The sequence below is a fragment of the Benincasa hispida genome, chromosome 2 (genome assembly GCF_009727055.1).
Source record: "Benincasa hispida cultivar B227 chromosome 2, ASM972705v1, whole genome shotgun sequence".
Classification (NCBI taxonomy): Eukaryota; Viridiplantae; Streptophyta; class Magnoliopsida; order Cucurbitales; family Cucurbitaceae; genus Benincasa; species Benincasa hispida.
In genome coordinates this window covers 29,016,853-29,088,941 of record NC_052350.1, presented here as the reverse complement: position 1 = coordinate 29,088,941, position 72,089 = coordinate 29,016,853, and the positions used below count along the sequence as shown (strand labels likewise).

At 36.5% G+C, this 72,089-nt stretch overlaps 2 protein-coding genes across 5 annotated transcripts; one reads left to right on the top strand and one right to left on the bottom strand.

The window, feature by feature from the left end:
* The first annotated feature begins 17,817 nt into the window (after positions 1-17,817).
* On the top strand, positions 17,818-60,305 carry LOC120070734 (multisubstrate pseudouridine synthase 7). Of its 4 annotated transcripts, none has more exons than XM_039022603.1 (21): positions 17,818-18,049; positions 18,667-18,745; positions 18,852-19,049; positions 19,376-19,587; positions 20,259-20,331; positions 21,179-21,235; positions 34,802-34,881; positions 34,972-35,034; positions 35,193-35,280; positions 37,399-37,501; positions 37,628-37,731; positions 37,976-38,049; positions 40,557-40,621; positions 40,740-40,924; positions 52,483-52,550; positions 52,651-52,711; positions 57,586-57,623; positions 57,733-57,801; positions 57,882-58,203; positions 58,386-58,475; positions 59,965-60,305. In XM_039022603.1, exons 1-20 carry the CDS (start codon positions 17,853-17,855, stop codon positions 58,410-58,412), a joined length of 2,163 nt encoding a protein of 720 aa, XP_038878531.1. In that variant the 5' UTR covers positions 17,818-17,852; the 3' UTR covers positions 58,413-58,475; positions 59,965-60,305. The 4 variants fall into 4 exon arrangements, with proteins under 4 accessions (XP_038878531.1, XP_038878530.1, XP_038878533.1 ...); XM_039022602.1 differs by having other exon boundaries at positions 57,882-58,313; XM_039022605.1 differs by lacking the exons at positions 52,483-52,550; positions 52,651-52,711 and having other exon boundaries at positions 57,882-58,313.
* A 673-nt stretch (positions 60,306-60,978) lies between these two features.
* Positions 60,979-62,614, bottom strand: LOC120070771 (mitochondrial import inner membrane translocase subunit TIM23-2-like). The gene is made up of 2 exons (XM_039022654.1): positions 61,824-62,614; positions 60,979-61,530 (listed from the first exon to the last, which is right to left on the bottom strand). The coding sequence occupies exon 1, from the start codon at positions 62,415-62,417 to the stop codon at positions 61,866-61,868; it is 552 nt and encodes a 183-aa protein (XP_038878582.1). The 5' UTR covers positions 62,418-62,614; the 3' UTR covers positions 60,979-61,530; positions 61,824-61,865.
* Between the last annotated feature and the right edge of the window lie 9,475 nt (positions 62,615-72,089).

The window sequence follows — 72,089 nt, the reverse complement described above, 5'->3', positions numbered from 1 at the left end:
AGTTACATCTAACTTCTTAAGTATCACTGAATCCTCTAATGAACATAAATCATAGTCCTACTATGACTGAGTCCTCTCTTCCAAAGAGAAGTTATGGCCACTATGTTCAAGCCCCAGAATCAATCCTTAAGGGAACAATCTCTCTACTTATCCCTGCTTCATGAAAGGTGTGAATTCCATCTTGTGTATTGAGTTCCCGGCTCCTAAATCAGACAAGTCCCCAGAAAGGTAGGCATGTTGAGTTGGCAATCTGGCCATTCTCACCCATACTAATCAAAGGACTGCCCTCAAAGGCATGAGTTCCCAAAACACTCAGGATTGAGGTCGATTACTTATAGTGGAAAGATTAAGTTCAATCCTGAGTGTTTTAGAAATTCCTGCCTTTGAGGGCGATCCTTTGATTAGAATGGGTGAGAGTGACCAGATTTCCAACTCAACATGCCTACCTTTTTGGGGACTTGTATCTGGGAGCTAGGAACTCAATCCACAAGATGGAATTCACTCTTTTCCCGAAGCAGGGATAAGTAGAGAGATTGCTCTCTTAAGGGTTGATTCCGGGGCTTGAAGATAGTGGCCACAACTTCTCTTTGGAAGAGAAGACTCAGTCATAGTAGAACTATGACTTATGTTTATTAGAGGGATCAATGGTACTTAAAGAGTTAAATGTAACTACAGGGGCATGACGATTATTGGCCGAGCTATACTTACGAGCGATCTGTGGAGGATTGTCGCACTTCTGATTGGTTAAGATGGACACATAATATATCTGTGGTAAGGACAATTCAACTGTCGGTCTTTAATGGAGTGCCTGGCAGTTAACAGATGGTGGATCCCGTGACTAAAGAGTTTAATTAGTTATTCACGTACCGTTGGAGCTTCGAGCTACAGGTCCATAAGGTCCCATTTATAGTTCAATGGATTCAGTTGAGGATCAGTTCTTGGTGTTGATTTGAAATGTTCAAATTGACAAGAGGTATTTTGATTATATATGATATAATTAGTATGATGTATAATATACATCTATGGAGAGATTAATATAAATGAGATTTACATTAAGTACCATGGATAGAAAAAGAACTATGGTTTATATGTTTCATGAGATGAAATATTAGAACTATAGGTTATAAATATAGTATGATAAATTGGTTGTCATTTATATTATAATAAAATTATTATTGGATAATTAAATATTTTTCTCTAATAACCATGAGTGGGGAGGTTATTGGTGATTCATGGTAACCGTGAGTTAAAAAGAAAATTGTTTTCCTAATTTAGTAAGTTTTTGAAAAGTTTGTTTTGAAAAAATTGTTTTGAGTTTTCTCTCTCGAAAAAAAAAAAAAGAAACACACGGAGCTTGTCAAGTAAAATATTGATTTACTAAGCGACAGCTTGAGCGAAGTAAACGATCGTGTAGTGTTTTGTAGGCGACAGACACGTACTAGAAGCGATGAGCTAAACGATCGCTTAGGCTTTTAGCTAAACGATCGCTTAGCTTTAGCTAAACGATTGGGCATCGACCTATGCGATAGGTTTCTGTCTTCTCCCACTTGCCCAATCGTGTACACAATTGTTCATTCCTCCTTCTTCTGCCTCATTTCAAGTCTACACAGAGCCCACCCTCTGGATTCTCACACCGATAATACCAAGGTAACCTTCTTGGTGGTGTCATACTCAACTCGACACTGTTGAGGTTCTGTGGAGGTCGTTCGTGTTCTTGTTGGAGTGTTCATGACCGAGGCGATTGTTGAGGACGAGCACGAAGTGTTCATGTAGTGTTGATCGTGTTGTTCGAGTGTTCGAGGTTGCTGTGTTCGAGCGTTCGTGAGCAAGGAGAGTGGAGACGAGTCAAAAAATGTTCGTAGAGATTTCTCCTTGTTCATTTATACTTTCATGTTGTAACTTTTTTATTGATTGCATAACTGTATGTTTTGTGTATGACTGTAATTTGTAATGTTCATTCATGATTGTAATTTGGAATGATCTTTTTTCCGCTGCTCATGGAAATCCCGAATTCGATTTCCTTCAACTTCATTGTTGCATGTATTGCAGCTCATGCTTGGAAGATTGACTCAAGACTATGGTGGAGTGTGTGTGAGCTTCTTGGTTTGAAAGTGGAGAAATCCCACTTTTGGGATTTCCCATTTTCTATCTTTTTTCAATTTTGATTTTCTAATTGATTTCTAAAATCAATTTTTCAAAAATGAAATCTTTATTAATTTTACAAAATTAATTTTCTAATAAAATTTAATAATAATTAATTAATTAAACAATTTAATTAATTCTAATTAATTCAATATCAAATATTAAATTAATTTAACACTAATTCCACCATCATGAGTCTCTATTCATGAATTTAATATTTAAATGATATTTAAATATTAATTGATTCTCCAATTTCATTTAATTCCAAAATTAAACGCGTAATTATATCACATATAATTACTAATTCCCTTAAGTCTAATTAACTTATCACGCTACTCTAAGGCTAATCCATTTGTGAGCTAGTAGGGGGACCTCGTGGACCTACAGATCATGGGCTCCAATGATCCGAGATTAATTGGCTAAACTCTTTACACCGAATTAACCCCCATTTGTTAACTACTAGGTCACTCCACTGAAGCCCAGAGTTGCACTCCCTCATTGTAGATATATTATGTCCACTCGATATAACCATGATTAGTAAGTTAATCTTTCACTGGTTGTTCGTAATAACGGTTGGGTCAAATGGCTATTTTACCCTCGAGATTACCTCTTGTTCCTTAAGTCTCATTGATCCTCTAATGAACAATTGATTTGTGATCCGATCAATAAACCGAGTCCTTCTTGGGCCAATGAGAGGGTAGGGCCCCTTATTCAAGAACCGAAATCAGCCCTTAAAGGAACAACCTCTCTACTATCCCTGAAAGTGGGTAGGAGTGAATTCCATCTTGCACCCTATGTCCCTAGCTATCTACCCGATCTTACCCCTCAAATGAAGGTTTATTGAGCCGGTGTTGTTGAGCCTGAAGGAACTATTATTGAAGAGTACCTACGAGCGGAAGCGGATCTTTCCAATTCATTGTGACAAAATTACCGTATATACATTCAAACATACTTTCATAATGCTAAAGAGATCAAGAAATCATACCAGATGAAGATTTCTCGAGTCTGAAGCCCAACCGTCTACCTCGAATAGTCACCACTCGAACAGAAGGAATCAGAGAAGACAACACCACTTAGAGTCCTCAGTATTCTTTGAGTGAAAATCCAAAGTGTGGGCTTTATTCGAATTTGGTAGAGGGAAGGAGGAAGAGCGACCGTATACAATGATCAAGCAAGTGGGAGATGTGGTCATCTATCGCATAGACAATATGCTTGATTGTTTAGGTAAAGTGTACGTTTGTGTAGTAAAAGTAAGTGATCGTCTAAGTGATCGTGTAGGAAAAGGTAAACGATCGTCTATATGATCGTGTAGGAAAAGGGTGAGCGATCGTCCAAAACGATCACGTAGAAAAAACTAAGCGATCGTCTATACGATCGTTCAGTAAATATCGGGAGCTAAACAATCACTTAGTAAAAAGGTAAACGATCGCTTAGATAATAGCGCACGATGATGTAATTGGTATGCGATCGCTTAACAATATTGTATATGTAAGCGATCGTGCAGTCCTATCGTATAGGCATTGATTTTCTAAACGATGACACTATCTTTTTAACAATACCTGCGCACACCGAGATCAACACACCGCCTGCTATTTATAATGCACTCGTACGTTATTTTAAACAAAGAGGCGCCTTCCCATTTCCTTTATAACCGTCCAATTAATGTGATCTTATCACAATCATAACTTATAAATTAATATCAAATATTAATTATAATATTTTTTTCCTCTACTAGATATAAATTATATTTATATCCAATTTCCTCCAAATTAATGTATCTCATACATAAAGTTAATTATATCATATTTAATTACCTCGTTAAATTATATCATATATAATCGAACTCCCTCTTGTCAATTTGAACATTTCAAATTGACCCAAAAAATTGACTTTCAACTTGTATCCAAACTACTAAGGGGATCTTATAGACCTATGGCTCGAAACTCCAACGGTACGTCAATGGCTGACTAAACTCTTTAGTCACGATATCCACCATCCGTTAACTGCCAGGCATTCCACTAAAGACCGACAGTTGAACTCTTCTTGTCATAGATATATTTCTATGTCCATTGGATATAACCAATCATCAGTACGATGACCCTTCACAGATGCTCGTAATTACAGTAGGCCAATTTACCGTTTTCCCCTGTAATTACATATTTCTCCTTAAGTACCACTGATCCCTCTAATGAACAATACAACATAGTCCTACTCTGTGTGAACATCTCTCGAGCCATGAGAAGGTTCGTGGCGCCACATCGTTCAAGCCCTGGAATCAGCCCTTAAGGGAGCTATCTATTTACTTACCCCTACCTCAGGGAATGAGTGAATTCCATCTTGTGTAGCTGAGTTCCCAACTCCCAAATCAGACGAATCCCAAAAATGGTAGGTTTGAGTCGGCGTTCTGGCAACTCGTACCCATGCAAATCAAAGGATCACCCTCAATGGCAGGAGTTCCTAACTCACTTGAGATTGAGGTCGTGTTACCTATGGTCATCCTAGTGAATTGAAGTCTCAGTTATGAACGGTGTTATATAACGACACGTTAACACTTTATGGTCAGGTTTTATACAAACTTTTTGTATAGGACGCCCGCACTCACATGTCAATACACGAATGATTAGGATCAAATCATCTGTGACAAGTCACAACACTTGTGACCATTCCACAAAGCGGGTCGCATCCGTAGCGTTACCAGGATAAGGTTTCCCTCCTATATCCATATACTACAGACCATTTTGGTTATCACTTAAGACATGATCCACTTATATGTCACCACATACATGTTTAACTTACATACAGATAACCAGGGATTTTAAGTTTATTGGTTTGTGGTAAAATGAAAAACATCTAAATGTGCAAAGTCAAGTAGTGAAGTAAATATCATTTATATTATACATATCAAGTGTTCATACAAAGTTGTTTACAAACTACTAGACACGAGACTTTAGGGCACAAACCCCAACAATCTCCCACTTGTCCTAAAGTGAAGTGAGGAGTACAAGTAAACCGGCACAAAACAATAAACTAGGGCATAAAAACCCAGGGCAACAAAATCTCCCACTTGCCCTAGTCCAGCTGCAGGCGGTTCTGTAGACTCATGCTCTGAAGGTGACCCTCAAACACTGTAGCTGTGAGAGCCTTCGTAAATGGATCAACAACGTTTTACTCTGAGGCGATCTTCGTAACAATCACGTCTCCTCGATGCACTATCTCGCAGATCAGATGATACTTCCGCTCTATGTGTTTGTCGCGCCTATGACTCCTGGGCTCCTTGGAGTTCGCCACTGCACCACTATTGTCACAATAGAGGGTGATGGGCCTAGACATATCTGGAACAACTTCCAGCTCTGTCAAGAACTTTTTGAGCCAGACAGCCTCTTTAGCAGCTTCACAAGCTGCTACGTACTCGGCCTCCATCGTGGAGTTGGCGATGCACCCTTGCTTAGTGCTCCGCCACACTACAGCTCCTCCATTAAGAGTAAATACTGACCCTGAAGTGGACTTTCAAGAGTCCTTATCAGTCTGAAAGTTAGAATCCGTGTATCCAGTAAGGATAAAATCCCGAGACCCATACACGAGCATGTAGTCCCTCGTTCTCCGATGATACTTGAGGATGTTTTTAACTACGGTCCAATGACCCTGGCCTGGGTTAGACTGATACCTATTGACTATTCCCACAGCATAGCAGATGTCTGGCCTAGTTCAGAGCATCGCATACATTAAATTGCCAACGACAGATGCATATGGGACTCGTCTCATGTCCTCAACCTCTTGAGGCGTCTTAGGACACATGTTCTTAGACAAAGTGACTCCATGCCTGAATGGTAGTATGCCCTTTTTGGAGTTTTGCATCGAGTACTTGTGCAAGATTTTGTTAATATACGATGCCTGAGACAACGCTAGCACTTTGTTCTTACGATCCCGAAAGATCTGTATACTCAGAATAAACTAATCCTCTCCCAAATCTTTCATTTGGAATTGGGTCTCTAGCCAGTTCTTAACTATAGTCAGTAGACCTACATCATTCCCAATGAGTAGTATATCGTCTACATATAATACTAAGAAAGCTATTGAACTGTTGAGTATTTTCTTGTAAACACAAGGTTCATCAACGTTTTGGTCAAAGCCATACGATTTGATCGTAGCATCAAACTGAATATTCCAATATCGAGACGCTTACTTCAGCCTATAAATGGACCGATTCAGTTTGCAAACTTTTTACTCTTGACCTTGGGCAATGAATCCTTCGGGTTGCATCATGTAAATGGTTTCCTCAAGTTTGCCATTCAGAAAAGCCGTCTTGACGTCCATTTGCCAAATCTCATAATCATAATAAGCTACAATGGACAGGAGGATGCGGGTCGACTTTAATATGGCAATAGGGGAGAAAGTCTCCTCATAATCGACTCCCTCCACCTGGGTATAACCCTTTGCCACAAATCGAGCCTTGAAGGTTTGCACCTTCCCATCAGAACCCCGTTTGTGCTTGTAGATCCATTTATAACCTATAGGTCTTACCCCATCAGGCTGATCTACAAGATCCCATACCGAGTTGAAGTACATCGACTCCATCTCGAGATTCCACTGCTTATAACCCATTCATCCCAGTCAACATCCTCCATTGCCCTTTTTATAGGACAACAGATCCTCAAACATCGCCACTCTGTCACCATAGCTAGGATTTTTCGTGAAACCCAGATAGCGATCAGGTGGTTCGTAACCCTCCCACTGCATCGAGGTTCTTTAACTCTTGAGGTTGGAAACCGACCTATCAGATGAACTTATCATTAACAATTTTGGTTGATGAAGCAGTCCTTCAACAACTCTTGTTGAAGCTTCAGTAGTCTCTTTGGAAAGCTCACTTAAACACGACTTTACTACGTGACTATGCTCCCTGATATGATCCTTCTCCAGGAAAGTAGCGTTCGTGGAAAAAAACACCTTGTTTTCGGACGGATCATAAAAGTAACCTCCTCGTGTACCTTTGGGGTTGCCTACAAAGAGGCATAACCTCGATCGTGATTCCAACTTCTTGGATTTTCCTTCAAGCACATGTGCTGGGCAATCCCATATGCAAAGTGATGTAAACTAGCTTTACGGCCCGTTCCACAACTTCAGAGGTTTCTTGCAACACTCTTAGAAGGAACACAGTTGAGAATGTATACCACAGTCTCCACTGCGAAACCCCAAAACGAGCTCGGTAAGGAAGCGTAACTAATCATTGAACGAACCATGTCCAACAAGTTTGTTTTCTCCTCTCTGCTATACCATTTTGCTGAGGTATACCTGGTGCCGATAGTTGGAAAACGATTCCATGTTCTAATAAATAGTCCTGGAACTCAAAATCCAAAAACTCTCCACCTCGATCTGATCGATGTGTTTTTATTCGTTTATCCAAAGCATTTTCAACTTCGGCCTTAAACAATTTGAACTTTTCAAAAGATTCAGACTTTCGTTGCATCAAATAGACATATCCATATCTCGAGTAACCATCATTAAAACTGATAAAGTACTCATAGCCTCCTCGAGCTTGCACATTCATAGGACCACAAAGGTCAGAAGGTACTAATTCAAGAGGCTCTTTGGCTCGATAAACTTTTCCAGTAAAAGGTCGTTTATTCATCTTACCTTCAAGGCAAGATTCGCACATTGGTAAAGAATTTTCCTCTAACTCGCTTAGAAGGCCATTCTTTACCAATCTCTCAATCCTATTGAGATTGATGTGCCCTAATCTAAGGTGCCAAAGTTGGGTATTTTCTTTTGGAGAAACTCATTGATGTTTAGATTGAGTTACGGTAGATTTAAAAATCTCTATGTTATGGAGGAAACTTAAGGCTAAAGGTTTTAGCACATACAAGTTATTTTCCAGTTTAGCTGCACAAAATTTCAACACCATCCTTACGAATAAACGCTTTATTCAATTTAAAAGAAATAGTGTAATTGTATTGTAACAGACACTTTACAGAAATAAGGTTCCTTTTTAGTTCAGGAACTACAAAGACATCTTTTAATATAAGAAACCTATTCTGTAAAGTAAACTGGATGTCTCCTACTACCATAGCTGAGACGACGTGTCCGGTGCCTACTCGCATCGTCATCTCACCAGCCTCCAATTGTTGCCAGGATCTAATCTTCTGAAAAGAAAAACATATATGATTAGTGGTGCCTGAATCTAATATCCAAGCAAAATCATCATTCTCCACTAAACAAGTTTCTAATACAAGCAAATCATATTTACCTCTGTCTGCCTTGGCCTTAGCCTTGACCGCCTTCTTTTCCTTCAGATAACGAGGACAATTCCTCTTCCAATGTTTGTCCTGGTTACAGTGGAAATATTTTCCTTTTTCAACCAGCGGTGGACGTTTCTTCTGGGCGATAGGTGGTGGGTTAGCAGGCGCATTCCTTTTCCTTTTACCACCCTTCTTCTTCTTCCCCTTTCTAGAGTTAGAAGTTGAAGGTGCATACTTTGTTCCTGAGGTTGAACCTCGATAGAACCTTTTTTAGGACGAGAAAACATTTGCCTCACCTCCCTTTTTCTCCTTACTTTTCAGCAAGGATTGGTAAGTCTGCAACTCGTTGAGGAAAGTGGTAAGGGAGTATTCCACTTTGTTAAGAATTGTATTGCTAACAAAGTTCAAGTACTCATGTAATAGTCATGGATCTTTTAGTTTGTTGGATTTATTTCTAAAAAGAAATTAGCAATTCATATATTCAATAACAACTTATTGAATTTTCATAATAAGTTTTATTGTTTACAAACCATGAGTTTTAGGACATAAAACCCAACATCACCAACCTCACCCGAACAAACAGAAGACTGCAACTCTTCCCATACAAGGCTTCAAATGGTAACATACCAATAGTAGCCTGATAACTATTGCTATAAGCAAACTCTATCAAATGCAGGTAAGAGTCCCAACTCCCTAAAAATTTCAATGCATAAGTGCGCAACATATCCTCCAATGTTTGGTTCAAACGCTCCGTTTGACCATCAGTATGAGAGTGAGAAGCTGTGCTGAAATCTAACTTAGCATCCAATGCTATCTGGAGGCTCTTCTAAAAACTAAATGTAAAACGAGGGTCTCTGTCAGATACGATGGACACTGACACCTCATGCAATCTCACCACCTCTTTCATATAGAACTGCACCCACTTATTCACTGAATACGTAGACCTTCTTGGAATAAAGTGCGCTAACTTGGTGAATTTGTCCATTATAACCCATATCATTGTATAGCCTTTTGCTATTCTTGGTAAGCCCATAATGAAATCCATAGACACATTCACCCACTTCCATTCTAGTACATTCAGAGGTTGCAATAAGCTTGTTGGATTCTGTCTCGAGGCTTTCACTTGCTAACACACTAAACACTTAGTGACAAACTCTGCTATCTTCCTTTTCATATCATACCACAAATAATATCGTTTAAGTCCTAATACATCTTGGTGCTACCAGGATGTTTAAAAAATGGGGAATTATGAGCTTCCATCAGTAATTCATTCTCAAGATCACTATTTGTAGGTACACATAGCCATCTCTAGTAATGGAGACCATGGTATAAGGAAACCGAGAACTCACTATCTCGACCTAGCTCTACTTGACGAAATTTCTCAGTAAGGTAAGAATCACCATGTTGCGCATCAATAATCCCCGTCTCAAGGTTGGTTGTACCATCAACCGTGCCAACTGTGTAATGACTTCCCCCACTGCCACTTCAATCTTAGCTTGTTCAAAATCTTCGCATAAATGTATCTATTTGTTAATTAAAGCTGTCGAATGAGCTATTTTTCTACTAAAAGCATTTTTCATCACATTTACCTTGCCTGGATGATACCTAATCTTGCAATCATAATCATTCACCAACTCTAGCCATCTGCGTTGTCTCATATTTAACTCCTTCTGAGTGAAGAAGTATTTCAAGCTTTGTGGTCTGTGAAAATCAGTATCTTCTCTCCATATAAATAATGTCTCCAAATATTTAAAGCGAAAACCACTACTGCCAACTTCAAATTATGAGTAGGATAGTTTCGTTCATGGTTCTTCAACTGACAAGAGGTTAAGCAATCACTTTACCTTACTGCATTAACACATACCTCAATCCTTTCTTGGAGGCATCACTGTAAATAACAAAACTTCCTGATCCATCCAGTACTGTAAGAATTGGTGTAGAAACCAACTTCTGTTTAAAATCTTGAAAATTGTCCTCACAAGCCCTGCTCAAAACAAAGAAAGCTTCCTTTCTGGTCAGCTGAGTCAAATGAATAGCTATACGAGAAAAGTCTTGAACAAATTGGTGGTAATAGCCAGCCAAAACCCAAAAAATTGCGTACCTCACTAACTGTGATGGGATGAGGCCAACTTGTAACCGCCTATCTCAATCTTCGTTGGATCTATAGATACCCATTCTTTGACACCACATGCCCTAGAAAGAACATCTGGCATAGCAAAAACTTACACTTGAAGAACTTAGCATACAACTTATCGACCTTAGAGTCTCCAAAACTTTTCATAAATGTTCCTCGTGTTTTACCTCTATCTTGGAATAAACTAAGATATCATCAATGAAAACTATCACAAAAATGTTAAGAAACTAAAATATCCTCACAATTGCTCGCAGCGCCGCAACATAGGTTTTGGGCTCAAGAGCATGCACCATAACTCATAATCCACTCTTCAAGTCCTAAAGGAACCTTTCCGTCCTTGCCACCTAAGTGACCATTAACTCAGGGGCAAAATGGGACAACTTGTCAAAATCCTACCCATACTCTTCCAGTGACATAACCCATTACTTTAAATTCAGAAGTTTAGCTTGCTTGTTGTACCGTGTGTTGGCGGAGAAGTATTTCTTATAGAAACACTCTTTAAACTGATCCCATGATGCTAGCCCTCTGCTGGTATCAATCATCTTTTCCGTTGAACGCCACCATATCTTCGCTTTATCTATCAATATAAAAACTATGCATTGGAGTTTCTGGTCCCCTGGACACTTCATATAACAGAAGATTGTTTCAATGGATGATAGCCACATCTCCGACTTCATAGGGTCCTTCAGCGACCCGTCGAAGGTACGAGGATTGTATTTCCTGAAATCCCTCAAGTGTTTAGATTCAAGGGACAAGTCCTGTACATTTTGGTTCTGAGGCTGGGTTGGTTGCACCTGAACTGGTGGTACTTATTGTGTCTGGGTTTGTTAGGTTACTTGTTCTACCACGATATTCTTTATTTATCCCAACAAGGTCGTTCTAACAACTTCGCCTATTATCGTGACCATAAAAGCATACTCGATTGGGACAGTTGTGGGATCCTATGTCTATGCAGGTGCATGCATATTCTGGTTCCAACTTCTTGTTGGAAATCTTGGCAACCCTAACCCAGAAAGGTCACTAAGCGGTGGGGAATCCTCTAGTACAGGGATATTTTGAACTTCAGGGCTTTGATTCCAACCTTCAGGATTTTGACCTCATCTGGCATTCATGCCATGACCACCTCTTTCTCTAACTTGAGATGCCATTTCTTAATAACCACACATAGTCCACTGATAGCTTGTAGAAATACAAGCTATTGTAGCCTTTTACTTAGAATTATGAGGGTTAATGAGCAAAATATGTGTTAATATTACTAAGAATTCAAATGGAAAAATGAATTGCGTAGATCAGTACTTAAAATCTCCACTAACCCTATATCATGCGTTATTTTGTGTCAAAATATCTATTTTTGTAGCTGTCATAGGATCGATCGCATGTGTTAATCTTCATGAAGATAAGTTGGTCGCATGAAATGCCGCAACTACAGTGATAACAATGATAAGAGTATGATCGCAAAGAGTGGGTAGAATGTGTTGATCCTTCATGAGAAACAAATATGAACGCATGCCTCGGGATTTCTGAAATCGTACAACAGATATTCTGACGTGCTTCTTAATCGTTGACCATGATGTTGCGCCGACATTCTCACTTACCGCATCAATGATGGTGGCTAATTAGAGTAGGATTATCAAAGGTGTCAGCATTTTGCTCTATAAATAGAGCCTTGACGCCAAATTCAAAGCATTCGGGACTTCTGCCTTGGGCAGATTCCTGCGATCATAGACAAGAGTGTGAGCAAGACATTCTTTGAGAGTTCTTCACTTCCACAACTTCCTCCGGTTGATGACCGGAGCTTCGTCGGAGATAGATCTTGAGAGGGACTATTCCACCGTCCATCTATTGCACCACCGACAGTCTTGACACACATCTGATGGAAGCAAGAGATTGCTTACATCTAGCCATCCATTTCTATTCTCACCTCTATATTATACTACATTTTGGCTTAAGACATTAATACATTATGTAATCAATGCATCTTTTTAATTTCTTCAACATCATTTACATTATTTTCTTCTACTTTATCATCTTTTACTTTCACCGCACTGAGTTAAGTGCAGATTGCAAGAGTTATCGCATACTCAATCATGCTACATAGAGATATGACACATGTAGCAAACCACCAAGAGGTGTGTGTTGCGCGAGTATAGTGAATCAATCATGTTTGCTTAGTGCAAGGCTATCGCAATGCTTGTCTATGAGCAAAATAGCTACAACCAACTGCCCAAGAGGGTAGGTAGAGAAACGCACTAAGCAAAATAAGTAGTGTTCCTAGAGATAGGAATAACCTTATGCTCAACGCAACCATGTGTTATAGAGATATAAGCATGTGGCTGACCACCGAGAGGTGTGCGATGCGTTAGTGTGGTGAGCTGGGATTACCTTTGCGTCCAAACTTAAGGACACGGTGAATTTTTCTCTTTCATAACTCTACTTCTCCATGCATCTTATTATGCGTTAACAATTGCTGCATCTCTACCAATTCTCATAGTCAAACTTCAATTGTTCAATTAGTTTAGTTAGGAATAGAAGTAGCGTATAACAATTAGCTTCTTTCTCTTTATTTTTATTCACCGCCTCAAACACATTACTTTACAAACATCACTTAGTTGCAAGTCTCTGTGTTCGACCTCGGATCATCCCGAAAAACTTGTGATCTCGTTATACTTGACGAGAGAGTAAGAAAACTTGTGACAGGACGCATGGTTATCGCATACACGATTAACACATATTGCATATTCTTCAGTTTATTGATCATCACATGCACCATTAACGCATATTCTTCTATCAACGCATGATCAATGCATGACCATCGACGTATTTCAAATCAACAAAAACGCATGAACCATTTCCTCCAACATCCACCTTTAGAAAATTCTCTATTAGAAAACATGTTAATTACAATTATAAATCAGGTAAAATCTCATGCATAAGATTCTAGAGAAAATTTTCTTTTTAAAGGACATACTTGGCGACAACGAAGAATCTGTTAATGGTCGGTGAGACAATTTGGACTTACATAATAAGTCAGTCTACAAAACCTAAAAACCTGACTCTGATACCAACTGTAATGACCCGATTCTCTAACACTTACTGGAGGGATGTTATTACATGCATGCATAATTTGAAAAGGGGTCTTTTGTAAAGTTTGAGGAAAAGATGCAAACCCCTTTTTATTAAATAATGCTCTAAAAGATAAAAACATAAAATCACTATACGGGATACTCCTAACTCTAACCTAAAATAAACTAAACAAGAATAAAATAATCAAAGAATTTTAAGTGTTTGACTCCTAAACCAAAATATAGATATTTGAGAAAAATATGTGTGGAAACGATGTCCAGTCCCAAAGGCTCGGTCACAGATTCTTTTTGTTATTTGTTGTTCTATCCTTCCATTTACTTGAAAAACATGTAGATAAAAAGGGTGAGTATAGAAATACTCAGTAAGTGGCTCACTGTTGGGACCACTAGGTGATCTTGTTAACCTTCCTATCGAGACACAAATGTACATCACGTATCATAGGCATAAGGGGCGAACCCGAAGGCATGTTTTCATAGATAGAGATCTCGGAGAAATCAAAATAATAAGCATAGATGGTGGTCCTGTAGGGATGCTGAAACATGAACATAAGAAGTGAGCTCCAAAGTCCACAAAAAAAATAAAATAAAAGAGAAGTACATAGCTCGATAGAAGTGCTGACAGTCACCATCAATCCAACATGTAACATATAACATCCAAATTTCTATATCAAACCATAAACATGATATTTCAACTTAGTAGCATAACTATAGGTCTCTAGAACGCCCTCAATAATCCATTCACCAGTTCATCATAGCAAATCATTTCATCATAATAGTAGCATGTCCTACTCACAATCTTAACATCAACTTGAGGTTCGAGGTGAACCAATAATAAATCACTTACCTCGAATTTAAGCAAATCAGACTCCTTTTTATCTTTGACTAAAATTCTTGGTTCTCCCCTAGACACAAATTGAAACTAAGTTAGATCTTTAGAACTTAGACCAAATAAAAAACTCACCCCAAATAGTCTCCAATACTTACCCGACAAGTGACTTGCTTCCAAATATGCTTTCAACTTCCCTAGGCGACTTAAATAACCCATATATATTATTTCATTCCTTCTCAAAACCCTCATTCCCAATATATATGTAAATACACAACTTTTCCCTTTTCCTCAATAAATTTCAAAACCCTAAATATATATGTTATATATATATATATATATTCCTTTTCTTTTCTTAAACAACGATCCAGTTATATTTCAAACCTAAATATAAATCCACCAATTGAATTAAATCCAAAATTTGAATCTTGACACTTATTTTAGATGGAGTTATCTTGATCCCAATAATTTAATTTTAGCCTCAATACTTAACATAACTCCAAAATAATTAAGACAACTAAATTAAAAAAAGTACTTAAAAGTTTGAGATGTTACACAATAATATAATATATGTAGATACATTATATTATAAAGTTAATTTTGAATTAGATTCAAAGTAAACTATATAATATGAAAGAATAATATATTTGAATAAAATTTTATGAATGAGATTCATATTAAAACTACAAGTTAAAATTTAATATGAATGAGATTCATATTTAATCTATAGGTTATGAAAGAGAAATATATTTGAATATGATTCAAATGTAATATCAATTAAATATATAATATTTAATTAATTGATATTGAATAATTAGATTTATTAAATTAAATTAAATTAAATATGATTTAATTTAACTTTAATTAAATTTTAACTCTCCATGGTTAAGGGGAGTTAAAAGTGAGTTAAATGGAGGTTTATTAAGTTTTCCCCACTCTTTCACTAAAATAGAATAAGGTATTCTATTTTGAAGTATGAAATTTTATTCTCTCAATAGATCAATAGAAAAATTCTCTATCAACTCCCAAAAACACACAATTTATAGAAAAAGTTTCTCTAACATTTTTTGCTCTTCCCTTATTGTTCCAAAAAGAGGTTTCCACAAACCCAATTTTTACCGGAGAATAGTGGGGAAGAACCTATGGTGACGTCTTGTTTGAGTTCAAAGAGGAAGTTGTTGAGATTGTGATCACAACAAGGATTTGGAGAATATTAAAGACCTGTCTTCAAAGGTAGTTAGTTCTTCTTCCTAAAAATCTTTCTTGAAAAGCATGTTGTAAGTTTATATTATGTTTATTCTTTCTTCTTTGTTTTTTCCATAATTTCCAAATTGAATTTCAATGGCGCAAGGTGCTCATGTGCTTCCGCATTGGGATTCAATCCCTTCATCTAAATCACATGAAAATAATATATGTTCAATTTGTGTAGAAGCAACATTTGTAAAAAAAAAAAAAAGAAAAAAAAAACTTTTAAATCAATCACGACGAGAAGTAATGGAACTACTTGATTTAGTTCACTTAGACTTAGTTGATTTAAAAAACACCACAAGTTAAGGTAGCAAAAAATATTAGATATCTTTTGTTGATGACTACTCTAGATATATGTAAATTTACCTTCTAAAATCAAATACCGAAGCATGTAGTATAATTGTAGAATTCAAGGTTGAAGTAGAAAATTGACTGGATAGAAAGATAAAATAGTTAAGATTTGATAGAGGTGAAAATTATAGTTATAAATCTCTTAAAAGATCTTTTTTACAGTTAAACGACATTATTCATGAAGTTGCTATGTCATATTCTTCTCAATAAAATGACATAGTTGAAATTAAGAATAGATGTTAAAGGACCTTATGAATGTCATGTTATCGAGTTATGGGTTATTTGATAATATGTGGAGAAAAGTTGTGCTTTTTGTTTGTTTTATTCTTAACAGGGTTCCTAAAAAAAACCTAGATAATACTTCATACGAGTTGTGGAAAGGCTACTCACCTAACCTAAGAGATTTGAGAGTGTTGGGTGATTAGCCAAAGTGGCGTATATTTAGAACTCAAGAAACCACGGGTTGGGTCTGATATGCATAAGTGCATGCATCAAGTTGTATTATAGTAAAACGGCCTCGAGACCAAGTATTGTCCTTGGGAGATCAAATGTCCACTTTATTTAACTATTTTAAAATTATGTTGCCTTTAGTTAAGCAGTAGAAACATGATGTGTGATGATTGCAAACTAACAAATACTAAAAACAAAGTTTGAAGCTCAAAGATAAAAGCATTTGGGGTGCCGATATCATTGTTCAATTCATTAAGTCATGTATAGGTTCTACGAAATCTTGTGTCATTGATATGTTTAAATCTAAAAGCTATAATCAAGATTACTTTCTTTTGAAAACAATCTTTTCTCATGCAATCCTAATTGATCACTAATCTCTTGAAACCAAGTGAAAAGGTACAACGTTAAGCATAGTCAAAATCAATTTTCAATATTAACTTAACTATTTTCATTATAGATTAACAATGATCTAATCTTATACGTCTAATTAAACATACAATCTATTAAATCGAATGCTCAGTTTACGATACATTGATGATTAATGAATATAGAAGAAAGTATAATAACATTGAAAAGCAATCAATTCCACAATATCCATAAAAGTTATAAACAATACTCAAATCCATGAACACATCAACACCCTAGAAACAATAAGTCTAGCCACTCATCGTTCTCAATAACATACTTGCATATACTTTAACAACCAAATAAAGAGGATGAAGTAAGAAGAATAAGGAAAAAACTACTATCAAAGTGATTTTCCATGGTTGAATAATGTTAGCCATGCAGTGTTTGCACTTCAGAATCAATGAACGACCTCCATGCATTCTCTTCACTTTATGACCTCTTCTCTGCAATCAAAACATTCTCTAGGATCTCCAAAATTAGATTTGAAAGAAGGTTGAAAACTTTAGGTCTTATAGGAAAAAAAATTCAAAAAATACAGTGGCACTGCATTCATTGGGTAGAGTTGCCCAAGCTCCGCGCAAAGTTTTGGTGCTGCCGTGCCCTCATTTGCAAACATCAATTAGTAGCGTCACAGAGCTGCTCAGAATTTCATTCTTAGGTTTGGACTCCCATATAGTGTTGTGGAGTACTGCATCGCCTCTTTTTAGTACCATTTGGCCTCATTCTCTTCCCCACTCTGCAAATTTAGCCATTTCTTGTCTTTATTAGTAAAAAAAATGAACCATTTTCTCTTAAAATCACCAACAATCCAACATAGAATCTTATAATATTAAGTTTTTTTTTTTTTTTTTTTTTTATTTAAAAAAAACTCTAAATTAAAGGCAAATAAAACATAGTATTTCCATTCTATTTTAAGGGAACTTTCCCGAGGAAAAGGAAAAAAAGAAATAAAAGAAAAAGGGAAAAAAAAACCCTGAATGGGGTGGCACTGTCCAGGGGCATCGTACTTCACTCTCCTAAAACCCTACTTTCTCTCTAACCCTTTAACCACTCCCCAACGCACCAAAAGATCTTCGATTACAGTCATGTCGACGAAATCCATTGGCGAATCAGATGTTGGCATACTCAGTTACATTTCTTCTCTCCCTGGCTTTCGCGGCATTCTTAAGCAAAGGTCTCAGCTTATTACCCACATGGTGCCCTTCATTTCTCATGGATGCTATACTTCTCAAACGAATTTCGTACTATCTGCTTGATTGTACTGAAGATAAGGGTCACTTTTTAGAATGTGAAATGAAATGCTGAGAGTAAATTTAAGTTATGGAAAATTGGAACTCTTTTTCTGAATTGATAACATAATCAGAATGAATGAGAACAAATGGGTAACTTCAGCAACTAATTATTGTTATGAATTAGTCGAGATAACTGGCATCATGGAAATGTTCTTATGCTTTAGTTGGCAGAGATTTTTTTGTGGCTGTTATCTGTACGGAGGAGTGTTTTTTCTCCTCTCCCACTTTTGCAGTTTTAGCATCTGTTATTTGTTCTCTTGGTATTCTTTTAGTGGGAAATAAAGCAATGAGCTTTTAGGTTGCTGTAGGAATGCTAATAGCAAATAATATCATTCAACCATATCCTCACAAGACCTGAATGAAGGGACAAATTTTCTTTATTTTAAATTTTTGAAAATACTTTTACTCAACGATCCAGTTGTATCATGTATGACAATTTTTTTTTAAAGCTTTTAGAACTCTATCATTTTAAACTTTTCCTTCTTTGGTTTTGATACAGGTATTCTGACTTCATTGTGAATGAAGTTGACACTGATGGAAATGTTGTGCATTTGACGTCCTTGGATGCTCCTCCAGAGGTGGTGAAGTTAAATTTATCAGTGTTTCTATTGCATGCCTTAGATGTTGACTTTTCCCCTTTTGCATAAACATGTATGGTAATTTCAATTCTTTTGAGGCATTCAGATTTTTTCGGAAAGCAGACCAACGATAGTTCACAGTACAAGCGAGAGTTATGCTTCTGAAATTGAATCGTTCAGATCTCTTGCTGGTGATTCTGATGCTGAGATTTTGAAAGCTTTTCTCAAGCAAATCAATTCTGGTGTGGATGACGGCATTTCACCCATTGTATTCTCCCCAGATACAGACAAAACTCATCGAACGGTTAGCTCTAAAACCTTGTTTGTTAATGTCTTTGCACATTTATTTTTTAGTTTGTCTTGAAATTTTTTATTCCAAGTAACAACCACAACCAGTGCAGACCATCTTCTTTCTTCTTCTTTCAGCTGATCTGTATATTATTCCTTTAGTTTTTGGCAAAAACTGACCATTGTCGAATAGATATCTGTATACATTTTTAATTCTAGTTTTACTTTTGCTCAAAGTGTAGCTTCTCTCATCATTCAAACAAATTGAACGAACAAATAAAGATATATCGTTGTTTACTTTCTATCACCATATTATTTACTCTTTAAATTTGAGGTTTTCAGGCTGTCCACAATTTCTTTAAGAAATTTAAGTTCCTTGTGACCGATACTATTGATGGACCAGATTCTTCATCAAAATGTGTCCGCGTGAGGGTGGATTCAGGGGTGCAAAATAATCGAGGTCGGTTTTCTAAGAAGCGAAAAGAAAGGGGTGATAAACCTTTTGATAGTAGAGGTTCAGACAACTGGCCTGAACATGTTGGCAAGTTTCTCAGGTAAAGGATTTTCTACCTTTTAGTAGTTCTGCTTGTTTTGTGGATGCCTAATGCTTCTTGCCTTCTTATTCATCATTTTGCCTTCCCTTTATATACGAAAATATTTATATTTCTGCTTGGGTCTTAACTTCTAGATCTGAATTGAAATAGAGGTACTAAATATGAACTGACTTTCAAAAATTTGTATTCTTCATGATGAAGATTTTGTTACCAGCAAAACAGCTACTTTGTGCTCTTGCTTTATCTTGATCCTTGATGTAAATGCTTGATGGCTTTTTCTAACAAGAGGTTAAGTTATCTTTTTGCTAAGGGAAGTTCTTTCTGTAATCCTCTAGCTTTAGTGAACATTTCTCTGTTTTTCTTTTTTTGGTTTTCATTTTTGTATATTTTATCTGTTCATTGAAATATTTTTATATCATTTCCCATCCCCCTAAAATAAAGGTTGCACTGTCACATTGCGTCAATCCAAAAAGGAGGGTTTTTTTTTTTTTTTAAAAAAAATCATCAAGTGTCATGGATTGTCCAGACTATTTTGTTTTCTAGAACTGGTGTCTTTCTTTTTATTCCATGTAATCATGCACATAGTCTAACAAATTTCCCAATTGATGATTCTATATATCTGGATGTTGGATTCTTGATCAACTTTAAGATGTCACTTAAAAATATTTTAGGTTTCATCTTTACAAGGAGAACAAGGACACGCAAGAGGCATTAGGACTTATAGGAAAGATGCTTGGCATCCAGGTTCGCTTACTCTTAGTCTTGGGTTATTTCTCTGTCTATAGTTGTTTGGCTGATTCACTACAAGGGACTTTTGATTTTTTTCTTTTTCTATCGACAAACTGGATAATCTGTTTGTGAGCTCCTTAATCCTTTTGGTGTGGCCACTTAATCCTGTGTAATTTTGTTCATTTATACCAGCTCTTGACTAGCCCTTGTCCCTTGTTCAAACTAGGGATAGTTGTCAATTTGTCTTGACTTGCTGAAATCTTGTTATTCTGGTCAAATGTAAAGTTGTGGCCGCATATTGAAAATGCTTTGCAGAAGTTGCAGCCGCAACTGGGCTTCTTAGAGATATCTGCATAAAAACACAACTACAAAAATATTTCCTAAACTTGGACCTTTTACTCCAATTTAAGTACATTAAGCCGAATTAGGTTAGAAATATGTGTCTTTCTCATTCTTTCATTATTTGGACACATTAATCATAAAATAACATAAAAAAGGTTGAAAATGTAGGTTTGTTTATAGTATAGATGCATTTAGATTATGATATTAGTCATCTATCTCCTTTTATATTCTTTCCTTTTATAATTTATTTCCTTAGTTAGGATTTCTCTGATGTTAAATTCACCCATCATTGTACTAGGAATAAACTTGAATTATGGCTAAATCACCACCCTTTTAGATATGCCACTTATCAAAAAATAAATAAAGCAGAGTGGAATGTGTTGGTTTGTCTGGTTTGTCTTTTGTTTTCAATGGGGAGAAATGGTTGAACATGTTCTTCATTTTGAGTTCAGAGATATATTTTATGCTAGCCTTGGTTATAGTAATTATTGTTCTTCCTCACACTAGTTTTCTTGGACAGACGAGGTCTTTTGGTTTTGCTGGCACCAAGGATAAGCGCTCCATCTCAACTCAAAGGGTAATTAATTGTTTCTTACCATTTTTCTTGCTTGCTTCTGTATTGTGTTTGCTTTATGAACCACCTACCCCTACCCTCAGTTGTATACCCTTCCTACATTTTATTCGAGTTTCTACGAGATCGTTTGGAAGAATTGATTGGCGTGTCTTTTGTTAGTTTGGTTGGAGAGAAATAAGAAAATTCTTGAAGTTCCTAGGAAAATTTTGAAGCTAGTTTTCTAGATTTTCCATGGACTTGGTTTTTTTTTTTTAGACTAATGCTCAAAATACAATGAAACAAACCAGAAAAAACAAATACATAAAACAAAAAAACTAAGCTGTAAAGAGACATTCCAATTTAAGCTTAAATCTTGGATGGAAAATTCTGCAAAGAACTTAGAGAGAGAACACCAAGAGGAGACATTAATTCGAGTGACATCGAAATATCAACCCATGCAACTGATTTATCTTGAAAAGCTCTTTGATTTTGTCTCAAACCATATTTCGAGGACAATGGCTTTAGCTACAGTTGACCATAGCAACTGAGAATTAGGCTTCAAATATGGACAAAAAAAAAGCTGAATGACATTGTCTTTGAACACTTCACCAAACACTCATTGTATGTATTGAAATAGGGAAAGAGATAACACAAGGAGTTTACGTGGAAAACCCTAATTCAGGGAAGAAAAACCACGATAGAAAAGAACTTATTATTCTTCGTTATTTTACAAATAGCCCAACCCTAGATTAAATAGAATAATGTGAAACCCTAATTTAGCAAATATAGTAAAAAGACAAAATTGCCCTTAGGGCTAATTTAACATATTTCAACACTCCCCCTCAAGTTGGGGCATAGATATCAGCAAGGCCCAACTCGCTAATACAAGCTTCAAACGTCTGTCTGATAACCCTTTCGTAAAGACATCGGCGATCTGCTGGACTGAAGGTACATAGGAATACAAATAGATCCGCGGTCTAACTTTTCTTTAATAAAGTGCCTATCAATTTCAACGTGTTTGGTTCTATCATGTTGTACGGATTGTTTGCAATACTGATGGCAGCCTTATTATCACAATACAGTTCATAGGCCAGGACTACTCTCGTGAAGATCAGATAAAACTTTCTGCAACCAGATTTCTTCACACTCCCAGATTCATAGCTCTGTACTCTGCCTCAGCACTACTTTCTGGCCACTACACCCTGTTTTTACTCCGCCAAGTTACCAAGTTTCCCCATACAAAGGTACAGTACCCTGAGGTTGACCTTCTATCAGTCACAGATCCGGCCCAATCTGAGTCAGTATATTGCCTCGATTGCTTCGTGTGTCAGTTTCGATATACCAAGCCCTTCCCAGGAGTGGACTTTAAATATCTCAAAATTCGAGTCACAGCTTCCATGTGCTCCTCATATGGAATTCTGCATGAACTGACTTACTACACTTACAGCATAGGAGATGTCGGGTCTAGTATGAGACAAGTAAATCAGTGTTTCCTACTAGACGTTGATACCTCTCTTATTTCACAGGGACTCTTCCAAAACATTTTTCAGTTTGCTATTGACCTCAATAGGGGTGTCAATAGGTTTGCATCCGGTCATTCCTGTTCCTTTAACAAGTCCATAGTGTACTTCCGCTGAGAAACAGATATTCCTGCTTTCGATCTTGCCACTTCCATCCCTAAGAAAATACCTCAAAACTGCCAAGATCCTTAATTTCAAATTCACTCGCCATCCTTTGTTTTAGCTTAGTAAATTTCTGCTGTTCATCCCCTGATAGGATTGATGTCATCAACATACACTACAACATAGCAATCTTTCCTAAGGGTGATTTTTTGGTACAACGGTATGATCAGAATGTCCCTGAACAACCCTTGGGACTAACAACACGGTGAATCTATCAAACCATGCCCTTAGAGAGACTGCTTCAACCCATATAAGAACTTTCTGAGTTTGCAAACATGATTTCCAAACTTAGCTTCAAAACCTGGAGGTGGAATCATAAAACTTCCTCTTCCCAACTCACCATTTAGGAATGCGTTCTTTACACTCTAGTTGATGTAGGGGGCCAATCTTTATTCACAACGACAGACAAGAAGAACACGAATCGTGTTTAACTTAGCTACTGGAGAAAAGTTTCTGAATAATCAATTCCATACGTCTGAGTGAATCCTTTAGCACTAACCTGGCTTATATCTCTCAAGTGTTCCGTCAGACTTTATACTTCACTTGTGAAACACCATTTTGCAACCAATTGTTTTGTGGCCTCTAGGGAGAGCTACCAACTCCCAAGTCTTATTTGCCTCAAGAGCTCTCATTTCTCTCATTACTGCTGCTTTCCATTCGGGAACTTCCATGGCCGCATGTTACACTGGTGAGGATTAGTTAGAGCATCTAGCTGAGTAGTAAAAGCCTTAAACCAGGAGATAAGTTATTATAGGTCAAAAAAACTATGCAAAGGATATTTTGTACATGACCTGGTTCCCTTTCTTAGAGCAATTGGCATATTCTAGGGTGTTATCATAGTTGTCAGTTTTCGTCTGTCTCTCTTCAGTATCGGACTTTTGAGACAATTCTGCATCCTCTTGAGGATTTATTAAGCATCTCATCCCTTCCTGGACATTTTCAACCTTCTCTGAGCTCATTTCGTCACTTTCTATGTTCCAGACTTTCTTCAAGACTCTCCTTTGAGACAACGGGATTTTGAACTTGTGCTGGTTCTGACGCATTGGACACTTCCGATGGAAACATCAGAGGTTTCCTGAATTTCCTTTCTGAGATTCCTCCTATAATACGTGTATCCAGGGCACTTGTTTAGTAGGAGAACCGACACCAGGAACAACAGGAGCCGAATTAGGTTCAAGATAGGTTAGACTAGGTCCAGGAATATTGGGACTAAACTCAGATTCAGGAGTTCCGGACTAGGCTCAAGGTTGAGGCTAATGGGTATGGAATACGTGGAATGTTAGTCTCTTCATTCGTGGTCTCCCCCTGAAGATGACTAACGGGAAAGAACGGTTTGTCTTCAAGGACGTGACATCCATAGTAACAAAATATTTTCTGGAAGAGGGATGGAAGCATTTATAGCCTCGCTGATGAAGTGGATACCCGACAACACCACATGTTTTAGTCGTGGAGCAAACTTAGTCCGATGTGGACCATGAGTATGGACAAAGGCTGTACACCCAAACACGAAGAGAACCTCAGGAATAACGAGTTGACGGATAGGACTCTTTGAGCACTCAAGAGGGGTTTGAACTTTAGGACTCGGGAAGGCATTCTATTATAGATGAGCTGCGGTAGATCGCATCTCCCCACAGGTACGAGGAAGAGATGCTGGAATTATCAAGGGAACGAGCCACTTCAATAAGATGGCGATTTTTCCGTTCAGCTACCCCATTTTGTTGTGGAGTATATGCACACGTGTTTTGATGTATGATCCCTTTTGACACTAGGAATTCTGGAAGGTGTGCGTTGACAACTCACGACCATTGTCACTTCGGAGGAATGACAATCTTTGTGTTAAACTGTGTTATACAGTGGTATAGAACTGTTTGAAGGTAGATAAAACTCGGATTATCAGCAAGAAGATATACCCATGTAAGTCGGGTTATGATCATCAATGAAAGTTACAAACCACCGTTTACCAGACAGGGTATTGATGTTCGAGGGACCCCAGACTCACTGTGAACCAGGTGGAAAGGCTGGGTTAGGCTTATAGGCTGAGAAACAAATGACACGCGATGTTGTTTAGCACGTATACAGACATCACAAGATAATAAAGAGACATTCACATTATGGAATAATGAGGAAACAATATCGCATATATTGAAAACTAGGATGTCCAAGACGAAAATGCCACAATAAATAATCTGTTTCAGATATAGCAAAAGAAGATAACAGGCTAGTCCTAAACAAGCTTCGGAGGAAGCATCCGTAGAAGGGAATATAGCCTCTTCATATCGGGCGTGCCAATCGTCCTCCCGAGCTCAAGTCTTGAAACAAAGCAGTATCTGGTGAGAAGACAACTCTACAGTTCAAATCTTTTGTTATTTTGCTTATTGATAATAAATTGTTAGAGATTTTGGGCACATGTAAGACATTTTGCAGGGTTAATCCATGAAATGGTGATAGTCTGCCTTTTTCCAGCAACAGGAGCGAAGGACCATCCGCATTCGAATCCTCTCATTTCCAGCACTTGGATAGTATGAGAGAAATCGGGCGGATGAGCCAGTCAAGTGATCGGTTGCTCCTGAATCTAAATCCATAACTCATTCCCCTCAGCAAGGAAACTCAAGGATTGAGGATTACCTGATTGAGCAACTGTTCCGATTCCTACGGTACCTGAATCCCCAGGATTAGTCACTGGAATTGTGTTTTGAGGTTGTGCAGTCCCCTCAACTGATTCACTCACTAGAGCACGCCCAGATCTCGACTTGCTCATTCGGAGGGCGACGTTTACCATTTGGAGGGCGACATGCAATTTCCAGCATGATCCTTCGTATGCCACTGTTTTTTACAATGCTCACAAACTGGGGGTGTTTTACTATTCTTGCTTGTCACCATCAGTTCCAAGCGGACTTTACCCTGAAGGCAGCTGACTCTTAGTGATAACACTTGGCCCATTCATTGCACTTGATCTATCTTCTTCCAATCTAACTTTCTGAACATACCTCCATGAGAGACGGAATTGGTTTCTGCCTAGTATTCTACTCCGAAATGTATCAAATTTGGGGTGTAGCCCGGCAAGATCAATACACACGCTCAACCTCTTCTATCTTGGAGTACTGAATTCCATCTTGTGGATAGGTCCAGATGATCTCCCGACATAGATCCATTTCTTGCCATAACAACGACAACTTGCTGAAGTATGATGTTACACTCATGCTCCCTGTTTGCATTTGTGAACCTGTTTACGTAGAGTATACAGGCGGGATGCGTTTTTTTTTTTTTTCATTTTTCTTGTTTTCTTCTCTTTTTTTTTCCCTTTTTTTTTTTTTCTTTTTCTTCTTTCCCAATCTGCCTGCGTTTTTTCTTGTCCTTTTCCATTTTTTTTTTCTTGTCGCCTTTCCCTTTTTCCCGTTTTTTCTTTTTTCTCTTTTTCGTTTTCCTTTTTCTTCTTTTTCTTTTTCACCTTCTTTCCCGTGTCTCCCCCTATTCCTTCGTTTTTTTTCGCTTTGTTCTTTTTCCGTTTTTATTCTTCTTTTTTCTATCCTTTTTTTCTATATCTTTTTTTCTTCTTCCTCGACTTCTCTCCTCTTATTTTTTTTTCTCTTCTCTCTTCCCTCTTCGTCTCGACTTATTTTTTTCGCCTTTTTTTCCTTTTTTTTTATGTTTCTTCCTTTTCGTCCTTTTTTTTTTCCATTTTTTCTTTTGTTTTTGTTTTTTTTTTTCTTTCTCTGGCTTTTTTTTTTTTCTTCTTTTTGTCTCGTTAACTTTTTTTTTTTTTAGTTTTCTTTTCTCTTTTTTTTTTTTTCTGCTGTTTTCCATTCAATCTCGAAACTTTTCTTCATTCTCTTTTTCTTCTTCTTTTTTCTTCTTATTTTCCCTTTCTTTTTTTTTTTCTATCATTTTTTCTTTTTCTTTCCTCTTCTTTTCTTTCCTTTTTTTTTTTTTTTTTCATGTTCACTCCTTTCGCTCTCTTTCGTGTTTTTCTTTTTTTTCCTCTTTTTTTCCTTCAGATCATCTCTTTTTTTTTCACCTTTTTTTTTTTTTTTTTTTTTTCGACTTTTGTTTTTCTGCTTACATCATTTTCTTCCCTTCGTTCTATTTGTTTTTTTTCTTTGGTCTGCCGCTGTGATTCTTGGATTTTTTTTTTTTTTTTTGTTTTTTTTCGTCACCCTGTCCCGATCTCTTGTTTCCTTCCATCCTTCGCTTTTTTTTCAGTCTTCCTTTTTTTTTTTCTTTTGTTTGTTTTTTTTTCTTTTTTTTCTTTTTTTTCTCTTTTCTGGTATTCTTGTTTCTCCAATTTCTTTCTCTCTCTCTGATTTTTTTCGCTCTTCTGTTTTTCGATGTATTTCGTCTCCTTTTCTTTTCTTTTTTTCTTACCCTTTTTTCTTTTTTTCGTCATTCTCTTTTCTTTCTCTTTTCCTTTTTTCTTCTCTGTTTTTTCTTCACCTCCCGTTGTTTTCTTTTTTTTTCCCCTGCTTATTTTTCTTGGCTCATTTCTCTTTGCTTTTTTTCCTTTTTTTCTTCGTCGTTCATTTCCTTTCTTTTTTTTTTTTTTTTTCTCTCTTTTCCATTTTTTTCCTTGTTTGTTTCGTTATTGCAACTCTTTCGTGCGTTTTTTTTTTCATTTTTTTTTCTTGTTCTCCTGTTCTTTTTTCTTTTATTTTTTTCCCATTCTTTTTGCCCTCCTTTTATCAACCCGTTTTTTTTTCATTTCCTCTACATTTTTTTTCCCCCATTTTTTTTTTTTCTTTTTTTTCTTTCTCTTCATTTATTTTTCTTTTTTTCCGCATTCTTTTTTCTTTTTTTTTTTCTTGTTTCTTTCTGTCTCTTTGTCGCATTTCTTCCTTTGCCTTTTTTTTTGTGTTTTTTTCTTCCTTTTTTTTTTTTTTCGCCTTTTTTTCCTTTCCTCTTCTCCCAAATTTTCTTTTTTTCGTCTTGATTCTACGTTTTCTTTTTTTTTGTTGCTTCTTTTTCTTTTTCTTCGTTTTTTCGTTGGTTTTTTTTTTTTTTTAGTCATCGGCTGCTTTTTTTTTCATTTTTCTTTTCTCTCCTTTTTTTTCTTGTTTTTTTTTGTTTTCTCAGTTTCTTTTCTGTGCCGGACCGGGACACTGTATCACCTCTGCCTTGAAGTGGTGGAGTGGGAAGCACGTATCGTTTTCTTCGTTCTTTCTTTTTTTTGTTCAGTGTATATATTCGTTATGGCAGACTCTACGGCGATCGTCAGTTGCCAGTAGCACTTTCGTTCTTTTTTTTGTTCCTTCCTCTTCCCGCTCTTTTTTTTCTGACGGCCTCGAATAGTAACTGTCGGACTGGCATCCAAATATCCGCAGGCACTGCTGATAGAGGTAAGGGTTTTCACCGATGTGTGGTTCCATACTACTCAATTAACATGTGGCGGAAGCAAAGGAATGCACTCAGCCTTTCAAATAAGACACGCTCCTTCGGGGCGATCGACCAGGATTATCGGGTCCAGTGGTGATTCTCTCCAGTTTAAATATCCAAAAATCTGCCTATGAGCGTCTCTCCTCCAGAATCATTTTTAATCGGTTTTGAGACCCAAAAGAGAAAGTATAGGTTTTGCCACTCAAGCGTGTCCATCTGCCCGGTGATGCGATTCCTGCAGAATTCCAATGTGTTCCAGTAAGGAGTTAGAGTTGGATTAAAACATTGATACCGGATTTTCTGAATACATCGGGGAAGAATCATGGCCATTCAATCGGGCTCCCAGGGCGACCATCTGTTGCTGAAGACTCGCAAATTGTTGTTGGAGTTCCCCATGAGATTCAGATCTGGAACTTTTCTGTCTAAATGCCATGGGATTATCTTCAATTGATTCACCGATTTGAAACTGGGGCTGAACCGGATATACTTGAGGAACAAACTGTCCACCATGATGCTGTGACGACGCTACTGCCGGAAGTCCACCAGCAGCAGAGTTCGGCAACCCGTGACCGGCGCTGCTCCCAGACTGCTGTGATGGTGGGTAACGGATGAACGGTTCGGCGATCTGCTGTGTAGCGAAAGAAGTCGCGCCGATCTGCTGTGCAGCGAAAGAAGTCGCGCCAATCTGCTGTGCAGCGGAAGAAGTCGCGCCGATCTTGACCCGACCCGGCACCTGGAACACGCCCATGGGAAGAGATCGCGCCGATCTGACTCGACCCGGCAACTGAAACATACCCATAATCGTCTGGTGAAGACGCGATTCTGTGCGACGCCGAGATGCCTACCGGCTGTAGACCGATTGCGTGCGCCGGCTGTTCGGCTGGAGGATTCTGATCGATGGTGTTTATCTGGAACTGGGGCTGAGGCTGGAGGCTAATCGGCGAGCCAGCTGGAGCAATTCCACCACCTGGGATGATAGTTCGAAGATATCGGTCAACTGCTGCTTGAATCATAGTCTCATTATTCAGTGTACCTTCACCTACTAAGTTTGACGACTGAGTTTCTTCTACCGGGGCTAGGGTTTCATCACCTTGCTCTGATACCATATTGAAATAGGGAAAGAGATAACACAAGGAGTTTACGTGGAAAACCCTAATTCAGGGAAGAAAAACCACGATAGAAAAGAACTTATTATTCTTCGTTATTTTACAATAGACCCAACCTTAGATATAAATAGAATAATGTGAAACCCTAATTTAGCAAATATAGTAAAAAGACAAAATTGCCCTTAGAGCTAATTTAACATATTTCAACAGTATGTTAAAAATGGAAAACATACAATGAGCGTTTGGTGAGATTTTACATTCGTTTCCGATTTTTCGTCAAGCAGTTTGCAGTTTCGATGAGGAAGAATTTTTACATTCGTTTCCTTTTTTCCTTTCAAGGAAATCCATATCAATTCTATCAAAAGCTTTCTCCGGATCAAGTTTGAGAATCCTACCTTTTTTCTTCTTTGAATGATACTCCTCCACTACATTTGCAACAGGAATAGGATCTAAAATCTGACTACCAGCAAAGAAAGCACGTCGAGAAGTTGAAATGATGGTTGACATGAGTTTTCTTTAAATTTTCAGCAAGTACCTTTGCTACCTTGTAAACTGAAGTGGTAAGACTTATAGGCTGATAACCTTTGACAAAAACAACAGTCTCTCTCTTTGGGATCAAGCAAATGAAAATTTCTTTCGTACAAGCATTTAATCGTCCATCTTCAAAGAAATCCTCAAAAATCTTTTGAAAATCTGCATGAAATAACTCCCAAAATTTGAGAGAGAATTTCAGAGTAAAACCATCAGGACCCAGCACTTTGTTCTTACCAAGGGACTTCATTATTTGTCAAATTTCAACAGTGGCAAACGGGCTGTAAGTAGTAAGTTTTGAGCTGAAGAAACATGTGGCCAATTAAGTTAACTGGTATGGATTCAAATCCCAAACATTTCTGATATAGTGATGAGAAGAAACCCAAGATGTCATGCTCAATATCTCGGAAAGAAAAAATGAAGACCCCTTGATCTGTTAATAACTAAGTAATCAAATTCTCTCTCTTTTTGGCCACCAAAAATCAATGAGAAAAACTTGTATTCTCATCACCCAACCGAAGCCAATCTAACTTTTCTAAATTGAATTACGTTCTTCCATTAAGTAAAGCCCTATAATTCACTTTTAATCACTGATCGAATATACTTTTTTTTTTAAAAGGAAACAAAATTTTTCATTGAAATTGTGAAAAGAGTCTAATGCTAAAAAATACAAGATACTTTAACCAAGAAAACACACATGAAGTAAATATTAAACCTAAGCGTTCCAGATCAAGCAAATATCTTGAATGGAATAATTAACAAAAGCATTGGATAAAGAACACCATGAAGTGTATAAAATCATTATTTTAAGGAATATCTTAGTTAATGTAATGCATCCTTGGATTGAATGTGCAATTTCCGGAGTTATAGCACTTTTTTTTTATGAACAAGAGGTGAAAATATGGGAAAGAAAACCACAAAAGACTTTCCTTTGAGCTCCACAAAGACTTGATAAACACAAGATCAAACTCCTCCCTTTTTGTTTCTTGTATTAAAATCAGCTCTGGATTATGGTTTTGAAGATTTTTTTTTTTTTAATGTGGCCCACTTGGATTTGTTCCCAAGACCTCTAGTATTCCACTAAATAATCTTCATGCTGAAAGAATCAAGATTCTGCCACTGACAATTTGAGATGAAGGATGAGGAATTTTACACAATTGGAGACAATTGGAGGCCAAGAATATAAAAAATGGGGAGAAATTGGATGGAATTTGAGGAGGCAAAAGGGGAAACCTTACATTTGAACTCTGATCAAACTTCCTTTCCTCTGTTTTTTTTGAAACAAGCTAGCAATATCTTCCCTAGAATTGACGTCTTAGAATTCCTCTCAAAGGTTGGCGCCAAATTATGAATGTCAGACTCTAGACTCTTCACTACTTATGCTGGCCACAGAATCATCATCTGATTCCTGCTGAAGAGAAGAAACTTTTGGAGTGGAACGATCTGGAATGCTTTGTACAAACTGAACCCTCAAATTTAGAATAAAGACAACTGACTGCTTGAAGTCTTAAGAGAGGGGGGAGGATTTTTCAAGGGATCACAATTGACCTTAGACGAAACTAAATCTCGAACTTGCACGCAAGTGCTACTTTCTTCTATTAAATCATAGTTAACTTCAGAAATTTTGGATGAATGAGAAGAAGCACCTTTACGAGAGTAATGCAATGGAAAAGGCTGGAAGAAGCTTCTCAGCCATTGGACCTCCCAAAGGGATTGAAAACACATCAGTAGCTGGTGGATTAATTGAGAGACTTTTGTTATGGTTTTAGTTGTATTTCTCTTTGATATATTTCTTATTGATGTACTTCTTTCTATTGGGATGTGATGAGGGCACTAGGGGTGTGTCGACCTAGTTGAGATAGCTGGGTGCGTCTGCTGATCCCTGTTCTTTAAGTTGCAACTAGCTCTTATTTATCATTGTACTTTGAGCAATAGACTCTTTTCATTACATCAATGAAAGGCTATGTTTTTGTTTTTTTTTTTCAAAAAGGCTGGTGGATTAATTGAGGAAAGATAGAATCAATATTATGGGGCAGTAGAGTACCCACAAGTTCGGCTCAATTGGGTTTTCAAGATGAGGCAGGAGGATTATTACTCTCATTAAATGCAGGAGAGAGGAACACATTCCCATCCGAAACATCCTTCTCATCACCGGAGTCAATGCACTCTTCATGTAACAACTGGATGTTTGTACTAACCAATTGCAAACCAAAAAAATTATTGAAGATATCCAATTCCTTTTCTAATGCCAAAACGTTCCCAGCATTAAATACTCCATCATTTAAATCCTGATTGCCTTGGAATAAAATATTCCTTATTTAAATGATCAGAATGTTCAATAATGAAAACGGTCTGCATTTGGAAATCTCTCTCCTGGCCAACCGAATCAGTTTCATCAAGAGCCTCTACACATTCCTTTCCAAACCCTTCAGATTCCACAACAGAACCCCAACCAATAAATCAGGTGCCTTCCTTATCATCAAACAAAACTATCCCTTCATCTTTCATCACTTGATTCATTTTGAATAAGTCCCCAGAATTTGCAAAGTCCTCGGCAAATAAGTCACCATTCTTGAAAGAACTCAAGCTAGAGTCTTCTATGGAGGCAATATCACTAGAACGAAGGGAAAATTCACCAAGATTTGTATCCTTAATCATAACCTCAGCCGGAAGAAATCTAAAAATATTTTTTCCACCTGAATTATAGCAGAACAATCCAAACAATTGAGATTTGAAAAAAAAAATATGCAGGAAACCACCCAAATTCTTTCCAACGGCTTCAAAAACCGTATATTTCCAGTATTGTGAAGGCAAATTATTAATTTGAATCTGTCATCCATAACTTTGAATGGCATCTGGATGATAGTGGATACAATGAGACCAATTTTCTAATTTTAAATGCATATCACTGTAAACCATTCATTTTCCAGAAAAGGTAATGCTTGAGAAATCCTCTGCCAACTTAATCATGTCCTTATCATCCATGAAAGGGTTGACTGTAATTTGGGATTGAAAATGGCCTTCTAAAACAGTCTTAATCTCTTCCCAATAATAATGTGCTAACAACCTGGTAACCACAATTACAGAATCAAATTGCAAATCCAACACCTCTTTCTCCTTTCTAACCCAGAACCAAGGGTTCTTAGGAGAAGATGCTCTGTGAAGTGAATCAGAATGATCTTTAGACTGTTGAAGACTGGGTGTCTAACTAACCGCATTCACATAACTTTGCTTAGGTGGAGAAGATGCTTCATTAGTTGGGTGAATCAGGAGAAGATGCTCTGTGAAGTGAATCAATTTGTGAAGCTTTAGAAGTGGACTTGGATTACAAACCTTCCTTTATCATAAGAGCATCGAGAAAGTCTTTACCATTTCCCAGAAAACCAACCATCCTTCCTTCTCAAATCTAGCAGAAACATGTAAGTTCTGTCTTCCTCCAGTAGCCGGCCAAACAGTGCATTCAAGGAACCAATCATGAGTAGAATGAAACTTGAAATTTGAACAGTCCCAAAATCATCTCTAACTTTCATTTGAAAGTAAGAATTTACCAAATGATGCAATAGATCCACTAAACTTGCTTCAACCCAACGTAACAGGGGTAGAGAGAAAGATCTTCTTGTCGATCATATCTTCAAGAAAGAAACCATTCTTATCTTGCCAAGTACAAAAATTAGTTGATCATGAAACTAATAGTGACCTTTTTTGGAGTTTGGTTACTCTTTTTGCTTCTACTTGGTCCACCACTTCGAAATTATTTTGTAATTGGTGGCCACATATCTAGGATTTAATATCCTACGAGTTTTCTTGACACCTAAATATTGTAGGGTTAGATGGGTTGTCTCATGAGATTAGTTGAGTACACGTAAGCTGATCCGGATACTCATGGATATAAAAAAAACTTTTTTAATTATGGCCTAACTCAAATTTATACTAATTGAGCTTCTTTTTTGTAATTTGTTGTGTGGATATCTAATCTTCCCCTCCTTTTGTACCGTTCTCTTTGATAATGAAAGTAATGTTTCTTATAAAAATGAAGTTGCTACGAATGCAACAATGCTAATTTCCATGAGTCCAGAAAGAATGCACCAAAAAAGGAAGATGATCAAAGAACCAAGGGTTGACAATATACCTGCGCCAGATAGCAGCAGCATGGGAGACTAACAAACTAGAAGTGATGGAGGTTGACTGGAGAAAGTCGGGTGGCGACAAGTGAGGCTGGAAGGCTAGAAATGGCAGGGAAAGATGGGAGAGAGCATACCTTTTTCCTTTCTTGTGGAAAGATTAAAAGAGGGTAATGTCTTCTACTATATCTCCTTATCAGAGGGCGTTCATAGAAGGAAGACAAATTTTTTAGATCCCGTCCTTACTGCTAATGGGATATTGGAAGAATATGGAGTGATGAAGAAGAAATGATGGATTATTGCAAAGGCCTTTGATTGTGTGGATTGAGATTATTTTTTTTCAGAGCAAGTATTGCAGCGATTCAGGATCCAGTTTGTTTAATTTTAATTGTTCCCCTTCCAAAATTGGAGTTCTCTCTCTCTCTCTCTCTCTCCCCCCTTTTCTTTTTAGTATTTAATATTTAATATTTGTTTACCCCGCTTTTTTGGAGCTGAAAAATTATGTTCCCATATATAAAAATGTTTGTTGCGTGTTTCTGTTTTTAAATAAAAACCTGTTGGTTGCTTGTTGTAATTTCTTTAGCCTATGACCAAGTATTTTATTATTTTGTCTTGCTGATCATACTTCTTTTTTGCTCAAGTGTGGAGAACCCCAAAGTTGGATATAGTGTTTTAATTAAAAGGATTTTATGAGATTGTTGGAGGTGGAGACTAGAATATGCTTTCAGATAGGATGTATCCATTTCGTTAGGGATTTGAGGAAAATACTTCTTGCCTTTCCAGGTCACTGTTTTTAAGCAACACGCAAGTAGATTAGCTGCTCTTAATGATCGGTTGATTGGTATCAAGTTGGGTAACTTTAGGTAAGGAAGGATCCAATTTCATGCTTTTAGCCTTTTACAACATATTAAATTTTTTTATTCATGCATGTGTTATCCATACTTTGTTTCCAGCTATATCCAACAAGGGCTTCTTCTTGGGCAGCTCTTGGGTAACAGGTTTACCATCACCTTACGGTAAGTTCGTCACTATAAATCCAGTTGGTTTTTAACATTTTAGTATGTTAAATGATAGCCTCAACCTAAAGGTTAGAGGTTCAAATTTCTACCCTTACAAAATGTTAAATGATGTTTAAGTAATAATGATTCAATTATATTTGAACCGTGATAATCAGAGGAGTTGTAGCTGATAGTGAAGACACCATCAAAGCATCTGCAGAAGCTTTAGGAATGCATGGTTTTATTAATTACTTTGGCTTACAGGTATGCCTTCTAAATTTAATATCTCATCTCATAAATAACTTGCTTCATTCCTAATAAATCTAAGGTTGTAGGTGCAGTTTGTGGTCTTTGACTCTGACTCTGAATTTGTCCAAACGCATCATAGGATCCATGTATAAAAATTAATGACTTCTGTTGTAGGAGGTACTGACATGGATTCTCACGTGTGTTCTCATGTTAGATGGTTCTCAGCGTACAATAGAGTGCCTTTGGGAGGGAATCTCATTGTAAGCCTTTGGTGTACCTTAGGGTGTAACTTTGGGAGGGAAACTCACTGTAAGTATTTGATGTACCTTAGGGGGTAACTTTGCAGGCACGGGAGCATAGAATCTTGTCAACTGAAAGGTCCCTTTACCTATTGTAAAGTTCTGAACATTGGAAGCCTTGTATGGAGGAATTTTACACATGTGGGTAAATGAGGGTGACATTATTTTAATCAAGAGTAGGTTCTTTGAAGATGGATTATTAATAAGCTATGAAGCACAGACACAGATACGGCTACACGATACGGATACGATTGGATACGGCGATTAGCGAACTTCTAAAAAACTAAGATACAGATACGTCTAAGGATGCGTCATTTTTTTAATATATATATTTCTAAAAAAACGAGGATATTGATACGTTGGAATACATTTTTTTTTTTAAAAAAAATCTAGGATATAGATAAATTTAGCATACAAGTTAATAACAATAGCACAAAATAGAATACAAACACTGAAATACAATACAAAAAAGTAACATCTAAGATGTTGAAGTACAATAGTTAATAAAATGCAATAGAAAAGTGACGCATATTGCGAAAAAGAAAGAAGAAGAATATTAGAGAAAGAAGTATAAAGATAAACGAAGAACTTATTGTTGAAGATATTTAAATGATTTATATTTTGGTGGACTTTATGGGAACTCAAATGTGAAAATGGAGATTAGATGATTTTAGTTTAGGGTTTGGTCCGTTATTTATTTATTTTTCTTTTAGTTTCGGACTCGAGTATTGAGCTTTTAAAATAGGTTGCCTAATTTTAGATTGGGAAAGATTAGATGAGTTACTTGTTTTTTTCTTAAAAAAAAAAAGTACGCATAGAAATAGATACGTCAAATCGCGTGTCAGATACGTATCTGGAAAGTATCTAGAAGTATCGGTATTCGACATGTGTCTGACACTGATTCTTTACCTCGCATGAAGTATCTGTGCTTCATAGTTAATAAGCATTTTGGTTGTTGGGGCTAGCTGGCAAGTCCTAAAATTTCATCGTCTTATTAGTTCTTGGGGCCTTCTTTCCAGATTAGTGCTAACAGATTGTACGAGTTAAAAATTTGTCTTCAATTGATTCTGATTAAATGAAAAATTTGGGGCATTAGTTGCACCCCTTTTGTGAGGCCCAAAGCCCTAGGTCATGGGGTTTTTTCATTATTTTTAAAATAGTGATGATTAAGGTTTTTCCTTCTTAATTAACTAAAAAAAGAATTTACTAAGACTAAATGCAAAGTTCCTTGTGTTTAGAGGTTATTTATTTATTTATTTATTTTTCATATTCCTACTCTAACTATGCTTTCTCTTCTTTATATAGTACTTTTATATATTGTGTGCCTCACAAAAAAATGGCCGCCTTTCTTTTTCCACCCCGTGCTTAAGCCCGAGAAGGCTATTGCGCTTTATTGTGCCTCGAGCTTTAGAGAATTCCGATTTCAACTAGAGGCGGTGAAGGATTTATGTAATTATTTGTTAGATTGGGCCATTTTTTATATAAGTAGTGTTGGCTTATTTCTTTTGTTGGGCGACATTTTTGTATCCCTTTTGCATCTTTCATATTTCTCAATGAAAAATTTGTTTCTCATGAAAAACATACGGTGGACAAAATGCAAGGTGCCCATTCTTTACTATAGAAGTATATTCACGTGTTGTTTGATTTTTGATGGGCTTGATCAACCACCAGGTAGATTTTTGTACACATGATAGCGCTAGTGAGAGACATTGCAGATGAAAAAATACACTGCATCTGAATCAGAGATATATTTTGTTAATTGATGCAATGAGTGATATTGATTGAATCTTTCTAAATGTTTTGCTAACTATGCCATGTGTGCTATTGAATTAAGCGTTTTGGCAGTGGTTCTGTACCAACTCATCTTGTTGGAGCTTCACTTCTTAGAGGAGAGTGGAAGGGTGCTGTCAATATGATTCTTGATCCAAGAGAAGGGGATATCCTTTTATTATCTGTGTGCAAGGAGGGATTGTCACTCTACTTATCTACTTCCCTTCCAATGTTTCTCTCCTTGTTGGCTTAGTTTGATAGTCGATTGTTTTCTTAACTCAGTATTTAATTACAAACCAATGTAATTGCAAAGGCAAGAGAATACTACAAGGAAAGTGATGATATTGATGGAACGTTGAAGCAATTACCTCGATATTTAGTGGCTGAAAGGGCAATAGTAAGTTCATAAATATTAGTCAGTCATTAATTCCTACTCATGCTTGCTTTTCTGATACATTTATCTCGCAAATGAACTTTTTTATTTCCGGTTTTCACTGTAGTTTTATACTGTCTAGTACTGATCGCCTGCAACATACATACATACATGGATGTGTGTGTGTGTGTGATTTCACATTATAGCAGGTAACAGTTGTATTTTCCTTGTATGTAATCATGATATATTGTTCTTTTAAATTATGCAGCTACAGTGTTTGAAGAAATGTCCTGGGAACTATTTGCAGGCGCTCAAAGCTATACCTAGAACTTTGAGAATGATGTAAGTGTATATTTTGGAGGATACTAGTTTTCTTGCTGAGTGGACTATTCTTGGCTTTGTTGTTGATATCCTTTATGCTTGATATTTTTGATTCAGTGTTTGTGCGCCACCCTTTACAAGGTGTGAAAAAAAAAAAAGACCTTTTGATTAGCTTTTAAAAGAGCCTGTGGTGTGAAAGAAATGGAAGAATTTTGAAGATGTTTTCTCAACTTTTAATAGTTTTCTGGATTTGATATAGTTTCATTATTTGTTCAGGTGTAAATGTAAATATTCCTTTAGGGGATGTTTGAGAATAAGATTTTTGGGAATAAGAGATTATTGTGTCTTGGTTGTGCATGAGAATGTTATCAGGATTCGAAAGAAACAAATTATGTTTATAATTATCTTATGAAATTAATCATGGTAACCTTATATACATTTAATAAATTAAATTATTCAAATAAAAAATTAATTATGTTGAAATATGTTAAATTAGCCCTAAGGGCATTTTTGTCTTTTTACTATATTTGCTAAATTAGGGTTTCACATTATTCTATTTATATCTAGGGTTGGGTCTATTGTAAAGATACATAAAATAATAAGTTCTTTTCTATCGTGGTTTTTCTTCCCTGAATTAGGGTTTTCCACGTAAACTCCTTGTGTTATCCTCTTTCCCTATTTCAATAGTTAACAATAAAAGAATAATTTTAATTGGTTGGTTAATTATAAATACTATTAAAAATTGAATGCTTATACTAAAAACCTGATGCTCTCTCTACCCAATGTCTCAACCTTTTCTCCTCCCCACCCTGCCTTTTGTCACCGGAGATGCAATCATGTCTTTGCCTACTAGACCTCATGCTGTTTCACACCACCATGGCTAGACAAGGAGAGACCAGAGTGGTTACCATTGAAGAGAATACTTTCTCAATAGACATAGACCCAGCTTCTCATGGCACTAGAGTTCGTCTAAAAGAATCATCAAAAGACGAAGCTTTCTCCCTGTTGATTCATTGGCACTCACTGATGGATCTCTTCGACCTTCGATAACCTCCTATTGGCTCCTTTAGATCGTAACTTCTTCAAGGAAACTAGGGTCGACGGCCAAGTGATATGGATTAAAAAAACCTCCAAACAAAAAGGGCTTCGCTGTGGAACTTGCCAAGCTAGACTACAATGGGGGAAGTTCGTCTGTTGATTCCATTGGGTGTGCAGAGGAAGGCATGGAGAGATTTTTTATGCCTCACCAACTTTTATAACTCAGAATCCTTGGTCACCATAAATTTGAACTAACGAACCTCTTACAAGAACTTCTGTACAAGTGAAGGTGCTGACCGACCTATCAATACAGCAAAAAATGCTTGGAATACAGTGGGAAAGAGAACATTTAGTCCCTTATTAGATTTAATGCTATCAAGTTTGTTTCCTTTTAAAAAATGCTTCATTATAGCGTTTGTGGCGAAACTTTTTTGTACTTATAAGTTAGGTCTTATTGTGCTTGATTGGAGATCCTTGTTGGTCTACTATTTTTGTGGGCATTTGCTAGCCTTGTACTTTTTTTTTTCAATGAGCCTGAAGTTTGGTTTTTAGGAACATTTGTACTTATAGGCTTAGCCAGAAGATTATGAAAAGTTGTGCTCCAATTGTAAGAAATAAAATGCCTTTTTCCCCCCTGTTGGCAGATTTTCAAGTGCTGTCTAGTTTGATAATGAGGACATGAATCATTAGATTAGGATTTCTCTCTCTGTTTTAAAATTTTTTTTTTTAATACGAATAAATACTGAAACGCCTAAGATTTGGTAGATTGGACATTCTGAGGTATGGGTTATGGTAGAAAGGGCTTTGGTCCAAAAGGAAGATTGTTTATTTTCAGCTAGCTACCTTGTTTTCATTTCAGATTTAGCGGTATTCGTCAAGAGCCAATTTGTTCCGTTTATGAGTTGTATTTGATTATATTTGCTTTACATTTCTGGCTTTGTTCAGTTAAGGGCTTCATTTGGTTGTATTTTTTTTTTTTTGCTTATTCTGTTTTATTGTATTATGAGCATTAGGCTCTTTTCATTTCATCCATGAAAAACTGAAAAACCTTGTTTCCTTTAAGGGGAAAAAAAAGGAAGAAAGCTAGCTACCTTGTTTTCCTTTCCATTAATGGAAAATGCAAGTGCAAAACATTTGCTGCCTGGGAGGGCAAGGCAATTGCACTGTTACCTTTCATTTCACTTTGCTGGCATGTCTTGAGGAGACTTCAAGATTTGTGTGAAGATCTTGGCATCATTTAAGGTTTTCATATTGACATTGAACGTCCATTATTTAATTTCATTTCACTTTACTGGCATCCAAAGTCCATTATTTATCAGTTGAATGATGACATGACATCATGTTACATGTTGTATGTTGTTGCAAGACATCTTGATCTTTATGGAGATTGATGTTTGGTTGTCATTTAGATCATAGATGATTATGGGCAAAGGATGATGTGTTTGGAGAACATGTATAGTTTAACCGTTTAAGCATCCTCTACTTTTCAGGTATGTGCATAGTTACCAAAGCTATTTATGGAATCATGCAGCAAGTATGAGAGTGCAAAAATACGGTGTGCTTCCATAATTATCTACTTATGGTATATGATCTTCTCGATCAAGATCATTGTAAAAGGTATGTTAGGTAGTAACCATTTGTGCCATAATTTCTGTGGTTTCACCATGTAACAGGGATCGACAAAGTGGTTGTTGGAGACTTGGTATACTGTAAAGAAAACCATACTGAAACAGCTGCAGTTCAAAATTTTGAAGAATATGAAAATGAGGACTGTGGCGATGCTAATTCATATGATTCTTGTCATTTAGAGGAAATGTGCAAGCTAGATCCTCCAACAGAAAGAAATAAGCTAGTGAAGGTTGGTTCCTGGTCCTAACACTCAAAATATTATCCTAGAGATTTGTTTACTATTACTTATCATTTCCCGAGGGCGAGCCTGATATTTGAGGTTTAGGTACCAACTTGGTTCATTATAGGTGGGGTTATTTTATATTGATGGACACCAAACACTCTTGCAATTTATACAATAGTTAAAAAGAAGATTTTCTAGGATCTTTCAATGAATAGACATCTGTTTATTTATTTTTATATCAAACAAGAAAAGTATGTTAGGCTTCTGAGTAGGGCATAATTTACATTTGCAAAAGTTTAGAAACCAAAAGGCTGCAAACATCAACTTTAGAAACTAAATTTATAATTTAGTGAATTCTTTTTCCTATTGGTGGGACTGGGAGCATGGTAGACAAGTATCTATTATCTATACGACTACATACATATATATTAGAAATTGAGCTTTTATTGAGACAAATTAAAATAATTCAACTACCAAAAGGAGCCAAACTAAAGGAAGGGACTTCAATCAAGTAATATAGGACCTAAATAAGACGTGAAGGATATTTAAAAAATAACTTTATTAATGAAACCCAAAGCGGAACATGGAATCTTACCATAGGACAAGACATCTCTCAAAGACCTCTCAAGCCCTTTAAATATTATGTCATTCCTTTCTCCCAAAAGACTCCACAATATAATACAAATCTCGACTCTTCACAAAAACTTTCCTTCATCATAGAGGGGTGAGTGAGGAAGTAATTGCGTACAACCTTGAGATTTGACAAAGCAGTAGTACCTCTCAGAGAAGCAACTCCAAAACCGCTCTGGCAAAATCACATCTTGAAAGAATATGATCAGCATCCTTGGCCTTTCTCTTACAAAGAATATAACAAAACGACCCTACTGAGTTGATCTGTTACTCGCAATCCAATCTAATAAGGCATTAACTCTTCTGTGCATAACTTATTCTTCTCTGCTACAAAACCCTCACGAATATTGCCTTCCACCCCCTTCGATACAAATCTGCTAAGAATATCTACAGCAAGAAAAGAAAAGGAGACAGTAGGTCACCTTGTCTAAGTGCCTTGATTTGCTTTGCTAGGATTTGCTTGCTAGGTTTAAAAACACCTTGGGAATTTGAAATCGTTGTAGGAAGAATCTTTCTCAGCCTATTAGACAACACCTTGGCAAGATTATATTCACGCTGGTAACTAGACTTCTGAGTTTAAAGCCCCTAACCTTCCTAGCCATTTCCTTCCTAGGTATGAAATGCATTAAATTATTTAGACGTGAAAAAGTATAATATGAATGAATAATAAAATAATGATTTTTTTTTAATAAATTAGAGCTTTTGTAAGAGTTTTTTTTGGGAGAATGAGGGTTTCTGGGACATGTTTTCAATAACTTTATAAAATTTAAATAAACTAGCGTGCTTCACTTCTTTGAAATGAGGGCCTTTTTTAGAAGTGTTCCTAGTTATGCACTTCTGCATTTTAAAATGATATTATTTACCTGTACACAATGTGAAGGTTTGATCCTTAGTGAGGTTTGGTCCTTAGCTTTGGGCTTTGGTTTCATTTTTTGGTAAATATTCCCTAGGTAAAATCTTACTTAGTAAGAGCCCTTTATTTAGAAAGGGTGCTTTTGTGGGGTTTTTTTTTTTTTTTGGATGTCCTATTCTTTCATTTTTTTCTCAATGAAAGTTGATTTTATAAACAAAACACAATGTTAGAACATATTATTTAAAATGTTAGAACACAATGTTATAAAAAAAAACACGATATTTAAAATGATATTATTTACCTATACACAACATGAAGGTTTGGTCCTTAATGTGGTTTTATGTTTTGCTCTGTGCTTTGGTTTCAAAGTTTTTTTTTTTTATTATTATTTTTTTTTGTGGTAAATATTCCCTAGATAAAATCTTACTTAGTTGGAGCCCTTTATGTACATGGGGTGCTTTTGTGGGCTTATTTTTTTTGGATGTCCTATTCTTTCATTTTTTTCTCGATGAAAGTTGTTGATTCTATAACAAAAAATTAGCAAATTTAATTTAATTTACGGGTGATGCAGATGTTGGTTGTCTTAAAGGTTTTTTGAGACACTGTGGTCCGCCTTTGATGTGGGATGAGACAAACTTAAGTGGCTTACACTTCCATGGGAATGCATGCTTGCTTGATGCCTTTGTGTCTCATGTAATGACTAAAACGCACAAATGTCAGCTGTTGTCTATAGTACTCTTATACAACATGGGTTAGGGTAGTTTAGCCTATTTTCACTTTTGATACTATACGTCGAAAAGAAGCACTTAAAATAGAAATTAAGAAACAATGGAATATATTAGAGATATGATATGTTAAAAATGACATTTAGTCTTTTATTAAGTGGTTAATGGATGTAGTACCTTCTTGTTTCTGTATAATCATAATCACAATCATAATGTTTAATAATACATCATTTTACATTTTCATTTATTAATATTTTTCTATTTAAAATGAGGCTTATGACATTCTTATTCTAGAGAGAGATTGATGAGGCAGCCTTTAGCATTTTAAAACATTGTGTATATCCTAATGTTCTGTTTGTTCAAAGATATTTTATTGACGTGTGAACATATTAATGTTTTTATAAATTTTTTTTTTGGTAAAAGAAACATTTCATTGATAAATGAAAATAGGGAAAGACCCCAGAGAGAGATTACGTCAAGGAATCCCAATTGCTCACTAAAAAAGATAAGCTGAAATGACTAAAAGGGTGCTTAGTTTTGTACCCAAAAAAAAAAAAAACCAGTATATAAAACCAATTCCATAAAACGATTGAAAGAGGAAGAGGAGTCATTAAAAAGTCGACTATTCCTTTCTCCCCACAACCACCAGAAAAAGGCACACACAATAGCCAACCTGATGAAATATAGAAGAGGAAAAGAGAAAAACAACACACAGTTATGTGGAAACCCTAGTACAGGGAGAAAAACCACGGTATAGAATTTTTTCTTATTAGTTAATCTGATACACGGAGTACACAGGGACATAACATACAAATAGACAGTAGGAAACCCTAGGGGCCTACAAAATTAAATAAATGCCCCTAGGTTAATAACCCTATTTTCAACACTCCCCCTTATCAACAAGGCCCAACGTGCTTATACAGTAGTCAAAGCTTTGTCTTAGTAACCCCTTTGTAAGCACATCTGTAACTTGCTGATTTGAAGGAATATGAGGGATGCATATGTTTCCATTGTCCAGTCTCTCCTTAATAAAATGTTTGTCAATCTCTATGCGTGTAACCCTATTTTCAACACTCCCCCTCAAGTTGGGGCATAGATATCAACAAGGCCCAACTTGTTTATACAATAGTCAAAGCTCTGTCTTAGTAACCCCTTTGTAAGCACATCTGCAACTTGCTGATTTGAAGGAATATGAGGGATGCATATGTTTCCACTGTCCAGTCTCTCCTTAATAAAATGTCTGTCAATCTCTATGTGTTTAGTTTTGTCATGTTGAACCAGGTTATTTGCAATACTGATGGCAGCTTTGTTGTCACAAAACAATTTCATCGGAAGCTCATTATCTTGCTGGAGATCAGATAACACTTTCTTCAACCAGATTTCTTCACATATCCCCAGACTCATGGCCCTATACTTAGCCTCAGCACTACTTCTAACAATGACTCCTTGTTTCTTACTTCTCCAGGTGACTAGATTACCTCAGACAAACGTACAATACCCAGATGTGGACTTTTTGTCAACAAAAGAACCTGCCCAGTCAGAATTAGTGTAGGCTTCAATAGATCGTTTATCGGATTTTCTGAACATCAGTCTCTTGTCAGGGGTTCCTTTCAGGTATCGAAGGATACATTCAACCGCTATCATATGATTCTCACAGGGAGCTTGCATAAATTGATTGACAACACCTACTGCATAAGAAATATCTGGCCTTGTGTGGGACAAGTAGATCTACTTCCCGACTAACTGCTGATACCTCTCTTTATTAACAGGAACTCTATCATTTTTCTCACTGAGCTTTGCATTGTACTCTACAGGTGTGTCAACAGGTTTACACCCAGTCATGCTTGTTTCTTTTAGTAAGTCCAGAGTGTATTTTCGTTGAGAAACTGAGATACCTTCCTTTGATCGAGCCACTTCCATTCCAAGAAAGTATCTTAGCTTACCGAGGTCTTTAATTTCAAACTCTTTGACCATTTTTGTTTTGAGCCTCATAATCTCAGTATCATCATCCCCAGATAGAACAATATCATCAACGTAGACAATAAGAACAACTATCTTCCTTGATCTCGACCTTTTTGTGAATAGAGTGTGATCAGAATACTCCTGAACATACCCCTGTGCTTTCACAAAGGTTGTAAATCTGTTAAACCAGGCTCTTGGAGATTGTTTCAACCCATATAGTGGCTTTCTCAATCTGCACACCCTGTTTTTGAACTGACTCTCGAATCCAGGAGGAGGACTCATATAGACTTCCTCTTCAAGCTCCCCATTCAGAAACACATTTTTAATATCAAATTAAAAAAAATTAAAAGAAAAAAAAATGCTCTCCCCTCTCTCCTCCTTTTCTCCCTTCCCCCACGCCCCCCCTTCCGACCACCCCATCGGAGCTCACCATGCCCTCCTTAGCCTTCCTTCCCTCTGACCGCCTCTCCCTCCCCTATCCCTCTGCCCTTCTTCCGGCTCCTTCCCTTCCCCCGATCTCCTTTCTTGCGCTATTTTTGCCCTGTTTCCAGCCCTGGCTTTTAACCCTTTGCTGCTTCGAGTAAAGGGGAGCTTTTTCAGTGAAGACTTTTCGACTCCTTGAAAGGGGTGTTTTCCGGTCACGGAGATTAAAAGATGTAACATTTTGGGTCATTTCTTTTGTATGTGGCAAGAGGGTCTAGGATTCATAGTGGAAGATTTGAGAAAAGGACAATCTTTGTTCCTCTCTTTAGCAGCAACCAATTGGCTTAAAGAGAGCTTTAGAAGACTTTTGTTTGCCTCAACGGTCGAGTTCTTTTTGTTAAAGGAAAGAGTAGATGAGAGTTTCATACGCCTAGCCAAATTCAGAATTAAAGACAAATGGTTTGTAGAATGTGCAGTGTGGCCTTCCACAGGGGGAAGAAAGAACATTCACGTTCCTTATGGGGTTGGATGTTCAGGCTGGCAAGATTTCAAGGAAATGATTGAAGCCAACATTCATATCTTCAAAGATCCTTCAGTTCAGCAAGCCCCTCAAGTGACTTCTCAGAAGTGGTGAAAGGTAGGTTCTCTCAACCATATCCAAAGCCTTCAAAGTTTAAGTCAGTTGCAGTTCAAAAATCCTTTATTCAAAGTCAATTAAAACATGGAAGGGGTTCTTATTGGATTAAAAAAGATCATGAAGTTCTCAAAGAAGATTTTAGTAGTTTATGGCTCATTTCAAGGCTTTTAGTCTTTAATGATTGGAAGGAAATTTCGAAGGTATTGAGTGAGGCCTTTAAAACCAGTGTCACTATCAATCCTCTGTTTGCAGATAAAGCTTTAATCAAAGTCAGCAATGGTGTTTTGGACACTTTGATATCAAATCCGGGCAAATGGTAGTTGTTTGGTCCTTTTCATTTGTTGTTCGAAAAATGGAATCCCAAAACGCATGGAAGAGCCTCTGTGATAAAAGGTTTTGGAGGTTGGATTTCAATCAAGAACCTTCTACTAGATTATTGGGGAAGAAAGACCTTTGAAGCCATAGGTGCTTACTTTGGGGGTTTGGAATCAATTGCCTCAGAAACTCTTAACCTAACTAATTGTTTGGAAGCCAAAATTCAAGTTAGAAGAAACCTATGTGGATTTATGCCAACCACAATTGAAATAAAGGATGCAATTCGTGGGAACTTTTATCTAAATTTTGGAGATATCGATTGTTTAGAAGTTCCATCCAAGGCAGTGGGGAATTTATTATTCAAGGATTTCTCTAATCCTATTGACCTTGTTAGGTTAAATGATGTTATTAAAGATGAAGGAGTAAATTTTAAATTGGATATTTCAGAATGGAATTTCCTTGTCTCTTCACATTCCAAACCTACTTTCTCAAGAAACCCGAATCCGGTCCAAGACCCCAGCAAATAGCCGCAAGTGACACAGAGGAAGTCAAAAAGACTCATTCTCCTCTTTCAAGGAGTTTATTTACAGAGAATCCAACCACCCCTGCCTCCTTTTCTGCCGAGGAAGTCGTTCAGCCCCCTGCAAGTGAAGAGTTTTGTGTGAAAGAAGTCGTAGACTCACTGCATTTTAATGATAAAGTCGAAAAGGTGCCTCGGGCCTTTAAGAAGAGAGAGAAGGGAGATTTTAATGGGGTATCCGGCCCCTTGACTGTGGAATCTGAACTGTCACTTATTCAAAAAAATGAAAAGTCACTGGGAATTAATGATAATTTTATTTCAAAGCAATCGATATTGCTTTTCTCAAACAACAAATTTGCCCTTTTGTCTTCCAAGGCTGCTGCTCTGCTCACCCGTTCCAGTTCGGGTAAGCCTCCCTCCCTTGTTTTCACTAAAAATCCGGCTCCCCTGCCTCAGCTGGCCTCCGAGCTTGCCCCAAAAATCTCAGCCCCCTCCTCGGCACTTCTCCTCCCCCCTGCAGTAAACAAGTGTCAAGGACAAGCAAATCAGGGGTTAAACGTCAGCACAAAACCAAGCATCCCCCCTACCTTTTTAAATCATTCCCTAATCATTTTATCAGAAGAAAGTTAGCAAAGGACTCAACCAAGAAATCAAGCTTCAAAGCCAAGTCAGTGGCAGTTTACAATCCGGATTTATTAGAAAACCAGTGCACTTCAATTCAAGGACAGCCTCAGTGCTCCAGGTCAGGCTCCCCTTCTCCTCTCCCTACTCTCTTTGAACACTTTGTTTTTTCTTTACCTAATTCAGAGCATACCTTTTTAAGAGGTTCTACAACCCATCCGGGGGAGTTCCCCGCAGACAAAGGGGAGGTCCTCATTGATTCTCCCTTCAGCGTGAGTAGTGAAGAAGAGGTTTGGGCAAAATCAGATGGCTTTTCAGAAGAAAAAAGTAAAGAAGACCCTATAGTACCAGACTTGAATCCCTTATTTCAGATAGTGGATGACAATTTTTCAGAGGCAGTTGGATTAGTTTTTCCAGCCATTCCTTGTGATCTCCCAGCTCATCTAACCTCAATTGTCATGGATTGTCATCTCATTCTTGATTAATGGTTAATAGTCGAGGCTACAACCCTTCCTTTAAGCCTGAATCATGAGAATTGTGTCGTGGAATACTAGAGGCCTGAAAAATGTTAATGAAAGGTTAGCTCTCAAGCGTTTTCTAAAGAAAATTAATCCAACAGTAGTTCTAATTCAAGAATCAAAGAAAGATAGCTTTGAATTGAGTTTCATCAAAACCTTGTGGAGTTCTAAAGATATAGGATGGGAATTCGTGGAATCTTATAGTTATTTAGGTGGATTATTGACTCTATGGGATAAGAATTTGATCTCGGTTGTTGAAACTTTGAAGGGGGTATTCGTTATCAGTAAAATGCATCACTGCTTGCAATAAGACTTGCTGGATCACTAATGTCTATGGACTAAATGATTACAAAGAGAGAAAATTCATGTGGCCAGAACTTCTATCTCTTTCATATTATTGTGTAGAAGCATGGTGTATCTGGGGAGATTTTAATATCACAAGATGGGCTCATAAAAGATATCCGTTGGGCAGAAGCACTAAATGAATGAGGAAGTTTAACAACTTCATAGATCAAGCCAATCTTTTGGAGATACGGTTGGGAAATGGCAGCTTCACTTGGTCTAGGGAAGGTGTTTCAGCTTCAAGATCTCTTTTAGATCGATTTCTCATCTCCAAAACGTGGGATGAGTTGTTTGAGAACTCTAAAGCCAATAGACAAGTCAGATCCTTCTCAGGTCATTTTCCAATTTTGCTAGAAGCTGGGTCGTTCAGTTGGGGTCCTTCCCCTTTTAGATTTTGTAACAGCTGGTTGTTTAATAAGGAGTGTGTCAAAATCATCGAATCAGTTTTGTCAAATAGCAACATTCAAGGGTGGGCTGGTTTTGCCCTTAATCAGAAACTGAAATGTGTAAAGGCAGCAGTAAAGGAATGGCACTCTAAATTTTAGGAAGATCAAAGAAGCAAAGCAGTGGGGTTGTTAAAAGAAATTGAAAAATGGTATGCTCTTGCTGATTGCTCTACTCTTGCTAGTAGTGAATTGACACTTAGATCCACTTTGAAGTCAGATTTAATGTCTCTTTACAGATTGGAGGAAATTAATCTAATTCAGAAAAGTAAGTTGAATTGGTTAAAGTTGGGAGATGAAAACACAAGTTTTTTCCATAAGTACTTAGCTGCAAAGAAGAGAAGAAATTTCATTGCTGAATTAGTAGATGATCAAGGGGTGCCAACAACTTCTTTTCAAGAGATTGAACATCTATTCCTGAATTTTTACAGCAACATCTTCCTGAAGTCCTTGGGTTTAAGGCATCTTCCCTTGAACCTTGATTGGTCTTGTATCAACTCAACTCAGAAAAGCTTACAAGCCAAGTTTTCACCTGAAGAAATCAAGGTTGCTGTAAGGAAACTTGGAAAATGTAAAGCACCTGGACCTGATGGTTTCACAGTGGAGTTTCTGTTGAAATTTTGGCACTTGATCAAGGATAATCTGCATTCCACCTTTGAAGATTTTTATAAGAATGGTAAGCTAAATGCGTGCATAAAGGAAAACTTCATTTGTCTTATTCAAAAGAAGAAAATAGCAGTCAAAGTAAGTGATTTTAGGCCAATTAGCTTAACATCAATGATATATAAGGTTGTTGCAAAGGTGTTGGCTGAAAGATTAAAATTGGTAATGCCTAGCATTATAGCTTCTTCCCAAAGTGCCTTTATTGAAGGAAGGCAAATTTTAGACCCCATCCTCATTGCTAACGAAGCTGTAGAAGAGTATAGAGTGAAAAAGAAGAAAGGGTGGATTCTCAAACTTGATTTGGAAAAGGCCTTTGACCGTGTGGATTGGGATTTCCTAGAAAAGGTGTTGAGAAGCAAAAACTTTGGCCATAATTGGATAGATTGGATTCTGGGCTATGTTAAAAATCCAATGTTTTCAGTGTTCATCAATGGAAAACCAAGTGGAAGAGTGGCTGCCACAAGAGGCATTAGGCAAGGTGATCCCCTCTCACCTTTCCTTTTCCTTCTAGTAAGTGAAGTTTTAAGTGCTTTAAGGAAATGCACTCGTTCATGTACTAAATATCCTATGCATAGTTACGTGACGTATAGCAATATGGCACCCGAGTTCAAAGCTTTCACTACCAATCTGGACATTGTGATGGTTCCAAATAACATAAGTGTTGCGATGGAAAAACCAGAATGGCGGTTTGCTGTTATGGAAGAAATGAGAGCTCTCGAGAAGAATGGAACTTGGGAACAGGTGGTTCTACCCGAAGGGCACAAGACGGTTGGATGCAAATGGGTGTTTACTATAAAATACAAGTCTGATGGGACGATCGGTACAAGGCTTGGCTTGTTGCGAGAGGCTTTACTCAGACCTATGGAGTGGACTACTCTGAAGCCTTTTCTCCCGTGGCCAAACTAAACACTATCCGAGTGCTCTTGTCGGTTGCCGTAAATAAGGATCGACCCTTACACCAATTTGATGTTAAAAATACGTTTCTGAATGGGGAGCTTGAAGAGGAAGTCTATATGAGCCCTCCTGGATTCGAGAGTCAATTCAAAAACAGGGTGTGCAGACTGAGAAAGTCGCTTGAAACAATCTCCAAGGGCCTGGTTTGACAGATTTACAATCTTTGTGAAAGCACAGGGGTATGTTTTGGGACATTTTGGTCACACTCTATTTACAAAAAGGTCGAGATTAGGGAAGATAGTTGTTCTTATTGTCTACATTGATGATCTTGTTCTATCTGGGGATGATGATGCTGAGATTATGAGGCTCAAAACAAAGATGGCCGAAGAGTTTGAAATTAAAGACCTTAGTAAGCTAAGATACTTTTTTGGAATGGAAGTGGCTCGATCAAAGGAAGGTATCTCAGTTTTTCAACGAAAATACACTCTGGACTTACTAAAAGAAACAGACATGACTGGGTGTAAACCTGTTGACACATCTGTAGAGTACAATGCGAAGCTCAGTGAGAAAAATGATAGAGTTCCGGTTAATAAAGAGAGGTATCAGCGGTTAGTCGAGAAGTTGATCTACTTGTCCCACACAAGGCCAGATATTTCTTATGCAGTAGGTGTTGTCAATCAGTTTATGCAAGCTCCCTGTGAGAATCATATGACAGCGGTTGAACGTATCCTTCGGTACCTGAAAGGAACCCCTGACAAGGGACTGATGTTCAGAAAATCCGATAAACGATCTATTGAAGCCTACACTGATTCTGATTGGGCAGGTTCTGTTATTAACAAAAAGTCGACGTCTGGGTATTGTACGTTTGTCTGGGGTAATCTAGTCATCTGGAGAAGTAAGAAACAAGGAGTCGTTGCTAGAAGTAGTGCTGAGGCTGAGTATAGGGCCATGAGTCTGGGGATATGTGAAGAAATCTGGTTGAAGGAAGTGTTATCTGATCTCCAGCAAGATAATGAGCTTCCGATGAAATTGTTTTGTAACAACAAAACTGCCATCAGTATTGCAAATAACCCAGTTCAACATGACAGAACTAAACACGTAGAGATTGACAGACATTTCATTAAGGAGAGACTGGACAGTGGAAACATATGCATCCCTTATATTCCTTCAAATCAACAAGTTGCAGATGTGCTTACAAAGAGGTTACTAAGACAGAGCTTTGACTATTGTATAAGCAAGTTGGACTTTGTTGATATCTATACCCCAACTTGAGGGGGAGTGTTGAAAATAGGGTTATTAACCTAGGGGCATTTATGTAATTTTGTAGGCCCTTAGGGTTTCCTACTGTCTATTTATATGTTATGTCCCTATGTACTCTGTGTATTAGTTTAACTAATAAGAAAGATTTCTATACCGTGGTTTTTCTCCCTATACTAGGGTTTACACGTAACTGTGTGTTGTTTTTCTCTTTTCCTCTTCTATATTTCATCAGTATTTATAAATTAAACCAATTGAAGATAAATTCTCAGAATAAATTCAAAATAGATTATGTTTACTTTACAAGTTAAATTATTTCTTCATTATCCTTGTCTACATCTAGCCTATGTTTATTAGTCTCTTTTCATTACATCAATGAAAAAGTCTGGTTTCCGTTTAAAAAAAAAAATACACTGCCATATTCAATTCTGTTACTGTGCTTTGTATTAAGGCTGACATTATATTGTTTGCTTCTACGCTTTAGTCCAACGGTTTTGTACTTTCTTCACGCACGGATAATGTTGGCAGTCAAAGCAGTTTATAAAAATTACTTTCATTTCTCTGGAATTGGAATCCATATGCCTTTCCCAGTTTCCATGTATTACTGAACAAAACTGCAATCTCATTTTCAATCCATCTTGCAGCAAGTTGATGTGAATTGTATATTTATGGGTCCATGCAGTCTCTTAGTAAATATTTAGAACTGGATATTTTTCTCTACATACGTGATTGAAATTAACATTAGTCTTGACATCTGACAGGCTGTAACTGCAGAAGATCTCCTCAGTGGAAACTTTACTATTGATGATGTTGTTCTTCCGTTGCCTGGGTGAGGGTATAAAGTATTTCTGACCTGTTGAAAACCTATTTTGGTCTTATAATTGTTGTTAACTTAATTATCTGATTTATTTGTTTGATTATTTCAACAGGTCGAGAGTAATCTATCCCACAAATGATATTGCTGAAGTGTATAATGATTTAGCAACTAAGGTCCTCTATTGATCTTATCTTCTATCTAGTATCTTCATTTATTTCAAAATATCCTAATTTTTCCTTTCTATATTGCGATTTATATCTATACTTCTCATTAATTTAATTTAGGACGAATTACACTTTTGGTTCTTGAGGTTTGAGCTTGGTATCTATTTGGTTTTTAGAGTTTCAAAAGAGACTTTTTAACCATTGAGATTTGAGAAATGGTTCTAAAGGGTCCCAAGCTCATTTGACCTTTAGGTGACCTAATGAAAAAATGACATGGTAGTTAACTTGTTGATTGGATTATGATGACATGGAAATTTTAAATGAGATGGCAAAATTTATTGTTATTGTATTATTATTTATGATTGGGTTTTTCCATCTCCATCTTCTCCTTCCATCCCCTTCTTCATTCCTCCCCCACTCTTAAGCATCCTTTGGTTCCAACTCCGTAGTTGTTTAAGAAAGTAATTTCTATTTTCTTATAAAAAAAGAAAGTAATTTCTATTTGGGCAATAGGCCCCAAGTTAGCATTAGCAACTTGGATTAAACTACTTGACCACCACTGAGAATGAAGAGAAAAGTATTGACAAAGAAAAAGGTACATGCATTCTTTCTAGTGCATGTACTATCCGCTTACCACACTTGGTGCAAATCTAAAAGCATTCGTATGACTATTTTAGTTACATGGTAAGTTTGGCATGCAGAATAGAAATTGATGGAAAACTCGAAGTCTTTCTTTATTGAGTTGCAAAAGCGGAGAACCTAATATTCAAGTAGTCTTCCATACTTTTGAGAGGTTAAGTGATGGAAACTCAAATATGACTTGAGAAAATGTTACTCATCAATCCAAAAACGGAGTTGCAACCAGCTTATATAGGAAGTATACAGCTAGACAGGTTGTAACTAGCAACCAACTAACAAACAAAGATCTCCCCATAATTGTTATTCTTATGAAATAAAGATCTCCCACTAATTAAAAATCAATGAGTCTTTAAACCAATATAAAACCAAAATATCTCAAAGATTGTCCAAGAATGGAACAGTCTGACCCCAAGAATACAAAAGAAAGTCAAGATACATTGAGAAGGATCACAAGTTAAAAGATCTAAATCAATTCCACCCATCGAAGAGTAAACTTGTCATCGAGTTCAAGTGGCTAATGAAAAGGAGTTTGGAGCATGGTACTCGGAGAGTTCAACTACATTTTGAATGTAGGGTGAATGTTCAAACCCAATGGTAACTCAACACGATAGGCATTATAGCCAATTTTTCTAACACACGGACTAAACCGATTTTTTTAAGAGCAAGTTTGTCATGGTGTCCATAAGGTAATCTAGAATCCTAGATTTTTTTAGATAAATCATGACTAAATCTCCAACAGCAAAACTCCTCTCTTCTTTGTTTATCTGCAGCAGCCTTATATACGTTGTTGGCAGCTTCTAACTGACTGCGAACATTTTTGTGAAGTTCTACAATCCTGTCAGCCATTTCTTCAGCTTCACAACTAACATTAACAGATGAAGGAATATTAGCAAGGTCAACAGTTAGTCTAGGTAAACGAGCATAAACAATTTCAAATGGTGACTTTCCTGTAGACTTGTTCTTCATGTGGTTGAAGGCAGACTCAACTTTTAGGTTTAATGCTCCCAATACAATGAATGAGATTTCCCAAAGTTCTATTTGTTACTTCTGTTTTTTGGTTTGTGGGTGGCTTGTGGTGTTGAATTTTAGGCTAGTCTCAAAATTTCTCCCGTGTTCTCCAAAAATAACTCAAAAACTCAACATCTTGGTCTGAAACTATAGACTTTGGAATGCAGTGGAGGCAGACAACCTCTCTAAAGAAAAGGTTAGCTACATAGACTGCATCGGATGATTTTTTGCAAGGAAGTGTAACATCTTGCTGAACTGGTCCACCCACTACCATAATCAAATCATATTTTCGTTGTGTCTTTGGAAGACCAAAGTACAAAGTCCATCGACAGGTCTTCCCAAATAGTGTGTGGAATTGGCAATGGTGTATTATATAGGCCTGTGTTTTGAGGACATCCTTTACATGTCTAACAAATATAACAATGGCGAAAGAAGTTGGAGACATCACATCGGATTTTTGGCCCAAAAAATGGTTTAGAGAGATCAAAAAGTCTTGGCTTGGTCAAAGTGTCCGCCAAGACCCCCCTGAGTGAATGTCTTTAATTAGGGCTTCATGGAGAGAGCCAAAAGGAATGCACAGTTGAATAGGAAGATCTTTATTTCAACCAAAATATTCCCGACTCCCTGTCTTAAATATACCTTCCCAAACTTACTATCCTTGGCCAATATTTCAGAGCACAGTTTACACATCTAACTCCCCTTATCTATTTCTCTCTTTTGTACGCATAATTGTAGATGATCAGAAGGTTATTTTTCTAAAGTTGTGCACAAAAACAAAGCAGTCATTTTATCTGTGCTCATACTGCTTGCTCATTTTCATCAAATTGAATATCTCTTAGAGTTTATAGTTTCAAGAGCAATCTTCAGTACATTAATGACCCATAAGCATGTCACTCTGTAACTATTTTGCAAGTTAGATGATAATGATATTATACTTTTGGGGAATGATGGTGAAGCTAAGAAGCACGTATACGAAATATGAGACATGGATATGACATGACACGGACATCGCAACATGTAACCTTTTTTTTAAAAAAAAAATTAGCACATGGCAAGAATACGTTTATTAAAATATACATTTTTAAATATATATCATTTTTATACAAGAAACAAAATACAATGTCAATGAGTTTATGTATTTATATACTTAAAAATTAGTTTGATGTATTTCACTCTCAAAGTTTATTATTTTTGTCGTATGTATCCATTTAATATATTTAACACTTTGATACATGTTTAACAAATATTGGACTTACTTTTTCCCTTAAAAAAATGTTGGACCTTTAACGTTATATAACCCGTGTCTGACCCATCTATTGCACTAACAAGTACTCGATATGTGTACAAAACATGTCGGAATGTCCAAGTGTCTAACACATGTTGGACAAGGACACACCTACCCAAACTAAGAATGAGGATGGTGTAGTTTTTATTTATTTGGGGTGGAGTTTGGAGCTTGTGCTGTATCTTTTTTTTTTCCCCCTTGTAGTAGCTGTTGGGATAATTTAGGGACGCGTTTTGTTTTGTTTTATTTTTATCATTTAAGGATGGATGGGTTTGACCATGAAATCATGCGTTAGACATAACTGATGTGTTTGCTCCCATGCGTCTGAGGTCATGCGTCGGAATGATGATGCGTTAATCTTAGCATGCAATGATCACGCGTTCCTATCACAAGTTTTCTTACGCTTGTGCCAAGTATAACACAAACGCAAGTTTCTCGGGTAATCCGAGGTCGAACACGGGGACTTGTCACTCAATAATATTTGTGAGGTGATGCGTTTGAGGCGATGAATAAGAATAAAAATAAAGCGAAGAAGGTTTAAATGTTTTACACACTACTCCTCCTAACTAAACAGATTGAACAATAGAAGACTTGCAATGAGAATAAGTAGAGACACAACAACCAATAACGCATAGTAATGTTTACTATCTTAAATCGCCCTAGTAATCCCAACTCGTTGCACTAACGCATTACACCTCTCGGTGGTCAGCCGCATGACTATATCTCTATAGTGCATGGTTGCGTCGAGCATAAGATTGTGCCTATCTCTAGGAACAATACGAACCTTGCTTAGTGCGTTCCATCCCTTACCTTCTTAGGCAGTTAGACGCGGCTACTTAACTTATAGATAAGTAATGCAGCATCCCATAGACAGGCGTTGCCACAGCCTTTCACCAAGCAAAGAGGATTAACTCACTATACTCGCACAACGCACACCTCTCGGTGGGTTGCTACATGCGTCTTATCTCTAGGCTACACGATTAAGCATGTGATTGACTTTGATAAATAAACGCTGAAGATAAACTATAATAGAGATGAAGATGATGAAGAAGATGGTAATGAAGGAATTAAGATTTGCATTGATCACAAAATATCTTAATATCTCAAGCTAAAATGTAATACAATATAGAGATTAGAAGGGAGATGGACTCTGCGTCAAGGCTGTCGGTGGTGCTATGGTTGAATGGTGGAGATGTCTCTCTCGAGCTCTATCTTCGACGAATGCTCTGATCGTCACTCGGTCTGGGTTGTGGAGATGAAGAATTCTCACTGTAAATCTCTTTCAAGCTCTCATCTGTGATCACAAACTTCTGCCTTGAGGCAGAAGCTCGGATGTCTCAAAATGAAGGTCTCAAGGGCTATTTATAGAATTTGTACGCCGACAGCTGTAATGATGAAGGTATGGCTCACTGCTGTTTTTGTCGCGGTATGGGCATGTCACATCGCCTTATCTTGTTGATACTCCTAAGGTATGCGTCCGAGCTTAATTTAGCTGAAGTTATCAACGCGTTCTACACATCTTGCGATCTTCTATTATGGCTGTCAATCCGTGGCCGCAATCTCTATTTGTTCACTGCATTCTCCATGCGTTGGACGCATGGGGTTGCCGTCTGCATTCGTCTTTTGCGGTCGCCTGGCTTCAGCGCATGCGTTTGTCTGTGATTGCTTATTATAAACGCATGCGTTTGATCCCTGCGATAGCTAAAAAATAGACACTTTGGCATGGAATAACGCATAATATTGGGTCAGTGAGGTTTTAGGTGCTTATTGACGCAAAATTCATTTTTTCACAAATTCTAAGTATTATCACTGCGTTTTCTACCTGTTAGCCCTCATAATTCTAAATAAAAGGCTTATAATAACTGGCATTTCTGCCAGTTATCAGAAACATTTTACTTGTTCAACCCTGTTTTCAATTTGTTTTTACTAATCTTGATGTCTATTTGTTTAGGATTCAATTAGCTTGATGGAGACTGTTCATAATGTAAAGTATGTTTAAACTCTCATGAGATTAAGCCATCTCCCCTTCCTATTTTCATTCTGTAGAATTTTGTATTCGTAAAATCTTTATATTGTGCTTTACGGTACATGTCCATAGGGAATTTTCGATTACCAGTATGACTGGAAGCTACCGGAGAGTTTTTCAAAGACCAAAGGACTACGAGTGGTACTCTCTTTAAGTTGTTTAAATTTTTAATTCCTAGCATTTATCTATTAGTTAGAAGATTAAATTCTGTTGTTTGGCAGGGAATTGATCTCATATGTTGATCGTAATTTACCCCTGGCCCAGAGTGATTTACATAACCTTTTGAAATCTCAAAGTGTTGAGATTAGTAAGGAAGAAAAGATAGCTGATAAATCTATAAATGAAGATTTATTGGATTCCACAGAACAATCAGGGTGCTGTAAAAAGAATGTTCAACTTGAGGCAGGTGAAAATGAAAATGAAAACGAGAACAAAAATGAGCAAGGCTCTCAGGATCAGCTGGCTCTCAAGTTGAGCTTTACTCTCCCCGCGTCTTCTTATGCTACAATGGCGATTAGAGAATTGCTGAAAACATCAACTTCTGTGAGATCCATTTTGTCTCTTTTTCATTACTAGCTTATAATTATTGTCTTATTCAGATATAAATTTCGGTTGAAGTAGACTTCTGCAAACTTTCTGCAAACCTTTACTGAGTATGTGCAATCTGGGTGTTGTGTAACCTTTACTTTAGAAGTCATGGATTTATTGTTTGTTTGTTATTTCAGGTTGCTTTCCACAAAGCTTTAAACTAGTGATCAACTTCGCCATACATGGAGACAGCTGGGAATCCAGAGAAGTTCAGTAGGAACGGAAAGGTAAAACTTCTACTTTGGGCGTATTGCTTAAATATGAGTGGGGAAATAATGAAGAATACAGAATATGATTCTAAGTTTCTTTTGTACATCACAAATGTTATTGTTTAAAGGATAAAGGCTTCTTTTGTTACAAATACAGTTGTCAAATATAGTCATCCTTTAAAGATAGGCGGGTGAGTCAACTTTGACCTTAAACTTTCAATTTCATCCGTTTAAACTCTATATTTGAATAAGTATGGTTACTTTTGAAAAGCAAGTGAACAGAATCAACAAATAAATCGCACAAAATTCAACTTATAAATTGACAAATGAAGATCCTTAAACTTGGCAATAAAATGTCCAAATCTAACCAGCTAAAAGCATCCAAGATAAGTAGACTAACGGATCTTGGCAAAAGTCTTATTCAATTGTAAGAATGACTATAGTTCAATCCACAGAAGCACAAATATGGATACATGAGCGGATACAACATGGACACAATAACATGCCATTTTAAAAAATTTAGGACAAGAACATAAGGACACAATTATTTACATTTTTTTAAAATATACATCTTTTTTATACAAGGACATTTAAAGTCAATGAGTTTAGACATTTATATTCTTAAAAAATTTGTTTGATGTACTATGCTCTCAAAATTTTGTTGTTTTTGTCATATATATGTGTCTATTTAGCATATGTAACGTGTTTAATGCATGCCTAATAGATATTGGTCCTATTTCGACTTTGTATCGTTAGTGTTTAGTCCATTTATTGTACTAACAAGTGTCTGATATGTGTCATATGTTGGACACGCTAGTCAAATTAAAGTGTTTATGCTTTTTAGGTTCTACAAATCTTATAAAACTAGGAAATTGACCATTTTTTTATTATATTTGATGTTGTAGTTTAAATAATCAATGATTTTTACACAAAGTTTGTGCAAATATACACAATCAATCAGCAAAAATAAACATGGAATCCTCCCCGATTTTCTATAGCTGAAGTTTAATTTTTTTAAACCCCGTCCTAATTAAGTTGTAACATGCATTAGGTGAGTATTTATTTACTCTTCTATAATTAGTTATATCTTGGACTAGTCTTGTATTACATTTTTTGTACTGGAAAGTTTTAGTTTCTTGATGGTTTTGTATCTTGTGTCCTATTTTCTATTTTGAGCATTAGATAAAATGAAATGTCTTGTTTCTGTTTTATAACAAAACATGCACTAGGCGAGTTGTTATTCCAAACCATCTCACTTAACTAAGAACTAACTATAATACAGAGCCAATGTGGTATTTAGCAATCACTTTCTTTTTCCAAAACAAAAAGAAACAGTACATAAATTAGTTTGGCCAAACTTAACTCGTGCTTAAAGTTGTACATACATGAACCCACATGGATGTAGTTGCATTGAATGTGTAGTCTTTCATTATTACCTATTTCTGGTGGTTATTTTCTTGAATAATTTTAACATTTTCTGTAAACTTGCCCGTTTTGCTGTTTGCAGAGAGAGTAGAATGGCACTTTGGAGAAATAACACGGAAATCCTACTACTGAGCCGATTTGTAGTTTCAGTTTCAACCAATTCCGTTTGAGGTACGGTGTCATATCTAAGAGAGTCAAGTTTCGACATTCACTTGTATGAAAATGCCGGAAATGAATGTTTAGGAAGTACGGAACCGCTGTTAAATGTGCAAGGATTTGTATTGAATTGAAATAAACAAATCAAAATGACGATACAATGATATGATCATACCGAGGGTTTTTTTCTTTTTTTTTTTCCAACTCAGCATTGTATTCATTTGTAGACAATTTTTAAGTGAATGAAAGGACCCTTTATTGTGCTTATTTCATGTCATACATGGAAATGTTTTTTTCCCTACCAATTATGCCTTGAATTAAGTGTTGACTCGTCAATTCGAACATAATTTAATAGTTAAAGACTTCATTTACTGAAGAAACAAAGAAAGAAATGTTGACAACATTATACATACATTGTTTTTTTTGCTCCTACCCGTCTTGTTCATAATTATAATTTTGAAGGGGTTCAGAAACTCTTTCTTTCAAGATATGGTCTAAAAATTTGAAAATTCACTTTTGATTTATAATGATCGAGGCACATACAGGCCGCAAACAAATGCACAAGGGACCACCGAGAGCCTAACCAAATAGCAGGTACAAAATAAATAGGACGGCAAACTCAAACTAAATAATAATAATGATAACAAATAATTTTGTTAAGTTGGAAATAAAAATGTACATTTTGGCTTAAATGATGCAATTTTGATTATGAATTGCTTCTTTGATAGATATGATTTTCTACTGAAGATTAAGTATCCAAAAGTAACAAGATTGAGGTATGTTGGTATAACTTAAGATCGAAACTCTATTATGAAATCTAGAAAAATGATTTCGAACTTACATTGGCAATATATTTGTTCCTATAAAGAAGTCATTTATGTTCTAAAAGACAGTGAACTTGTTATTGATAAGATAAAGCAAATTCACACATAAAGAGCCTTTTCCCAAATTCATTATTTAAAAGGAAATTAAACGGTGGGTCAAACAAGTCAGAGACCAGTGTGTTATGAACATAACAGCTTTGTTCAAGTTAAACCAATCCATTTTTGTTTAAATTACACCAGAAAAATGCTGCCATAAAACTATGTCAAACAGGACAGCCATGAAGCACCTGTTGAAATTACAGCACATTAACATGAAACATTTCCTTCATCCCATACAGACTTCATCATAATGCAGTCAAGTCAATCCCACCTCTAATTTCTACCTTTGAAAATTTGCTCTAAGCGCCACATTTGACAATACTTCCAGGACTATCATAGGGGTAAAGAAAATGCCTCATTGAAAAGAACTTAAGCCTCCAGGAAGAAATTAATGGCTACTACCACCAAATCCTTCAGCATTATATATTGATTCCGATGAACTAGAAATATCCAGCAATACACTACCAAAACCAGCCCCTACTTTTCAATAAGCACAAATTACAAAGAAATCCAGTCATCTAAGCGGAACCCTTTCTCCAATAATGTACTGTGTCTACAATATCTTCCTCCTTCAAAACAATTTGTAATGGAGTGAGACCCAGGTAGAACCCAGGCAAGATAATTTTAAAGGCTTCAGAATCAGTTACACATAGGAAGAGATCAATCAAAAACAAATTTAAAGCTTCCCATTGATCCAGGGCATCAATAAGTTATAAGTGGCAAGTCAACAGATTGTGTATAACAATTACAAACAAGAGCGAGCATTTGCAACCCAATAGTGTATATTATTCACCAATCCATGAATAAACTAACTGTGTAACAATATGAAGAAATAAAAATCAAACATAACCAAATGCTTTACCGTGCAAACCCTCCCTCTAGTCAAAACTTGGTATGCCAATTCCTATATTGGCACATATCTCTTAACTGCCTGCTTGCCTGCAACAGCAGCTGCAGCAGCAATCCCTCCAATGGCACCGGCGATGGCGGCCGATCTTGGCCCAGAAGCTGCCTTATAAAGCGCACCAGTCCCCAATCCAGCAACAATACTGTTCAAAACATCATCCCTACCTCTCAAATGAATAACCCCACTTTCCAAACCAGCAAAAATCAAGCCAAGGATCCCAAGAGAGTTCCCAGCCCTCCGGCCAAGCTGGCCGCCAGAGTTGAGAACTCGATTGAGACGGAGCTTGACAGAGTCGCCGGGCTCGGCCGCCCTGAGGCCCTGGACAGAGCCCCTGGCGCCGCCGAGAAGGGCGCCGGAGAGGTAGCCAATTCCGGTGTAGTATTGGAGGTTTTCGCCCCAAGAACGGTGGGGCCTGGCGGCCTCTTCGAAGAAGAGATGCTCGGGGGCGGTGGGGAGTTCGTAGAGCTTGGCGATCGGAACGTGTAGGTCTTGGTAGGGGTGATAGAAACGGGTTTTCCGATCATGGGCTGATTTGGAGGAATCTTCCATGGGAGGAGGAAAAAGAGATGATTGAAGGAACAGAAATTAGGGTTTGGGTGAGTGTGAATCAAAGGTCGAAGAAGAGAGAGAAAGCAATGGGGAGAAAGAGAAAAGAAGGGTTTGGGAATGAAAATGGTTTCTTCAAAAGCTTCAAAGGGTTTTCAAAGGGTTTATGGGAGGAAGCTTCGTGCGTAGTGTAGGGTTTAACGCCGAACGAAGCTAAAATAAAATAATTAAAAAAGAAAAAGAAAAATAATAAAATATTGACTACTAGTGTTCTATTTTCACCTTCTTGTTCTCAAATTTTAGTATAAGAAAATTCGATTTTGGTGAATTGTCTATTTTATTAGTATCAAAATAAAATAGTAATATTACAAAAGGCTATTTTCAATTTTAAATTCAGTAAAATGAACACAAAAAAAATATATTTATAAATATAGTAAAAGGTTACTGTTTATTAATAATAGACACTGATAGATATCTATCATCTATCACTTATAGTTTGATTAAGACTATTTGAATGGTCCTAGCATGCAAATCTAAGCGCAAGTAAGTTTTGCTCATGGCTATAAGTTCAAAAAACTTCAATTTCATTGAAATTTTGTCAAACTAAATCTAATTTGTGTAACAAAAAAGGATGGCTTTATGTAACCTTTAAGATATAACCGCCGCTAAAATGTCTTAAAGTGTGTATTCTTCCACACTTCAATATCTTAATGATTCACGAACAAAAGTAACCTAAAAAGGTGAATATAAGGTCTTTAATATGAAAATAAACTAATAACGCTACATAAATCCAAAAATCAGTCATTTCAATCTACTAAAGAAATGTTTGTAACCATCTAAGAATAATTGAAGCTTCAAATTGAAGTAATTTGATGTAGCTTGAAATACTAGATCCATAAATGAAGCATGAGTGACTAAATGCAACTTCATCTTCAAATTCTAATATAATTAAGAGTCTAAGACGCCTTTAATATTATCCTTAACAAAGTAAGTGGCGCCTCAATGTCTATAATTGGACTCCCTAGTTTAAAAAGTTATAATAGTTAGTCTCAAAGCTTTTAATTTTGTATTGAATATATCTTTACTATTAATTCCATGCATTTTAACGTTTATGACACACTAACTAGATTATTTACGTTTATGTTAATGTAGTGATGTGTACAACAAACTCCATTCATTGTTAACTATAGTAACCACTTTTAAAGATAATGTTGAATCTAAGAAATAGATTATAAATTTAATCTTTATATACTTTTAAAAGTTTTCATAACATCATTATATACTAAATTCCTCTCTATAGGTTGAAAATTTGGTCCTCCACTCCCATTTATTTTGTTGTAATAATAATAATAAAAAATAATGTTCCTAATACTTTCATTATTTCAATGTTGACATGACACGCACAGTAGATTGTTTTACATCCCAACTTAAGTGAGAAACGTAAGAATAAGAAATTTTTAGATTCTAACATTAAAAGTTTGAAGAATCAATCGAAACTTTTTAAAATTTGAAAACTAACTAAAAATCAATATTGAATTTAATTAATTATATGTCTTATGGTATTAGTGGCAGAAGCAAGCCAAAATGAATATAGTTCAACCGCCTAATAAAGTGTGTACCCCTTGATAAGAAATATTGAGCATTGTGAATAACTTTGAATTCTTTTTTATAGATTGTGATTTCTATCCTTACTCGTATCTTTCCAATATATATATATATATATATTTGCTATACATTAAAAAGAAAAAGATTAAAAATATCAAATTGGTCTTTATATTTTGTGCCTCATTTCATTTTAGTATTTATACTTTCAAATGTCTAAATTTAGTTCCACTACTTTAAATAATTAGTTCTTATGGTTAACTCAAAGTTAATTTCTATCACACTTGGTAAGAGCATGATAATAACTTTTATTTAAAATGCTTTCTAAACTTATAGAGGGAAGACATATAAAAACTTAAAAAAGAAAAAAAAAAAAGTTTAACAACAAATTAGGAAAAGGGACTAGTTTTAAGATTTATTTAAAGTACATAGACTAAATTTATACATCTTGTTTGAGGGTTGCCTAAGGCAAGGCCAAAACCCATGGGGTACTGATAGTGTCTTGAAAGAAAAATATTAGTGCCTTGGGATTTGGGTCGACTAGTTAAGATGGTGAATATATACCAATGAAAAATAAGCAAGTGAGATCTAGACTAGCACCCTACAACCTCGAGTACTAGAAATTTTCCTAACACTACTTCTATCACACGTAATCGTAGACTTGTCTTAGAGAACAGACTTATAAATAGCCACATTCAACCACCCAAAATGTGAGAGTAAGTAATATTCAGAGGAGAGTCCTAACTTTACTTATTTTTGTGCTTAGCTAAATTAGTTACTCTTCGTACTAACTTAAGCATTGAAGTGTAGTAGGCTCGATTACATACATGTGGAACGATCTCTTACATAAGTCAGCTCAGAGAATATTGATACGGATTGGAGGCTAAGGTCATTAGGCACTTGTAGCAAAACCTAATGGAGACAAAATTCGAGTGACAAAATATTTAAACTACATAAAATAAAATAAAACAAGTCTAAAGTTATATTTGATGATATTTTAACAAAAGAAAATAGGATCAACAAGAAGACTATCTAAATCAAAAACAAAACAACTCGAAAAGGGGAAAAAAACCAGAATATTTTGGGAAAATGACTAAACACATTTTCCAATAGAATACCCAAATTCCATGGCGATGAATGTACTCGTGGCCATAGGAGAGTTTAGGCCTTCAAACCACCCAAAAAAGCCAACGAAAAAGGGATTGCATCAAGCTAGATAAACATAACAACCAGAAAAAAAAAATCTAAAATTATAAACTTTTCCAAATTTTTAAAATAAAAATCTAATTAAATAATAACCACAAATCACATTATGAATTTACATAATTAAAACAATGAAATTACAGATATAGATACCAATGCTGATTAAAATAATGACCAATGATAAGTACTTTTTTAAAGTGAATCTAACACACAATGAACGCAAGTCAAGTAAACTATTGAAACAAAACTGATAAGTAAAATAACTTAATATTAGATAACAAAAGCAAAGATAAAGAGACACAGAAGTTGGTGTAACCCAGTTTGGTGCAATGTCACATATTTTGGGACTGTATGCTTGGTAAAAAGAAACTTCACTATGTAAAAAGTTGAGAGATTACAACAAAGTACTTTCTTGACAGAATCCCTCTTTAGTGACTCACATAAAGCCTACTATTTAATTTCACCTCAGGCTATAAACCCTCAATCTCTTTTCCTTCACTAGACTGTAAGAAGAGTCAAGCAATGGCTTGAGATAGTAAGTCCTAGTTGGACGCCTACTCAAAGTCTTAAAAGCTAAGAATTTGACTAAGTGTTCAACGATGCTTTGGAAAAGGAGGTGAAACTTAGAAAAATGTCTAAGTATTGGAACCATGCATTTAAGCATTGGGGAGGAAGGATTGAACTCATGACCCTTAGGTTAAACGCATATTAGGATTAAAAAAAACCATTTGGATGCAAAATATGTAGAGGAATTGGGAAGTAACTAAGTATTAAGTATGTAAAAAGTGCGGACTTGTCCTTAGCTAAGAAGCATTGGACGCATGCCTTAGCCAAGGAAGGACCAAGTTGGATGCATGCTTTGTGTAGAGGAAGTCATCTTGATTGTATCTAGGAATTTAGTGGAACATATGAAGGGAATTAAGGCTTGGAATCCAGAGGAAAGTTGTAACCATGACTTATGCACTAAGGATAGGGTTGGGCGCATAAGTGGACTTTGGGATACTTGGGATGTAGTTGGCCACATACTTTAGAAGGCAAAGCTTACACATTGATTATGAGGAGACCAAGCAGTCGAGTAAGTACCATGTGCACCAAAGGAGATTAGGGTATGCGCCTAGAAGAGGTAGGGTATGTGCTTAAAGAAGAGTGAGGTATGCACCTAAAGGAAGAAAGGGATGCATTTAAGGAAGAGATGGCCAAAGAAGGAGCCCTGCATGAGGAACATGCGACCACAAGGGCTAGAACTAGGCGTGGAAAGTAAGGGGATCATGCGGTCAAAGATGATGCTACGCGTTGAGTTGGAGTTTGCTTAGGGAGCAAAGCCATGGGTGACAGCAAGGAAGAGTGTGTGGCATAATGAGGTGAAGTCTTGACCTAGTCCAAGTAGGAGGTAGATGCATGGGAGACAAGGAGAGGCATGCAAGGGGCTGCGCAGACACCTCATGGGTGAGTGTTGTGCTGGAATATGCATAGTGGAGACACCTTGACATGCAACCAAGGAGGAGCTGGCGCAAGGAGACGGCTTAAAGACTACTATAAATAGGGCACTTTGGAATGCATAGTTCTTCTAATTCACTCGTGCCACTCTTGAGTTTCTTGAGCTAAACTCTAGAAAATTGAGTGTAGAGAGTATACTTGGGCTGCGATGAGACTTAGAGTACAAGAAGATTGAGAAAATTAAGAAAAAAGCAGAGAAGGTCATTTTATCGCATAGGACAGTAGTAGGTGCCCAGCGCATGCCCATCAGCCCTCCCCACTGCAAGCCTCGCCTGCTCACTGCATTGCCAGGCTTTGTTGCACATGTCGTGTTCATATGCATGCATCAGTGCCCCAACCCCTGCGTCTGCAAGTGCCCACGACCTTTGCCTTTCGCCACATGCTTGTGCTTGTCGCCAGCCAATGCATACGCACGCGTGCGGCTCAACAGCTTAACCTCGTATCTATGTGTGGCTACCCGTCCAGTAGAGTGTCTGTGCACTTAGATCACCCATGTCCTTACGACCAACAATCTCCAATGCAAGCCCTCGAGCAATTTGTTGTCAATAGGGCAAGAGAAGCCGAAGGACCAAGAAGGAGCTAAGAGGCTTGGAAAAAGGGAATTCCTTGACCGTAACTGTGAGTGGTTTATTTTTAATGCTTGATTGATATTACATACATATATGGCCTTATTTATATGTATGATTTGAAATGTTATCATGATTTGCTTAACAAAAGAAATGTTTTAAAATATGCTATGAACGTGACTCTTGCTGTAATATGCTTTAAGAAAGTACAAGCATCTCTAAATCTCTTATAAATTCAAAGCATGATTTCCTTGATTATGACTTGATGATGTGTGGGTAAAAAGGTAACCCTAGTTGGTAGTTAATAGTTGATCATCTGGTAATGATGTTCCATAGTGCCACATAGGTTAGAGGAGATTGCCTGGGCACAAAGTGGGTCAACACAAGAATTTAACACCTTAACCGAGAGTTTAGATTGGCAGGAGATTGTCTAGGCTAAATAGGTTAACACAAGGATTCGAGGCCTTGATCGCCTGGGCTGAGTAAGTCAACCTAGAAATCTGAATATGCAATTTAGGGAATGGAAGGTACGAGGATTACGTGGGCTAAGTTGGTTAGCATAGTTTCCTAAACCTGCATTCGGGGTGGTGTAAGATACTCAAATTGAAGTTTGATATTGTTGGGTTATATGTCTTAAAACTCATAGTTTGTAGTTTGTAAACATATTCTATTTACAATAAAGATGTTGTTGAGAGTTTTTTTCAATACAGTTGTTTATTAATATATTAATTACATTCATAGGTTCATAAATCCAATAAACTAACGAACCCATAGCTATAATATGAATACTTAAATTTTATGTAGAGACATAAAAAGGATCAAGTTTTAGTATATAGCAAAAACGGTCTACAAGTATATGGATAAGGCTGGGTACCTTATCTTAGGGACACTATGGATGTGGCCCACTTTGTATATTGAAACAAACGATGTGATCCTAAAGTCGTTCATGTGGAGACATGCGAGTGGAGGCCTTCTATGCAAAAGATGTTTACATAAGACCAGACTACGAAATAGTTACTTTTCTTTATAACGATCGTTTACTGTCAAAACTGACTATTTTAGTTCAATGACCTAAGGTAACTCGATCTCAATCTTGAGCTAACTATGAATTCCTGTTTATTCAGGATTATCCTTTAATCTGTATAGGTGAGAGTGGCTCAACATCGCTGCTCAATAAGCCTCCTATTTTAGGGGTAAGACCGGATAGATAGCTGGGGATATAGTCCTACAAGATAGAATTCACTCCTACCTGTCTTAAGGTTAGCAGATAGGTTGTTCCCTTAAGTACTAACTCCTAATCTTGAACAAAGGGGCCTCACCCTCTTTATGGCCGAGAGAGACTCGATTTATTGGTAGGTGAAGGAACTCTTAACAAAGAGACCCATTAGTGGAAGCGAGATCGTTCCAAACCCCATTGTGACAAAACATACACATTTACAATCAAACAGTAATAGTTATGCAAAACTCTAAATTACAACATGCCACAAAAGGGAAATACTAAGGTTCAAGTGAACTTACCCTTGAAGAACTATTCTTCTTGTTCCTTCGAACTTACTGCACGATCGTTCACCAAACACGAACATCAGGCTTCAGTAATCTCCTCGAACAAGAATAAATCTCCACTCGTCCCTCGAATAGAAAGATGACACACCAGAAAGCTACCTTAGTATTCTCGGTGTGAGAATCCAGGAGTTGTGGGCTCTGTAGGATTTGATAGAGGGTAGGAGGAATTTTCAGATCGTGTAGATGATCGAGTAAGTGGGAGATGGTTTTAGTCTATCGTATAGACAATGTACTCGATCGTTTAGTAGATAAGTGACTATCGTATAGAAAACTTGTTACACGATCGTGTATGCTCTTAAGCTATCGTAAAGCTATACTTTTGATCGTCTGATTCTCTAAATCTTAATAATCACATTCTGTAAAAATGAAAACAACTTTCATTTTATCCATCAGTTACCATAACTGATCACAACTTCCCATTAAGTTGGTTATAGGAGAAAAAACTATAACCAATTATCCTATAATTGGTTTAATTACAAATATAATCAATATATTTATAACCTATAGTTTTAATATCACATCTCATACAATATATAAACCATAGATTTTTTTTCTCCCTTATAGTATTTAATAATAATTCTTCCAATTAATGTATCTAATACATTAAGTCAATTTTATCTCATATAATTGTTACAATTTAATTATATCATATATAATCAAATTTCCTCTTGTTAATTTGAACATTTCAAACTAACCCAAAAACTGATTCTCAATATGAATCCATTGAGCTACCAAGGGGACCTTATGGACCTATAGCTTGAAGTTCCAATGGTACGTGAATAACTGATTAAACTCTTTAATCACGATATCCACCATCTATTAATTGTCGGGCATTCTACTAAAGACCGACAGCTGCACTCTTCGCACTACAAATATATTTCTGTGTCCATTGAATATAACCAATCAATAGTACGATGACTCTTCCCAAATCGCTCGTAAGTACAATCGAGCCAATTTACAGTTTTGCCTCTGTAATTACATCTAACTCCTTAAGTACTACTGATTTCTCTAATGAACAATACATCATAGTCCTATTATAAGTAAATCCTTCTCGAGCCAAGAGAAGGTGTGGCACCACATTGTTCAAGTCCCAGAATCAACCCTTAAGGGAGCAATTTATCTAGTTTCCCTTAAATCGGGGAAGAAGTGAATTTCGTCTTGTGTAGCTGAGTTCCCAGCTTTCCAATCAGACGAATCCCCAAAGTGATAGATTTGAGTCAGCGATATGGCCACTCGCACCCATACAAATCAAAGGACCATCCTCATAGGTAGAAGTTCCCAACTCACTTAGGATTAAGGTCAAGTTACCTATGGTCATCCTAGTGAAATGAAAGTCTCTGTCATGAACGATGTTGTATAACGAGACTAAACATTTCGTGGTCCGGTCTTATACAAAATCTTTTGTATATAGCATCCCCGCTCGCATGTCTAATACATGAATGGTCAGGATTAGACCATTTGTAGTACTTTACAATACTTGTAACATCTACAAAGCGGGTCACACTCGTAGTGTCAATAGGATAAGGTTTTCCTCCTTTATCCATCTACTACAGACCATTTAGGTTATCACTTAAAGCACGATCCACTTGTATGTCATCACATACATGCTTAAGTTACAATGATAACCAGAGATCTTAGTTTATTGGTTTGTGGTTAATGCAACAAAATATCTCATATATCAAATACTGTAGTGAAGAAAATATCTTATATCATTACATCACATAATGTTTATTCATACACATATTTAAAAACTACTGAACCCTGCGAGATTTAAGGCATCAACCCTAACAGTAGGATCATAAACCAATTGTTCATTAGAGAACCAGTGGAGACTTAAGGAGCAAGATGTATTACAGAGGTAAAACAGTAATTTTGACCTAGTTGTAAATACGAACAACTTGTGAAGGATCGACTTACTGATTATGGTTAAATCAAGTAGACAGAAATATATCTACAGTGAGGAGAGTGCAACTGCTGAGCTATAGTGGTATGTCTCGGTAGTTAACGAATATTGATTAATTTGGCTTAAAGAGTTTAACCGATTAATCTCAAATTATTATAAAGCTCGTGATCTGTAGGTCCATTAGGTCTCTCTACTAGCTCGTAAAAGGATTAAACCTTAGAATATCGTGTTGAGAGAATTTCAAATGTTCAAATTTAGTTTAGGGTTTGGATTATTATATTCAATATAATTTAATTAATTAATTAAACGATTTTGGAGAGTTAAAAATGTTTAAATATGATTTAAATATTAATTATATGAATAAGGATTCATGTTTGGATTGGGTGTTTTATTAATTTAATATTTGATATTAAATTAATTGATTAAAATTTGTTTAATTAATTATTTAAGTAATTTTTTAAAAATAAATTTGATTTTGAAATTTCAAAAATCAGAAATTAAGTTTTTATTTTAATGTGATTTGATATTTATTTAAAAATTAAAACTAAATTAAAAGGGAAAAATTAATTTGAAAATTGAAAAGTGGGTTTTTCCCTTTTTTTTCAATAAGCCTCCACCTAATCCACTTAATTAGTAGAATTTTGAGTGTCAAACTCCCCTTCTATTTAGATTTTCTTAATTCTACAATTACATGGTTATTCATGTTGAATTGGAGGCATGCAACCTAAAAATTGAAAGGAAAAATTATGTCTTTTTCTTCTTCACTTCAACTCTCAAAACCACACCAAATCTCTCTCAATTTGGGTTCCACCACCCAATCTAAGGCCTGAGAATAGTAGAGAAGACTCTTGTAGTGGTCTACTACAGAGATTGAAGGAGAAACTCGTGGAGATTTGAAGCAATCAAGAGGATTCTACAAAGGTTGTATACTTGAAACCCTACTACTGTTGTTATTATAAACATGCATATTTCTTTACTAAAATTAATGTTATTAGAGTGTTTAAGATCCTAATTACTTCCATTAGTTGAATGTTAACTCTATCAATTAGTATTAGAACATGATTTAAGCACTCAATTTACGTTAATTTTAGCTTGGTGGGTTTTTTTCATGAATTGCATGAAATAGTTTCTGAAATGGATATATTATGGTTTTGGCATTAGATTTCTCTTCAATTATGAAATAATTATTATAATTAGCTCTTTGTTTATGGGCCTTAATGTGTGACTAAGAGTCTGTAAATTTATTAAAGTCAATCGAGTTGCAATTAGATTGTAATTGAAGAAGAATCGAAGTATCATCAGCAGTAGGTGAAACTACTATCTTACATTGTTGCAATGCTG

Bases quoted from the DNA above. Each gene is read 5' to 3' on its own strand.
- LOC120070734 (XM_039022602.1), top strand. From the start codon at position 17,853: ATGGGGTGGCACTGTCCAGGGGCATCGTACTTCACTCTCCTAAAACCC. The intron at 19,050-19,375 runs GTTAGCTCTAAA...TGAGGTTTTCAG, and splicing joins CAGACAAAACTCATCGAACG to GCTGTCCACAATTTCTTTAA. The intron at 35,281-37,398 runs GTATGCCTTCTA...TATTGAATTAAG, and splicing joins TTAATTACTTTGGCTTACAG to CGTTTTGGCAGTGGTTCTGT.
- LOC120070771 (XM_039022654.1), bottom strand. From the start codon at position 62,417: ATGGAAGATTCCTCCAAATCAGCCCATGATCGGAAAACCCGTTTCTAT.